Below are 72,089 nucleotides of genomic sequence, written 5' to 3'. Positions count from 1 at the left end.
GCTTCAATGAGAAACAATTTTCAAGGGAAACAAAAAATGTGCTTGTTGTAGGCAGGTGGTCACTAAAGCAGGTTTGACTGTACCAATAATCATCCATGATTGATATGGTATCCAAGATTTGATTCTGTTGATACATTTTAAAAATATTGTCAGGTTGTGTTCTTGAAGAGAGGGTTGGGTTTAATTGTTACACATGGGATATGTGCAATGCAGGTTGACAACATAATATTAATTATCAAACTTAAATTCTACAAACTGTACATTCTAAAATTAACACTAAATCACATAATAAGCAGTATTAAGTATGCAAACTACACATCAATCCCCCCTCCCCCCCTCTCTCTCTCTCCAATGTAATTAAAAAAATATTCAAACAAAATAAATTATCATGATAGACAGGGTTAAATCAGAATTATCACAAATTGTTTGACACATTTTCCTACAGAAGCAAGACTCTACAAGCCAGGAAACGAATACCTCTGTGTTCAGTCCAGTATATCGTTTTTGACATCCCCCCCCCCCCAAAAAAAAGAAAAACAAATGTCTAAATGAGTGAATATCAATGTTGTTAATTGAAATCTTGAAGCAGCACATGATGGTCCTCTTCCAAAGAACCACGCCCAACGGTCTGTTCCTCTCTCGATGTTGACATTCTCATTCATACCTCAGTCTGGTCAGTGCTGCACCTGGCTCTACCCACAATGTTCAGGGCACTCTTAAAGAATGTTCCAAAACGATCACCCCTGAAACAACTGGAGCTTCTTGATGTCGTGCTGATGCAGTCCTTGCTTTCCAAACACAAAGGGCGTACTGGTTGGTTTAACAATGGCGCTTGGAAACAACTTCCTTAACAATTCAGCTTACATTTATACCTAAGGATCCTAGTTTAAACTTATTTTTACAAGATACAAAAAGTGTCCTTTCCGATCGGAATGCGCGATTCCTGGAATGATCTCTTAGATGGGCTTGATCTTGAAGTGTAAGCCAATGAGAGAGAAGACGAGGCATTTGAGATCTTGGACCAGGTAGTAGAATGTGCGCAGGCCTTCGGCATCTCTGTGTAAAGAAAGAACATGTGGAAGAATTTGTATAAAGCCGCACTGTCCTACTTGTAGCTACTTGCTCCCTCTATATAGAAAACTTCCCCAATCGGTGCCTGTTGGTCCCCCATGATCCTCTTTTTTTATGTTAGTTGAGAGCTGAGTTGAGATAGCCACCTGTCAGTGACCTCGCTGTGTGGTCTAATCCTTCTAGCCCAGTAGTATTGACGGTCTTTAAAAGCTTATCTGTACTAGTTTATAGGAGGGATTAGACCACCCAGGAAGGCCACTGGACAGGTGGTTATATCATCAACTCAGCTCTCAAATTAACTTAAGAAAAAGAGGTTCATGGGGGACAGACGGTCACCGATTAGGCATTGTTTTCTATATAGAGAGAGCAAGTAGCTACAAGTAGGACAGTGTGCAGTTGAAGGCGCCGATTTGTGCTTGTGATTCATGGGGGACCAATGGTCACCGATTAGGCATTGTTTTCTATATAGAGGGAGCAAGTAGTTACAAGTAGGATAGTGTGGCTTTAAAAGAAGGGTTCCCATTGTGAATAGTTATTCAACTCACTGCAGACTACAATAACAATGTACTGCTTTTTACATTTATCGGGCACGAGCCAGCACACATTTGATGATTGATGTTTGATTGTATTACCCAGGGGTGATATTGAGCACTAACATTTTTAAATTTTTTTTTTAATTAAAAAAATTCCCTCAACCACGCCCCCCTTGAGTAAAAAAGAAAAGAAGAGGATTCGGGGGCAAGAAAAAAATGGTATCTAACAACATTCCCCCCTTTTGAGTAAGAAAATTGGGATAAGAAAATGGGGGAAAATAGGGAAAAATAGAGAAAATAAGGGGAAAATAGGGATAAATTGGAAGGAAAAAATTGGGGGGGGGGGGGGGAAATAAAAAATAAATAAAATAAATCGGTAAACCTATTTAAATCGGGTTATTATCAGGCCTGATTACCCGACTGCTAAGAAAGCTTATGCTTGTAAGTACGTAACCAGGGACCTGACTGCTTTCAGTCCCGTCTGAGGGACTTGGTGATGAGGATTTAATGCCATACCACAAGACACAAGCGCATTGGCTAGGTTCTGAACCCTGGACCTCCCGGTGATGAGACCACTGCTCTACCACTCAGTGACTCGGCCATGTGTATGGAGTTTTAAACCATAAACCTTTGTGAATTTAGGAAGCTACAGTTACCTTGGTTCAAAGGCTTCCAATGACTACCGGTACTTCATTAGATAAATGCATAAATTAAAACATTTCAGCATTCAAACATTTACATGTTACAGAATGACCCCTTACAGTGATGAGAAACTTGTGGCTATGTAAAAGATACTTTCTACACCTAGAATATGCAATAAAACAGTAATTCAATTCATTTGAGTAAGCATGGGTATCGGGGATTGCCAACGACTCAAATTTTGATGAGAGAGAGGAAAAGAGAAATCTGAGAGACAGAGAGAGAGAAAGAGAGAAAACCAATTTCATGTCCATTACAAATAGCAAGGATCGACTTGAATGCAAAAGGCTTCGTTGATTGGCAGTTTAAAAAACAGGATATAGGTTCCAATCGAATCTGGGCAATGTGGTTAAGTCTTCAGGGAATTCCCCTAACCCCAAAGAAAGGCTGTGCCAAGACTGATTTAGACGAGTCACTTCATAGTTCATACTAAAATTTAATTAGTTGAATTTCATCCCGAATGACGCCTGTGGTGTTGCCCAACTGTGCACAGTTGCTTTTCTTGAGTATCAGTATTATTTATTTAAAGCCCATGCTCTGCTCTAGCACAGTAGTAATTTCTTTTATTTTTGAACAATGAACAAGTCTTGATGTACTACTCTTTTCAATTGTACAGATTCATTGAATATTTAGTATATTTTCTCTCGAGGATGTACAAAAGAAATAAACATTAAAGTGGACTCGATTTTAGCCGATTTCAAAAACCTACTTACGGGCCAAGACAAGACCCACTCTGACTAGATTTTAAATAACAAAATAGCTATAAGACTTGATATATAACTCCAAAATGTAAATAGTATGAGACTGAGGTCCTTGTTAATTCTTTGTTAGCAAAATAGTACAACAATTTATGCTTTCTATTCAAAGAAAAAAAAATCAAATTGGCTCCCAGTCAGTGGCTATTTGTCAAACTGGTAAAAGATTTTTTGTTTTGGCATCAAGTCAAGCCTTTTCTGAAACTTGAAGGCTCACAAGTCACAACACCTGGTATCAAACTAGTATACTTCACATAATTAAGAACCTTCATCACGAAGCATTCACATTTTGCCAATTTTCCATCTAAAAGTATTTCAATTACTTTCAAAAATCTGGTTGTAGTAATATTTGTAGGATATGCATTAATGCTGAATGGTCATGGCACTATGAATATGAGGGACAAAGAAAGCGGACAAAATATACAGTTCCTCATTCTACCCTCAACAATTGCTATGGTAGACAAAGGAACATCCCTTCACTGCTATTATGTAAAAATCTGTAGACCAGGTGTCACATGCATATTCACCTGTTCTACACATTTTTACATACCGGTAATAGCAGTGAAGGGATGTTCCTTTGTCTACCATAGCAATTGTTGAGGGTAGAATGAGGAACTGTATATTTTGTCCGCTTTCTTTGTCCGTCATGTTCATAGTGTGGGTTTGAGATGCAGGATGGCACTTGTATCCCTGAGGAAGGCATTTAATCTACATAGCTCCTCTCAACCCAGGAGTTTTTAATGGGTATCCAACAGGATGCGAATGTAATTGAGGTTGGGACTAGTTAGCATATGCCTGCCAGTAAACAGGCGACTAGCTGGAATTCTCCCCAGGGAGTGGAGAATAATGTGCACTGTAAATAAATAATGTGCAGAATGGTAATGGAATCTAGTGACCAGGGTAATAATAACACTCAGTGAAAAAAATACATGGGGACTTGGGGCGAATTAGCCCCCGAAATGCCCAAAAGAGCCCCCGAAAGTCATAAAAGAGCCCCCCCCCCCAAAAAAAAAAAAAAAATGTGCATAGAGTTCAATGCAAAACAAATTAAAACTTGTCATTTTCATGCAAGCAAGCTTGAAAAGTAGCCCCCGAAATTTTAAAAGTGTGTTTTCCCCTAACACTGTACAGCAATTTGGTCAGGTTATTGTAAAGCACTTTATGAGAAACCTATAGAGCATGAGAGCGCATGAGAGCGCATGATTGCAGCACTCCACAGGGCTCCAGTTCTTTTGATTATATTTGTATGTTCTACTGCATTGTATGTTTTAAGTTTATAACCAGCTGATAGAGTTATATGTCAGGACTCTACTAGACTGTTTCTGGAACAAATCAACAAGGTTGAAGTGAGTAATTTCAGTCAAAATTATTTTGGTGTTCTCGCCCTATTGGACTGAGGAAGGAAGCCATGCTCAGTTCACCCTATAGCATGTGCTCCACTAGAAGGTATCCATTATTGTCTTGAACTTGAATACACTAGAGGACTTGAATAGAGGACTTAATCCCACTGATCTTCCCACACAATGGGCTGCATTCAACTCCTCCTATTAGTAGCTACTGGTCTCCAAGTTTGTGTGAATGATCCTTGGACATACAATGCCCAGTCATTAGATGCTCACTTTGTTCAGAGTCCCCTTATCAGGAAGCATTTTCTGAAGAGAAGAATTTTGTACAATTCCAATAGCGATGCTTCCTTCCAGATTGAAATACTCAGAGCTGGAGACATTCACAGTAACCCTGGGCCTACTGCACATATTGTAAGTGAAGTTACACCACATGCTCGTGTACAACACAAGTACAGTCATGAGAGTCTTCTCACTATCCAGAATGACTGCAAGAAGCTATTACCACATGATGTTTATTCTACCATCAAGTCTCTTGGACTTAATCGTCAGAGGCCAACTCGTAGAGGAACCAGAGCGGGTCGGCAAACCAAGGCGCGGTCTCACCTCGTAACTACATCACCTCTTCAGACATCTCAACATGCCCCTGCTACACTACAGTCACCTACCTTCTCCGCAGCATACACAGTTACAGCAGAGCAGCATATCCCTGTTGTCGAATTTACACCTAGATATGACCAATGCCCTAGATACCTCAGCAGAAATATCAACAACCTTATCGAGATACCGCGAGTATGCATCAATTCTGCTGGACAGGACTCGCTCAAACTCTGCACTGCCAATTTCAGGTCATTGAGAAATAAGTCAGCAGCAGTAATGGACTACGTTTGTGACAGCAATGCTGACCTGTACGCTATAACCGAAACGTGGCTTACAGAGAATGACGCAGCAGTCATCAATGACATCGTCCCTACAGGTCACATATTCCTACACCATCCGCGTGCTGGTCGTCGCGGCGGAGGAACAGGTCTTCTTCACAAAGATACCATTGATGTCCGTGAGGGCAAAGCTGGTGAGACAAAGTCATTTGAATTTGCTGAATATCATGTCACCTTTGGATCGTTTCAGCTCAGACTTTTCAATCTTTACAGACCACCTTACTCCGAGAATCACCGCGTTCCCATCTCCACGTTCTTATCTGAATTCAGCAAGTTTATACAACCACATCTGATGTCGAACATTCCTATTATTTTGACTGGAGACTATAACATTCATGTTGATGTTATTGATAATCCTGAGTCAAGATCGTTTAGAAATCTGTTAGAATCTATTGGATGTATTCAACATGTTAACGTAGCTACTCATGTACAAGGCCATACCTTAGATCTGATTATAACTCGTCAATCTGATGATATTGTATTGGGGCAACCTTGGTCAGACTCATTGGTGTCTGACCACATGTCTGTTCTCTGTACGCTTAAAGTTTGTAAACCTCCTTTGTCTGTAAATATGGTCTCCTTTCGCAAACTTTCCACTGTTAAGTTCGATGCACTTAATAATGACCTCGCTTCAAGTGAGCTTTGTTTAAACCCTCCTGATTCTCTTGATGACTTAGCCTCATCTTATAATTCTACTTTACGGTCTATTCTAGATAAACATGCTCCACTGTGTTCAAAAAAGGTAAATAATCGCCCCAGAGTGCCATGGTTTACTGATGATATAAGAATGGAAAAGAAGAAGAGAAGGATGGCAGAAAAGAAATGGAGGAAATCTCAGTCTGTCTCTGACCACAATGCATTTAAGTTAGCTCGAAACAAGATGTTGTTTGTAATGAATAATGCTCGTACTAAGTATTATACCGACTGTATTACTGACAATAGCTCAAATCAAAGGAAACTCTTTGATGTAACAAAGTCCTTGTTGAACATGACAAAAAGTGATTCTGTCATACCTCCTAGTGTTGATAACCATGATTTTGTCAATGGACTTGGTGACTTTTTTGAACAAAAGGTAGTCAAAATTCACTGTGATATCGAATCAGTGTTACATGAAGAGGATATCAGTGTTGATTATTCCTTGGAATACTCATCCTCATCCAATCCACCCAAGTTTGCAAATTTCATGCCGTTATCCCAAAGTGATGTTCGGAAACTTGTAATGAACCTCAGTAAGAAATCATGTTCCCTCGATCCAATGCCAACAAGATTGGTTGTTGAATGTTTAGATACCTTACTACCTGTGCTTACACAAATCATAAATTTGTCATTACATAATGGCAAGTTTCATTCAGGTTGGAAACTTGCCTTGGTTAGACCTATTCCAAAGAAACCCAATTCTGAAATGAACTTCAGCAACTTCAGGCCAATAAGTAATCTCCAATATGTGTCGAAGTTGGTTGAAGGGGCAGCCACTGCTCAAATTCAGGATCACCTCCTTCGTAACAACCTTTTCCCTTTAACACAATCGGCGTATAGAAAGTATCACAGTACAGAAACCGCTTTACTAAGAGTTAAGAATGACCTACTTATGGCAATGGACCAGCAGAAAGTTACATTTTTTGTACTTTTAGATCTCAGTGCCGCCTTCGACACTGTCGATCATAATATACTAGCTGAAATACTACAGTCTGATTTTGGGATTACAGATTCTGTTTTATCTTGGGTACAGTCTTACCTGTGCGATAGGGAGCAACAAATATCAATTGGTAACACCACCTCAAAGAAATTCGATGTTAGATGGGGTATTCCTCAAGGCTCCAGGCTCGGACCCCTCCTTTTTTCCCTTTATTCGAGTCGCCTTTTTGCTATCATCAAAGCATACTCTCAGCACATATCTTGTCACTGCTATGCAGATGATACCCAGTTATACATTTCATGTAGCCCAGTCAGGGAACAAGAACAGTCCTGTGTTTCAGCTCTTGAACACTGTCTAAGGGATCTTCGTAGGTGGATGTTAAGCTGTAAGTTGAAACTCAACGACAGCAAAACTGAATTTCTTATTATTGGAACACCTAGGCAAGTGTCAAAACTTAATATAAATTGTATAACAGTCGGAAATACTGTAGTCGAGCAGTCTATGGTTGCAAAAAACCTTGGTGTCTGGTTTGACTCTCAGTTGAACATGGAGACCCATATATCCAAAACATGCAAAGCAGCCTTCTATCATCTGTACAACCTACGTCACATTCGGAAATACCTAACTCGCACATGTATCATTACATTAGTCCATGCCTTTATAACAAGCAAATTGGACTACTGTAATGGACTACTGTTTGGCTTACCAGAATCTCAGATATGTAAATTACAACGTGTACAAAATGCATGTGCCAAACTCATCTGCAATTCCCCCAAATTCTCTCATGTAACCCCACTACTTCATGATCTGCACTGGCTTCTAGTTCGCCAGAGAATCAAATTCAAAATACTCCTCCTTACTTATAAGGCACTCCATGGCTTGGCCCCATTTATCTCAGTGAACTCCTGACGTTAAAATCACCCACCCAGTCCTACAGGCTCCGTAGTTCCCATGATACCATGCTCCTGAGTCTTCCACCTTGTAAAACAAAGGTTACTCTAGGTGACCGCGCCTTTGTTAGCGCTGCACCCAAACTCTGGAATAGTCTCCCTGCCACAATTAGACATGCATCATCAATCAATGTGTTTAAAAATAACCTGAAAACCTATCTGTTTCAGGAAAGTTTTACATAGACATTTTCATTGTAAAGCATACACAGGTTCCCCCTTAGCATCGATTTTAACTTTTAAATGTTTATTTGTATTGTTCCTTTTACTATGATTATGTCATGCGCAGTTGAGTATATACATATAGAAACTGCACATTATAAATTTACAATTATTATTATTAATTATTATTATATTATTGAATTGAAATGACCTGGTATTCATAAGAATCCTCATGGCAGCCCAGGGGCTGAATTGCATGAAGTTTACAAAGTAAAATGATGAAGAAAAAAATGTCTTGCAAATAATCATACAACAATATGAAGGAGAGAAATAAAGAGAGAGTGTGTGTATGTGAGAGAGAGAAGGAGAGAGAGAAGGAGAGGAGAGAGAGTGAGAGAGAGAGAGAGAGAGAGAGAGAAAGGAGAGATAAGAAGAGAGAGTGCGAGGGCAATCCAGGGGCTGGATTGCATGAAGATTACAAAGTAAAATGACGAGAAAAAAAATGTCTTGCAAATAATCATACAACAATATGAAGGAGAGAAACAGAGAGAGAGAGAGAGAGTGCGTGTATGTGAGAGAGAGAAGGAGAGGAGAGGAGAGGAGAGATAAGGAGAGAGAGTGCAAGAGAGAGATGACTGAAATAAAGAAAGGGAGAAACAAGACAGAAAGGAGAGACAGAAGAACGATATTGAGGCAGAGGTGTGACAGTCTAGAGGAAGAAGAGATTGTAAATTAAATAATAAATGAGTCTAAATAATCATCCGTTATGTCACTTGATACAGTTTTGATTACTGAATAACATATTATCATTATCATCCAGTCGAAACTGAATCTGGCTTGCGTTACCTGCTGTTGTTGACATCGATCAGGGAACCAAACTTGGTGGTAGCGAACGAGATGTGCTCATCACCCATCACGATCTCCAGCTCCTGCCGCCCCACGCGGTCAGGGGGCGGCCACAGAGCATCATCCTCCTGCATCACCTCGGAATCTTCAACGACGCGTTTCAGCTCATCGACCACGGCCTTGTGTACATAGGCCTGTCATGTTGGATGGTGTCACAAAGAACAAAAGGACAGGAATGATTTATTTCTTGAAAATAAGAACCATGCCCCCCCCCCCCCCTATGAGGTACATTTTGGTTGTTGTAAGGGTTATCTGTCATACTGGACAAGTATTTTCCCTTTTAAGGACACTGTTCTCCTTGGCTACTATTTGTTGTTGTTGGAAAATTGGAAAATTAAGAATAATCCTTGAAAATCAATGCTACACTTGTGATTTCTTGAAAAGGGAGAGATCCACAACATAACTATTAGAGGTTTTGTTCAACCCTTACAAGTGAATATAATTTTTTTTCTTTTAAAGACTAAAGACTCGGCAATTTCAATTTTTCACATCAATTTTTACTAAAACTGCATTGCATGGAAAATCTTAGAAATTGTTCTCTCTGAAATCCAAGGCATCCATGATCCACGGCCCCATAACAGCACTGAATCTAATGACCGGGGTAATAGTATATTTGTAAAGCGCTTAGAGACATTTGTATTAAGCGCTAAATAAAAGCTAAATATTACTATTTTATTATTACCTCTTTTCTGATCATGACATCATTCTTGTAGTTGGAGTTGTTGGCATAGCGAAGCTTTCCTGTGGAGTAAAAGGAATAGCATTCAATGTCAAAGCCATATTCTTCTTTTAAAACAGTGCGTCCCAGAAAAAACGAATCCGAGAAAAATTGAAGTTTAACTTAATCACAATTATAGGTAATAAATGACACATATTTGTAAAGCTTAGATCCTCCTCTTTCAGTTGATGCAACTCATATAATGCATATTCCACGCATGAGTGATTAAAAACAATTTGAAGAGAGGGTACCAATAAGTCATTTTTAGGGCGGTATCTGAATTTTGAAGGGAAAATCACATTTCTTGAAAGTTCATTTTCTGCCCTTTCATATGACACCTCAATCAGGAAAAGTGAGCCAGGAATAATTACAAAGTTCTGTTTGTTTAAAGTAATGCTTGCATTTCCATAATTTGATTAAACAAATTTGTTTTCACTGGATGCTTGCCGCAGCAGCAAACAGAGTTGACAAAAGACTGAACTCCCTTTCGTTTCATTAACATGCATGAGGTAAAATGACATTTGGGGGGATTTTCGGGGCATAAAAATATGGCCATAGATGACCATGGTGTTAGCAAGGGAATGCGTATAGTCGGCTTCCGTCTCTAAAGAGAGAGCCGACCCTACCCCAATAAGAGGCTTAACGAACGAAAGAGACAGAAAATTCGGTCTAGGCCTAGCCCTAGCTATCATTTCTTGTTCAAATCATGAAGCAAATATTATTATTATTTAAACAGAAAAAGAATCCCAGAAAAAAATCATGAATTGCCATGACAATATTCATTTCAATTTTCACTGTTTCGGAGTCAGTTATCAGCATAGCGAACCAGTTTTCGGCCACATGTACAAAGTCAATAGGAAGCACGCGCTCGCAAGCTGTGCGTCTCCGCGCTGATCCATAGTACTAGCGGGCGGAGCAGGTTTCCCACGCCGGAGCTCCCCGGAGCTCACCAGGCCGAAAACTAGTACTGTGGTGATCGGATATTGGAATCTGAATTAAACAGAGATATCCCGTGTGCGTTGCGGTGTGCAGCTGCATTGATTTAATACGTGCGGTAAGACACTTTTGAGCTTGCGACTAGCACAAAATCGGGCTCTTAATCTGAAAAATACCTGAAATAAAGCTCATTTTATGGTATCCATATTTCTTACAGACACGCGTAAGATACTTGATTTTTCAGATTCGGGTAGCGGGATCGCCGATTATATCGCTAAAATGTGATATTTTAGGATATATTTTTCATTGCAAATGTGGTTCTTCAGTGACTCTGGCATGGTATGGTATGTGTGGGATATGTGATATGCTATTATGCGATGTATTTTAAAGGGATTTTACCATGCATCCAACCAATCGGCCGAAAACTGAAGCTGGTCGATTACCCCCTCCTTTACTCTACGTACCGAACTCATCTATATTTTTGACAAAATGATAGTGAAACTAATCGTACATTTCGCGGCCCATGGAATAGCAACAAACTGACTTGTGGTGGCGCTTTACAGTGTGGTTCTTCAGTGACTCTGGCATGGTATGGTATGTGTGGGATATGTGATATGCTATTATGCGATGTATTTTAAAGGGATTTTACCATGCATCCAATCAATCGGCCGAAAACTGAAGCTGGTCGATTACCCCCTCCTTTACTCTACGTACCGAACTCGTCTATATTTTTGACAAAATGACAGTGAAACTAATCGTACATTTCGCGGCCCATGGAATAGCAACAAACTGACTTGTGGTGGCGCTTTACAGTATTAAAAAAGATACGACAAGTTCGGAGCAGTGACAACTCGCTTGTCGCGGAAGTTGTCACTCATCTTGGCAAAGACGGCTTTGTGAAACACTTAGCTGACAAGTTGCATGACAGTGATCTTGTAGTTGATCTTGTAGTTATGACGGTTTCGAGAAACGGCCCCCTGGTCGATTACCCCCTCCTTTACTCTAGCCAAAGTTGTTTTTGAAACGCGATCACAAATGACTAGACTAGGGTCCCTAATGACCGCATGAGGGCGATATTGCAAAATCACCCTCTGGCTGCATTGGACTCTTTGTCACCAGCGAACATGCTTTTGTGCAGTGTGTGCCAATACGAGGGGCGGATGAATTTCACTTTCTTTATTTGTGATTCACCTCTCATGAATATTTATAAGCACTTACCTTATTTGGAAAACTTTACAAAGCTTCTGACATCAGAATCACCGTCAACCCGATCTGTCTTTGTCTTCAAAATCACCTTTGAGCTCAGTAGTAAGAGCAATTTTGACCGTGTATGAGCGATTATTTGTGCTGTTTTTACGAAATGAACTATGAGACCGGTAGGGACCACCTTAAAGTGTGGTATTATCGGAAAGCTTATGTAATTTGTGATTGAATGTTGACAACTCCAGAGGCCCACAAGCTTTCAGCGATAGAACATACCAGTGCTAATGATACCCTTCCCGCCCCGGCCGGGTTCAATTTTGAGAGATTTCGCGTACGGAAGTGGGCAATTAGTGGCAGTGCCATTTTTGGCAAAAAAAAAATCTCTTTATTGATTAAATTTGTGATTTAGGGTAAGTTCTCAGTGAATTTGCTTTGCATATATGATGTATAAGATAAATCAGTATACATCTATCGCCATTACGGGAATTTTAATTGGAATTTTATTTTTTCATAGACTAATTATGACTAACTAGACCCTATGCAAATCAGGACTTTTAGTTTTAGTTTATCAATATAAGAATTCAGACAATGAGACATGACACTTGACATGCTTGACATGACAGAGGCTGAGGCTGTGAGGCAGGCATTTTGAAAACAGCCCAAAAGCCAGGTTATTCTTAAATTCATAGCCAGCCAGCCAGCCAGCCAGCCAGGGACCGCAGCGATATCGCTGCCTGCGCCTGGCCTGCCTAGCTGAACTTGTGAAGTCCGATTCCCCGCGATAACTATATTGTTGCCCCACTAATTACAATTCGTGTTTGTATTTCGACAATATTGTCACACCACGTTGACAAACTTCATCATTAAAATTTACTGCAATCTACCTCATTATAAAAAATGTACCGAATACAATCTTAGTAAGATACTATGCCTCACCATCTGGTCGAAATTCAAATTCAAGAAATTCATGGCCAAATTTCCCTTTGTGTCCCACGTAGTATCGAAGATAAAATTCGCTCGATGCCATGTTGCCCGCTTTCTTTCTCACACAATTATATAGCGACCTCTAACGTTATTATCTGAAATGAAATTCGTCCTTTAGTGTGTGTGTGTGTATTGGGTTTTTACAGACGTGTATCAATCAGATATGATTATTTACGTCTGGGACCGACCTTTAAACGTCACCATCCGAAAGACGTGACTCAGTTTCGAACCTGCGTCCTCGGCTGAATCAGTTTGTAACTTCCACTTTTTAGCTGGATTACAGGCGCACGCCACAACGCCTAGTTTCGATCCTCGCGCCTCATCTCCCCCCCCCCCCCCCCGCCGGCGTTATTTTAATAGATTGGGGTTAGGTGCGTGTTGAGCCTATGGGAAAGTTTAGGGTTAGGGTCAGGGTTAGGGTTAAATCAAGACCTCTTTTTAAAAAAAAGAAGCCCCAATCTGTGCCGCAGAAAAAAAAAATGACGCCCCCCCCCCCCCCCGCCGCGCCCCCGTCCTCATTTGGAAAAGAAAAGGGTGAGGAAGTACCGGACGAGGGCGATGTATAGGGATTATCATTGTTTGAAACTGAAATGAATTTCCCTTCAACCATAGGGAAAGGAGGGGGTATGAACAGATTTCAAGACGTTCTTGAATGCGGGGCACTGAAAGCACGGAGACAGAGGCCCTCGATTCCCCTCTCCCCCTCTCCTAGCCCCTCCCCCTAAAAAGTGGCGCACCAATGTTAATACAAAATTTAACTGTCCATCTCCCCCGTCCCCGTCCCCCCCCCCCCCCCTCTCAAAAAATGCTCCCTTATATACCATACAGCGTGTAACAACTGCCTGAGGACAAGTCCACTCCAAAAATAACTTACTTTCAATGGAAGCAGAAAAATCAGACAAACCAATCAAAAAAAGTTTGAGCGAAATAACTAATAAGAAAGTTATGAATTTTTGAAAAAGTGTGGCTATGGAACAATGAAAATCACAAGACAAATTGGCGGGGAACTCACTCATCAGTCGGACGTCATGTCCTCACTATCTACTAATTATTTTCTATATCTTAATAATATAATTTTTCTATTTCCCCCTATATATGAATCTTATTTCTTCACACCAGCTTCCAAGTTAGATTGATAGTAATATGTTTTTGTGTGGATGCACTAATTAAGAGTAATTTTTTCCTAGTTAAATCATGAAAAATGTGAATTTTGATAAACTATTCATATAATAATCAATAGTTATGAATAAACAATATTCAGAAAAAAGTATCAATTCTCCAAAGTTCATAAAAGATTTTGTGAAATGTCATGCACGCAATCTGATTCAAATCATATAACCTGGGCAAAGGAAAGGGGGAATCAAGTTGGGGGATAAAAAGGGAAATTAATGGGATTAAACTATATAAAAGAATTTACAAATAGTGAGGACAGGACGTCACAAACTGATGACCAAATCGTCAATTTGTGTAGGGATTTTCATTGTTGCATAGTTTTACATACTTTTTCAAAAATTCATAACTTTCTTATTAGTTATCCGATTTTGCTCAAAACCTTTGATTGGTTTGTCTTGGATTTTCTGCTTCTATTGAAAGTAAGTTATTTTTGGAGTGGACTTGTACTTTAATTTGCTTTGAATAGCTTGTAGCTGGTCCCAAGTTTTGGAAAACGCTTGATTCCAATTTATGTACTGACTCGCTCTATAAACGCAAACTGAAATTACGTTGATTAAGTAATTATGCTGAAAATATTTAATGTAAAAGCTATGTCACATGATAAAGTATGTAATTACTCCAGGCTGGCCCTGATCTTACCTTACCAACATCATTCTTCATTATTTTATTAGCAAACTCGCTTTGTTCTGTTTTGCTCTATTGTACTTTTTCTTCTCTCTCTCTCTCTCTCTCTCTCCCCCTCTCTCTCTCACTATCTCTCTCTCTCTCTCTCTTCTATTTCTTCCCCAGCACCATTTCCCCATAATATATATAACTTTCTTCTTTCTCAACTTTTCTCTCTTGTTGCTTTGTTCCGTTTTGCGCTTTCGCTCTCCATCTTTTTGTAATAATCTTCACATCTTCTCTTATTCATGAACACATCAATCTATCTCTTTTGTAAATGGTTCCCATGTGTAATTGTTTCTAGTCTGATAAGGTAGTTTAGTTGTTAATTTTTTTTTCTTCAAAGTAATTAAAGCATTCAGGTATTATGTTTAGGAACCTTGCTCTAACAAGCCCTGCTCGCCCTGCCAGCTTAAGGTCTCCTCTTTCTTTCATGTACAGAACATGATCTTACATGAGTAACTTTTTATAAAATTTCTTTAGTTAATAACAAGAGTTGAATGTCGAAATTTGTTGCAAATACATGTAATAACGCATCATGATTATTTCACTATGTTCTGATTTCTACATTGTGCCTCGCCTGCTCACAATATCAACTCCACATTGTAGTGTTTCTACCGTTAGATGGCGCTAGACCTCTAACTACGACATGTGGCCGTGGGCGATGGGTTTTGTATCTTGCGCAATAAATGCCCACATCAATAAACATGTCTTGCATTTGTGTCGCGCGCTAGCTAAAGCTCGCCATACGACTCCGCCGAAACTAGGCCGTGCGATGATCACATGGCTTGCGGTGTTCCATTCTCCGTAAGAAGGCTGTTTGCAAGGGAGCCTAGATCATTGTTTACGGATAATTTATTGGGCACAAAACTTGACAATGAGGTCAAACAAAAAGCGTAAGAAATCAAAGAAACCAGTTACAGTGATGAACACCAACGAGAAGAATAGTAGGTGAGCAGAAATTTAGAAAATATTCAAATTGAGTCGGTGAGATATGAGACCAAGGAGGAAGGGCGTGCATGAGATTGAGTGTGAGACTGAGAGGCTTGAGTGTCAATTCACAATTTATGAGATACAAACTTAGACTTAGTTCCCAATTTCCCATGTAGACAAAAGAATATCGTCTGCTTGGAGGAGTTTTTGAAGATACTTTGTCTGTTGATGGTCTCCAACTCCAAGGAGAGGGATTTGCAGTGCGTAATCTAATCTTAGTTGCATGAAGTTGCATGAAGTAGCATTTAACGAGGAAGAGAAGAAGAGATAACATTAGGGATTTTTAGTTTTAGATTTGCCCGACGGCATAGTGGACTGGTACGTGTGACGTCCTTTTCAGGCACTGTCAGTTTAAGGCACTGTCAGTGCAGTGCCTTATTAAAAAGGACGTCACATGTAGCAGTCCAAGCAAATCTAAAAGTAGGCAATAACGCACGGCCCAGCTTGCGTTACTAGTGTTGATCCACGCTAGGTTTCTTTAGATTGGTGCCGCCTCCGTGCACGAGCCGCTTGCAGCGAGTTCACAGTGCGCACCATCTGAAGAAACCGAGTGTCCTGCATTTACATTACGCACAACAGGGTCAAGTGCGTTATTTGTTTCATAAAATAGCGTCACATGAAAATCAAAACAAACAAAGTTTAGAATTAGAGTCTACGAGAGTTAGACTTAGATAAGATAAGACCTTGCAGGCTTGCTACTATACTTACCAAAAAGTCCATGGGATGTCGGGATTCCACTTGCCTCGAGTAAACATAAAATCCATACATCAGACAGCTGAAATTTCTGGCTTCATTACAAAATCCAAGGCAAAAGTAAATGATTCGTTTTCCGGAGTGTTGGCTCAGTCAGTAGAGCGTACGCCTCACAACTAGGAGGTTGTGGGTTCAAACCCCGGCCGCGTCATACCAACAGACGTTAAAAGATGGGAGTTGTTGCTACCTTGTTTGGCGTTCAACAATAAGGGATAGAGCAACGTAGATCTGGCGCTGCTCAGTGGCTGCCGGGCCCACGATCAAATGGGCAAAAAGAATTTCCGTTTCGGTTTAATAAAATTTGGAGTGGACTATTAGGCTATTATTATTATTATTATTATTAATAATACCCCGCTCAAGCTTGCTAACTATGCGTACGCTGCGCTGGATGCAGCGTGCAATCTGGATATCAATCATTTAGCGTGCAATATGACTTTTGACAGTGCTTTTTTGGCATGATTGTGCATGCATCAAAAATAAGTGCATGTCAGGTGACGCGTTTTGACCAATCATGATGCTTAAAATACTAGAGCTATTTTAAAATCCCCAATAACAGCTAAGTGAAGCAAGGGCCAGAAGTAGTCTCGGCGGAGTTGGCGGAACATATTCCCAAACGAAATATTGAAAATGAAATGCATGTTTATGTAGATTGATTTTTCGGTCTTTATTTTTTCACTGAGTACTGCAGACCGGGCGGCGTTTCATATATGTCATGATACAGGATGTTAAACAGATACTTGTAAGTTACAACAAACAACTAACAAGTCTAATTCAGACTATTATTTAAGGTGAACGAAATCTAGAAGAACAACCTTGTAACCTCTGTTTGCATTTTGTTTTAATAGCGACCCTTATCAATATCATACTCATGAATTGATTTGACATAAGTTGAATTGTATTGAAAGATTTTGCTGATGGTTTAACTTTTATGTGTGTGTGTGTGTATTGGGTTTTTACAGACGTGTATCAATCAGATATGATTATTTACGTCTGGGACCGACCTTTAAACGTCACCATCCGAAAGACGCGACTCAGTTTCGAACCTGCGTCCTCGGCTGAATCAGTTTGTAACTTCCACTTTTTAGCTGGATTACAGGCGCACGCCACAACGCCTAGTTTTATGCTCATGATTTTCTGGCCTTACATTCCATTATAATGTATTTAATGTATTTATAATGTATTTATTTCATTAAAAAAAATTCATCAGCATTCTCGGCTCCAAGGTCAGCAAGAGGAAGGTCATATCAAGGTTACACACCATCATGAAGGACATCGACAAGGTCAAACAAGAACCCACTGTCTCTCAGGAAGAAAAGAAGATGAAGGTTCAGCAGTTGGAACTCGAGATAGAAGAGGTACAGTTTTGGGCGCTAGTTCAGAAGTATATCCAGACGTTGACCCGTAACTCCGGCGTGGAGATACCCTACTAAAACATACCCAAAATGAAGTAGATATTCATCATATGTCCAAATAAAGGTCATGATTTAAAAGTCGTTATGTTTCTTACCTGTTTTGTGTCAATTTTCTTGTTGTTTTTTGGAGTATTTTTCGGAAACATAACAACTTTTAAATCATGACCTTTATTTGGACATATGATGAATATTTACTTCATTTTGGGTATATTTTAAGTAGGGTATCTCCATGCCGGAGTTACGGGTCAAAGTCTGGATATACTTCTGAACTAGCGCCCAAAACTGTACCTCTTCTATCTCGAGTTCCAAACAGGATTTTTTTTTTTTTTTGCAGGGGAGGGGGGGGGGGGGGGGGGTCACAAAATCTCATGGAGATTCATAGTTCCATTGAGGTAGCTAGGATCGAGTATATTAGGGGTAGGGTTAAGGTCTTTACCCTAATTAAGTAGCATCAATGAACTTCTTTTAACTGGATGAACAGGGGGAGGGGCCCCTTTTCCTACTTTGGATATGCCTTTTCCTACTCTGGATACGCCTTTAAAAGCTCGTTCAGATCCCGGGTTCAGATATGACCCGGCAAAACCTCTGCAGTTTTCTTATGATGAAGTCGAGTGTAATACGCTTAATATTCTGTATCTTGGATCACAGAGCTCAGTTAATATATGCAAGTCCTTTGTTGCATGCATTTGCCTTTCGTTTACGTTAAAAAAAACTGCAGCGTCTTTTTTGTTGTTGCAGTTCCCCACGCCATATCTGAACTAGCCTTTAGGGCTCAAACCAGGAGGGCGTTTCACGAAGCCTTTTTTCAATGACAAATGACAAAAATCAGTGACAACTCTGCTGATAACCAATCAGAAGCAAGGATTTCAGTAGCTTATAACAAAAACTGTCATTTATCACTGATGACAAGTTTTGTGAAACGCCCCCCAGGACGCCACGCTCACTTTTACACTGGTTATTTATTCCCTTGGTAGCAATGAATCCTTAGACTAATGCTTATTTCCCAGTCAATACAAAACTAGACAAAAAAAGGTCTTTTATCCCAAATAGCCAAGAATTACTTTCTTTAGAGTCGGTGTAGAGTTGATTTTGTTTTGTGACTGAGGAATAAGGCCTAAAATAAAAACTTGTTGTATTGCCCTTTGGGTGCCAAAACATGGGTCGGTCGGTGAGATTAAAACAAAAAAAAATTAAAACTTTTTTTTTGTCACCCTCTTTGGGCCGTTTTTTCCCAGATTTAAATGTTTTGAGTTTTTTTCCGTTTTTTTCTGCCCTCTTTTGGCTGATATTTCTCAGTTTTTAATGCTTTAATACAAGTGTTTGAGCGTCATATTTTTTTTAAATGCCGACCTTAGATTTTCAGATTTTTGGGTCGGTCGCAAAGAGCAATACAACAAGCTTTATTTTAGGCCTAATATCAAAGATAAATATCTGTTTTTTTTTTCCTGCAGCTAGGGGGACTGAATGCCTACCAGCAAAGTTCCCTCCTCGGTGAGCATCTCCATGGCAACATAAACACATCAAAATGGGTGCTGCAAAAACTCAAGGAATCCAATGTCAGAGCCACACAGGTAACTTCAATAAGAGATCACTTGACCCACATTGCAGAGACAGAGGTCGAGATGAATGAATTGCCATTTTTTGTGTTCAATCTGAGCACTGCATGACCATGGAAATACAGTCAGACCTGCTTTTAAAGTGACTACGGAGACCACTCTCTTGTTGTTGGTTTCCCTTGAATAGGGACTTTCGTTAAAATATGAATTAAAAGGACCTGTACGTTAAAGATGATTTATAGAATACAGCATGGACAAAATAATAGTTTTATATGATTAGGAAGAAATCAGTTTGCATATTTATAATTCTAGTAAGTAAGTGGGCACCAGGTCATTTCGGTAAAATGACTGTTCTACTGATTGCAAGATTATGATGAACCACTGGAATTCTTTTTGGGAATGGGGGAGGAGAGGGGTTGATGCCTATAGGACAGTAGGGGTCAAAGCTCAATCTGTTTAATACACATGTACAATGTTTCTCTTCAGGGATCCAAGCTGTGTCTCCTGGATGTTGGAGCCCTGCAACTGAACTACACCAAACACACCAAGTGGTTGGATGCAGCGGCCATAGACCTCAATCCACAGTGTGAAGGCATCATCCAGTCAGACTTTTTCGAGTTCAAGGTATAAACTTATACAGGTACATCAGGGCATTGGGCCAAATAAAAAACAAAACATGTTTAGCGTCCTGTTTTTTGGAAAAATAGGAAGGAGGAGGCCCTTTTTTTTTCTTTCAAAATGGCCGCTCGGTACATTTTCCCTGAAAGTCGGGCTATTTTTCAAGATGGCCGCCGACATTTTTTTAAATTTTTTTTTTTAAAATCAGAAATAGATCCATTTTAGCAGTGTTTTTCATGTTGTTTTTTTCTTTAAAAAAAAAAAAAATAAAATAAATAAATAAAAAAATAAAAAAATAAAAAAAAATAGGAGGCGGGCGGGGACGCTAAACATGTATATTTTGTTTTAATGGCCTTATTCCCAATGGCTAGAAATCCCTTGGATTGGGGTCAGGGTTGGAATCATCGGCATTGTGACCGAGGTTATGATTTGAATCCTTTTATAGAAAGGGTTGTGACATGGATGTCCACATTTTTGAAACAAACTGGCATTCAAATTCTCTCTGTTTAGAACATTCAGGCGCCCTTTGCTCTTGAAAAAAAATGTTGCATAATAGCGGGGAAAATGGTGTTCAAATCATGGGTTGTCTGTCATGTTGTTGCTAACCTCTGTGTTCTAGTAGTGACATCCTACAGCAGCAATGACCAAGTGAAAACCCTGGGAAGGTTCTACAACACAGGATCCGGTGGCAATTATTAAAGCCACTATCAAGTTCTTGCACTGTTAAAATTCTGAACTTAATCCCTTGACCGAACACAATGCGTGTACCTATCCCGTAACCTAAAGTGAAGCCCATTTGCAATCATATCTTTGACATAATACATCAAAGCCTGGAGGAAATGTTGCATTACCCGTGCATGTCTACAATAAAGTCAGCTCGACGGATAACTTCAATGACTTAGACTAAAAGTGTCACTATTATGTTCCAGAAAATATAAGAAGATATTCCAGCACAGCAACAAATCTACAGGGTGAGGGGGTAGAGAATGTAAAGAATTAGTGGAGGAGTCTGGGGGCTGGTGGGATGTTGGGGGGGGGGGGGGGGTAGAGAATGAAAACATAATAGTGCCCTCTGTAACAGTTGGCCTTGTTAATACTGATTTAATTCATCTAGAAAGACCTTGTATTATTATTGTTGTATCTAAATGATGTAAATTTCATTTTTGTAAATGTCCCAAAATTGTTGAGTGTTGAACTTTGATTGGTTTCAGGTTGGCGAGTCCGATGCCTATGATATTATTGTCCTGAGTTTGGTCCTCAACTTCGTGAGTTCTCCATCTCAGAGGGGTGAGATGTTGAAACGATGTCAGAAACTCTGCAAGCAGGATGGACACATCTTTGTAAGTTTCGTCATCTACAGGTGTCGTTGTCGAACTTGGCACGAAATACAATTTTGCCGTGGGTTTTATCCCCTGGCATGGCACGAATGTCATATTATGACATATTCTCTTTCACCAGAGCAATTCTACAAATTAGTTGACAAACATGGCTCGGCTGTTGTGTAAAAAAAAATGCACTACCAGGTGAAGGGATGCCCGTTTTCAGACTTGTGCCCATTTTCAGGCTCTGTTGCCTCTTAACGAATCAGGAATATAGGACAATTATATCATATCCAAATTGCTAAATTCAAATTTTGTTTTAATTGACAAATCATATTTCTATTTTCCTAGTAAAGTGCGCCCACTTAAATATAAATGACCTTTCACACGTCACTTTCATCTGCAGGTCGTTCTGCCTCGCGCGTGTCTAGACAACTCACGCTACTTGGACCACGCCCTCTTTCAACGGATGATGGACAGTTTGAACTTTGACCTGGTGGCCCAGCATGACAGCAAGAAGCTCAGTTATAAGATGTTCAGGAAGGCCGAGAGGAGGAGAGGCAGCGGAGAGGGGAAGGCTAGTTTCAACAAGCGTGAAGTCAAAAACGGAAAGCAGTGCAACAACTTCTGCATATTGATGAGATGAGAACTCTTCCTGTAACTCTATAGAACTTTGAACATGATCAGGCTTAGTTTATTTTGACGGCCTTAATTGTCCATCATCAATTGAATTATGCGAACGTTGTTTTTACAGCAAGGTGTAAAGATGTACATAATCTGAACACGATTTCTATGAGATTTAAAATCCTGTATTGAAATTGACCTCCAGTTGATTTTTCCAGCCTTTTGTGTGATCTTGTTTTTTATGTTCGTATATTCATGAAGATTACCATATTTTCTTTTTCCCCAGTGTTTGTTCGGCAAATCGCCAATGATATTAGGGACACATTAGACCTAGATGTATGTGCATGGTTTCACCATTAAATGGACCCTGGATCAATGTATATGTTGTATAAAAAAGATGTTAATAAAAGAGATTTAGGATTAAAGTGACTTGGTAACATTGTTGAAGGTTGATGAAAAAATTGCTTAAATTTTGTATAAAATGTTACTTACTATATTCCTTCTACTGTACTATCCCTTTGACATGCAAGAAATCCTGAAAAAATTCTCAGACCACTAAGATATCTATGGTTTTCTTTGAAGGCGACAATATATGCCACCCTCTAACAGTGATTAACAGTAAATTCTCCCAACCATTTTTGAATTTTCCTAACCGTTTTTCCATGAAAAAAAAAGGACATAAAACAGGCTTTAAAAATCTGTCAACACTTAAATGTCTGGAACGGAATGTGGAGCCATTTTATTGCTTTGTGACGATTTACATTCACCTAAAATGTAATTAAATTGTAATAATATAGTTGGAAGAGTTCAGGAATCGATCAGATCAGTTTTTCCCAATTTTTACCATGAATAATGGTCCGTTTTCACTCAAATTTTCAGATTATCGTTAATTGTACATCGAGCATTGAGGTCACTACCTTAGCACCACTATCTCTCATCTGAACAATGTAACCAAGTCCGTTTAATCAGATGAAATATGTACATAATCGTGTAATTGTCAATAAAGCAACGGGCCTACCACACTCATAGTCTGATAAAGAATAAAGTTTCTATTTTATTCCATGAAAAAAGTTTCGGTATACAAAATTACAATTCATCACAATAATTGTTGTTTCTACATTATAAACATACACGAATTGACCATGATCATTTTTTTCTCTTCAACTTAATCACAATATTTACAGAAAACCACAATCTGGAATACATTCTATACAGTAGTACTGAATCATTTATGCATCTGCAATTTAAAAAGGATCATCAGAACTGGCTGTGATTTTTCAATAAATCTCAAGTTTCACTGTAGCGAGGCCCCACCCCCCAAAATAAAATGTTAAATAGAACTTGTGTTTAACGTCGAAATTCCAACAAGATGGTGTTAGGGTATATTGCTATGCAACATCAAAATTAAGGCTAAATATTTTTTCTTTAAAGGGGAAGTCCACCCTGATTTAAGTTGGTTTTAATAGAAGCCAAAAAACAAGAGGAACAAGCCAAATTAGCAACTCTGTGATATATCTTGCGAGGTCTCCTCCCACTTGCTCTGTACTGAAAAAAAAGTTTTCACTTTCCTACATTTAATTGGAAATGGCTCAAACTTGCACTAATTTGTTTATCTCGTCTTTCTGCTTTTAATAAAACCAGGGTGCACTTCCCTTTTAAATATAAAAGGTAAATAGAGGTAAAGATATCAACTTTTCTTTTTTATACATGTATTTCTGAGTTTCTCAAGATTCCTTCCAATTCACACTTATCTTTCTCATATCTGTAAAGCGCTTAGGCACATCGTTGGATCGGTGTATTGAGCGCTATATAAAAAAACGGATCATTATTATTATTATTAAAGCAAAGATTGTCTAAATTCACACACTTTAAAATGCGATTGAATACGAGTTAAGTAAATTTCTTAGCTTAGACATTTACTTAGTAAATTTCTTACTTATGCCAAGTATTGAATTGAATACCGGCCCTGCAAGTCTTGGTCTTCTTCACAGGCCATTATTATTATTAAAGCAAAGATTGTCTAGATTCACACACTTTAAAATGCGATTTGAATACGAGTTAAGTTAATTTCTTAGCTTAGACATTTACTTAGTAAATTTCTTACTTATGCCAAGTATTGAATTGAATACCGGCCCTGCAAGTCTTGGTCTTCTTCACAGGCCATTATTATTATTAAAGCAAAGATTGTCTAGATTCACACACTTTAAAATGCGATTTGAATACGAGTTAAGTTAATTTCTTAGCTTAGACATTTACTTAGTAAATTTCTTACTTATGCCAAGTATTGAATTGAATACCGGCCCTGCAAGTCTTGGTCTTCTTCACAGGCCATTATTATTATTAAAGCAAAGATTGTCTAGATTCACACACTTTAAAATGCGATTTGAATACGAGTTAAGTTAATTTCTTAGCTAGATTCACACACTAGATTCACACACTTTAAAATGCGATTTGAATACGAGTTAAGTTAATTTCTTAGCTTAGACATTTACTTAGTAAATTTCTTACTTATGCCAAGTATTGAATTGAATACCGGCCCTGCAAGTCTTGGTCTTCTTCACAGGCCATTATTATTATTAAAGCAAAGATTGTCTAGATTCACACACTTTAAAATGCGATTTGAATACGAGTTAAGTTAATTTCTTAGCTTAGACATTTACTTAGTAAATTTCTTACTTATGCCAAGTATTGAATTGAATACCGGCCCTGCAAGTCTTGGTCTTCTTCACAGGCCATTATTATTATTAAAGCAAAGATTGTCTAGATTCACACACTTTAAAATGCGATTTGAATACGAGTTAAGTTAATTTCTTAGCTTAGACATTTACTTAGTAAATTTCTTACTTTAATATGCCAAGTAATGAATTGAATACCGGCCCTGCAAGTCCTGGTCTTCTTCACAGGCCATCTTCAGGTTTAATTGGCCCATCCTCCGTCTACTTTGATTTCGGACCCGGTGATGAAGCTGGACTGTAGGGATCAATCAAGGATTAGGATTAGGATTAAGATTAGGAAATGCACATCAAATAATATCTAACATGCATAAACAAGTGATTATAATTCTGGTCGCTTTCTTCGACTCTCTCCACGGTCACTGGTTCACCACACATGCAGGTTTGCACAAAACAGTTGGGACCAGCTTACAGAAGGATTGCTGTGGCAAACACAATAGAATGGTGAAGTGTGACGTCATCAAATCCATTTTCAGAATTTCTTCATTTTTTCTTCATTTTCCGAAAGAGCATCAAATTAATGTCCAAATGTCGAAAACCAATTGAATATGTTAAGTGTCGGCTGAGATATGACCATCTGAATAAATGAGCCAGAGCATATAACACTGAGTTCCTATAGGAAATCTATTCATTCAAAATGAAGAAAAAAATTGAGAAATTCTAAAAATAGATTTGTATGACGTCACAGCTTAGGTACTCTATGGCTTTGCAGAATTTCCCATTTCTGCACTAGCTGGAAAACAATCTTGAAGCCCTTTGTTATACCTAGGCCATGATGAATAAAATAGGGTGGCATAGGGAGATGATTTTGGTGGCAGATAAGCAGTGTTTTTTTTTGTAGTATGTTTTTATTGAAAGCCCCAAAACAGACAAATGTAGACATATAAGGAGTTACATGTACACTAGACTGCAGGGATAAGAGATACATACATGAGCAAAGATCAGTGATTTTACTGGACTACATCAAAGACGACAATATAACATCCACAAATAGTCACAATTAATATTCCATCCAACGATCTGTATATAGATCTACATGTAAGCCTACATGTAGTTTCAATAACGTATCAAATAATTGAATATAAAAAGCTTCAACAATCTCTATATAAGCCTAGTTTCAATAATGTATCAAATAATTGAATATAAAAAGCTTTTTACTAAAAAAAGGCAAGATGAGTACTTCAGGCCGAAGACCTGTTTACTAATATATCCAAATTGTACGCATACTTTTAGAAGAAGAAAGGTTGTTCTTGTCAACCCAAGGGCTTGCCCGACAAAGCAACAGATAATGTATGCAGCCTGGATTCCAAGTATTGTAGTTAACTCATTGATAACTGGTTAATGGAATACTGCCTCCTTATTCGGTCCCCAGGAAAGAAACATCCATACATTTGGAAACGCTTGTAAACGGGCCTATTCTCATATGCAGCCGTATGTCTTTGAAAATGTAAACATTGTCCACCCACCCCCCCCCCCCCTAAAAAAAAATAAATAAATAAATAAATAAAATATAACAGAGCAGAGCAGCAAAAGAAAAATATGATATAAGCATAGCGTGGTTTTAACTCCTGGATTTTTAATACCCATCAATGAATATTCCCCAAATATTGTGACTTTGTGACTTTGTGGTTAAAGGAAGAGATCAAGCATGTTTACCTCATCAGATGCGAGAAAGACTACTGTATTGGCGACTTCCTCAGGAGTACCAAGTCTACCCGAGGGCTGACGGGCAAGGAATGACTTCATGGCCTAGATGAGACAGATGGAAAGAGAAAGAGAGAGTTGGAGAAATACAAAGAGAGAGATGGAGAGAGAGTGGGGAGATGGAGAGAAAGAAAGAGAGGGAGAGAGAGAGGGAGGGACAGAAGAGCGACAGAAGAGAAACATAAAAAGAGTTGGGAGGGAGAAAGGGAGTGAAAGAGAGGATGAGAGCAAGCAAGAGAGAGGTTGGGAGATATAGAGTAAAGAGAAGAGGACAGAGAAGCGTGGGTGTGTTTGTGTGAGATAGAGAGATGTAGAGATAGAGAGGGTGGGAGAGAGCATGTAAGAAAGAGAAAAAGAGGGTAGGAGAGATAGACGGAGAGGGAGCGGGAGGAGAAGGGAGAGATTATCAATATTACAAATTGGGTACTATCTCAACAACTAGAAGAGTCGTCATGCCACTGCCATTAGGGACTTTTGGATTCCCACAAAGACAATGGGGATTGCTACGATCGACGTCCTTTTAATGCACTGCCTTGAATGGACGTCACACGTATCAGTCCACGCAAATCTAAAAGTCCCTAACAGACATATAGAACACAAACTTAAGTGACTCTTAATCGATTACAATACTTCATTTCACTGTCTACTCCTCGTAGCAGAAAACATATCCCTAAAGTCTTGTTCACATATGCCCATAGTAAGCTGCCATGGTTTTTCAAGGCGAGGGAGGGAGGGGGAAGAGGCGAGGGAGGGAGGGGGAAGGGGCGAGGGGGAAGGGGTTGTCATCTTTAATATTTCAAATGTTCATGCTGATCAAACAGCCGGACTTCATATTTTTTGTAGAACATCATACATAGACGAAAGGATTCTAGGACACCTACCCCCTGGACATCGACCCACCCCCCGGATAACCACCACCAATCAACTACCCCCTATAGGGCAACCACCCTCTAGGACAACTACCCCCTCGGACAACTACCTCCTAGGACAACTACCGCCTAGGGCAACCACCCTCTAGGACAACTACCCCCCAGTAAACTACCCCCTAAGGCAATTAAATGTTTCTGATATCGATAGACTTCAACAAATCCAGAATCGTGCAGCCCGTATTATTTCAAATGCAAGAAAATATGATCATGTGTCTCCCTTGTTAAAACAACTACACTGGTTACCTGTTCATAAAAGAATAATGTATAAAGTTTCACTATTTGTTTATAAATCCATGTATAACCTTATCCCATCCTATATTTCTAGTCTGTTTTGTCCCATCCAGCAATCAAGATATCCATTACGTTCAAGGTCAGACCCCCTTCTTCTGCAAATCCCCCGCATCAATTCAAAGAAGGGTCAACAAAATATAATTTTTTCTGGTCCCACTATTTGGAATAGTCTCCCTTTAAGCATTCATTCTTGCACCTCAGTCGCATTATTTAAGAAACATTTAAAAACTCATTTGTTTTCTTTGTAATTGTCATTTTTTTTAGAGTGTAATGCACTTGGAGAGTATATAACTATTATGTTTGTATTTTAAAATGTAAAGCGCCTTGAGCATGTTCATGTAAAGGCGCTCAATAAATACCAATATGTATGTATGTATGTATGTACAATTACCCCTTAGGACAACTACCCCCCGGAAAACTATCCCAGGGGGTGGTTGTCTGGGGGGTAGTTGTCCAGGGGATAGTTGTCGCGGGGGTAGTCATCCTTGAGGGTGGTTGCCCTAGGATGTAGTTGTCCTAGGGGGTAGTTGACTGGGGGTGGTTTTCCAGGGGAAGGTGTCCGGATACGAGACAAAAAGTTAAAGATAAAATTAGAATATCACCTGTCATTACTGTTGTTGTGACATATGCTAATAAATTTTCATGCATTTTTACTAGACTCTGACAGGCATAATTCGTCCCTGTTTTCACGAAGTGACGGTAGTGAGGAAAATCGTAACGCAAAGTGTATGCGATTTTCATTTACTACCGTCACTTCGTGAAAATAGGGACGAATTGTATCTTGATTTGATTTGATTTGATTTGATTTGATCACAATACCTGCTCCTTATCCCCCGTAGCTTCCATTCTCTGATGAAGGGAGGGTGTATCTATGGTCCCGGGACAGATGGCGTTACATCGGATCCCCTTGGAGACAAAGTCTCCAGCCACTGCCTTGGTGAAACCTATCACCGCTGCCTTGGTTGTTGAATACAAGCACCTGTTGGGAGGACCTGGGGGGTGTTTCACAAAGATCCTACGTCAAACTTAACTCTAAGTTGGACTTAAAGGTATTACCAATTTTTGGTATGGGGTCATCAATTAGGTTCAAATGAACACATTGGAAGCATATGCGATTTTACAATATTCAATGACCGTTGTCGCGGTTGAAATCGAGTCTAAAGTGATGAAATCGTAGATAGTAAACTCTTTATGTTGTATAGCGCCCTCTCAAGACTGATATTACTTTAGCTCTTAAACAATGTTTCTTGACTACGACGGACCGATTTGCTACTACCGTTTGGAAATTTTATATCAGAACTGCATATTCTGAGATTTTCATGGTCGCAGCTACCATGGAATGGCCTTACGCGCTATTTGAAATATTTGAAATTACCGGGAGCACTGGTAAATTTTTTATCGTTCAAGTTCTCGAAAGCAGAAGTGTTTTAGGGGCTAAAATTTCTTGTGCTTATAATACATGTACACCCACAGAGGCATCCAAATATATCAAAATTGTAAAGAATTACTATCAATCCAATTTTCGAAATTTCCCAAAACTCTGCATTACACAAAGATAATTTTTCTCTCAGAAACATTTGTCCTACTAAATAAGTAAGTTGCTTCTTATTCCTCTACAGATATATATCATTTTGATTCAATTACAGTTTTCTGATGAAAGTATTGAGGTTTAGTTGACCTCCATTTTTTGGCCATCATTTTAACGAGGTACCTTTTATACTTGATGCCACAGAAGACATGTTGATAATACTGCCACTATTCTGTTCCAACATCTGGGGAGAATAAAAAGACGATCATGGATTAAATAGTATTAAATGGATAAATCTGTAACATTGCCATCACTGCCAGGGGTAGGTCAAGTTTCAGATCGTGTGGTTTGGTGGAGTGTGTCCAGGCTTCGGTGGCCCTTGACAGGAAGTTTTTGGTCTTGGCAGCTAGGGGGACTCCCGTTATAATAAACAGTCTTCTATTTTTGTTTCTCTCTGTGGCTTCATATCACGCATTATATTATGTTTATTGATATAAATATATCTTGTATTTCTTGTCACTTTTTATTTTTTATTTTTTATATGCATCTTTTTTTTTGTTATGTACCAATCATTATTGATGACCTGTAAATATTGTGAAATTATTTTTGATTAAATAAAACTAAAAAAAAAAAGAAAAAAAAGAGAAAAAGTTTCTCATTGTATTTGCATCGTTTATGAATGATTTCCGGAGGGTTGAATACTTGAATGGGTAAAAGTAAAAGTGTGTCGAGTTTGCACGTTGGATCATGTGTTAATTGTGGAATAATAATGATAACATTATTTCAGTGTTAAAAAGCACTTCTGAAGGCTGAACTAACTCGCTTTAACCATTTCCATATAATTAATTGCCTTTGATATCCATGTACTCACCTTAGGCAAGACAGCTTTTGCGAGGAAGAACATGGATTTGACGTTCAAGTTGAAAGAAAAGTCAAAGTCTTTTTCCTCCGTGTCCAGAACTGTGCCATTGAAGACAAATCTACAAAGAGTTGCCAGAAAGGAAATGAAAATTAAAAGTATTAAAAATATAAATGTTATCAGCCTGATAATTCTGAGTCCTAGCTTGTATTAAACACATACAGCATAAAATACAGCAGATATCCTACTTGCTTTCACAAAAGAATTATAGGGAAAAAACTGTAAAAATGTGTGTCTAATCTATTTATAACAAATGTATGTAAAACTGAATATATATATATATATATATATATATAGAACAGTACTAATTTACAAGTAACGCAATTTGCCTTAACAGAATAGTATACAAATATACACTGTCTTGAGAGGTTCTGGTTAAAACTATGCGCAAGAGGTGACTCCAATAGTACTATTTGATGAGGGGCGCAGCCCCGAAGTAAATGGTACTTTTGGAGTCACCGAGGCCCATAGTTTTAACCAGTACCTCGAATAGAAGGCATGGTATATTTGTTTTATATCCTGCATCAAAAATTTATTTTATTTACAATTTTTTTTTTTTTTAAATGTCAATTTTTATCTAAAAAGATTTAAAATATTTTGTTTTCATTAAATAAAGATTTGAAGAAAAAAAAAAAAAAATCACATTTTTTTTCCAACTCCCAAATAGTACTCTCATAAAGTACTTTCTAAAAATAGTTAAAATATTTCCGGTCATGTGACGAGCTCTCAACCAATCAAAAGCCAACAAATTTTTGATGCAGGATATAAATATATATATAGAAATTCAAGTTTTAAGTTCAAGTTATTTTGTTTTAACAAATAGTTAAAATACCTTAAATTAATAATTCTCCTGATTTCTAAATTGTTTTAGCTGTATTAATAAGCCTGCAGTGAAACTTCCCAGCCTATTTTTCATTTTAAAAGTCCATGTTTATTATTACTAGTATTATCATTCATCTCGGGCAAAGGCCCAACCATTATTTGGAAGTATGGGGGTGTTTCATTAAGATCCTTAGTCAAACTTAACTCTGAGTTGGACTTAAAAGCTATGGAGTGTTTTGATAGCTGTTGGCCTAGGGTTGATTCACTCAAATCCAACTAAACTAGTACAATACAAGACAGGGACTACATCGTGTTCATGTGTCTAAACCAAAACTGATGAGACTTAAAACTCTTTATTACGTCACAATCTTTCGTGCGCGCTTACAGTGTAGCTGCTCCTAATGAATATTTATACATATTCTTACATCCTCCCTTTTTTGTAAAAGATGTGGAGTGACATCATTATTTAAAGGATATAACCATATTACTGTCATGGATACACAAAACAAATAATTGTGGTTATTGAAATTTCTGTCTTAGTGCAATCTTTAACTTTAACATATCAAAATCATAGAGCATGGAATATATAGTCGAATGTTGAACTAGAACATGACTTTGGTGTACAAATAAGATTAAATAGCTCGAAATACAATCTTTGCTATGTAGTATATCAATTGTAACCAGTTTTATGATTAAAATATCAACAAATTAAATGCTTTTTTTTCTTCTTCATTTTGTTTTGTTTTTCTAACACAACACTAGAGTACTTATTTACAGCTGTCTATTATACATAATGTAAGCATAACACTTTTCAAACTAACAAACTCAATCTGATCAAACTCTCTTGGGAGTGAAATCTTAGCAAAATAAAACATCAGGATATTTTTGACTTAAATTCTTGATCATACTAAAATGTTCCGCAAAACTTTGGCTAGACATCTTTGTCAATCAAATAATTTCAACACATATGTATATTAACTTGCATTAGTTTTCAACAAAATCACAGAATCATCTTTTTTGCTTCAGACATCTTACTTGTCAACATAGTCACCAAATCTTTGGGGTGGCTTGCTTACTCTACCAGATCTGGTCTTTAGGAAAGACTGAGTGTCATTTTTGTCTACCTGTTCTGTTCGAGTATTTTGTGTTCTCTGAGGTTTGTTTTCTTTCACGTGATTTTGAGTACTTTGAGGGTGTTTAGTCATGACAGTGTTAGATGGTAGATACGCCTCTTTCCTTTCAGTCCCATGAGCACGTGGTTGTGGCTGTGGCTTCTCAGAAATTGTTTTCTGTTGATCTTCCTCAGTGTTTGGTGGGGGTTCTTCAGTTCTCTTGAGGTCGACCCTGTTTCTTCTGAGGAGTAATCCAGAGTCGGTCTCCACCTCGTAGGACCTCTCGTCAAGCCGTCTATTTACCACTGCTCTTTGCCAAACTGTGCTTCCTGATTTGTATGGCTTGAGACGTACGATATCTCCTTCTACTAAGGTCGGCAGATCTTTGGCATGTAAGTTGTAGCGTTCCGACTGCTTACGTTGTAGCATTTTAAGCTTTTTCCTGTCTTCACTGAGAACCTCTGCACCTCTTGGTTTCAGGAGACTGGATGAAGTGGGAAGTAGTGTTCTCGTCCTCCGTCCATGAAGCCTTTGCGCTGGGCTACTGTCAACACCTTGGTTTGGGGTATTTCGGAGTTCTAGCATTGCTAGGTAGGCGTCACCCTTAGACTGTGATGTTTTCTTGAGGAGTCTCTTTGCAGCCTTCACTGCAGCTTCTACCTTCCCATTTGCCTGGCTGTGTCTTGGGGAGATTGTGAGATGATCAAACTGCCATCTTTTAGAGAACTTCGCGAAATCTTTGGATGAGTACTGTGGTCCATTGTCACTGATTACAGTGCTCGGGATGCCATATCGAGCGAAGTGGCTCTTCAGTTTCCCGATTACTGCCCGACTGCCAAGGTCATACAGTCTGTCGATTTCCCAGAAGTTGGAAAGGTAGTCGACGGTAACGAGGTAATGTTTCTTGTTAAGTTCGAACAGGTCGGTACCTACTTTCTCCCATGGCCTGTCTGGGATGTCGTGTGGCATGAGGGTTTCCTTCTGGTTCTGCTGCTCGTACATTCTGCAGGCTTCACATGTCTGGATAAACTGCTTGACATCCGCGTTCATCCCAGGCCAATAGATGATTTCTCTGGCCCTTCTAAGGGTCCCTTCAATTCCAAGATGAGAAGTGTGAAGAGTTTCCTTCATTTCCTTGCGGAGGGTTATGGGGATGACTACTCTTTCTCCCCTGAATACTAGTCCATCTTGCACGCTTAGCTCTTCTCGGATATTGAAGTATGACTTAGCCGCTTCGGGTACTTCTGCTTTCTGTTCCGGCCAACCTTTGTGGATGACCTTCTTGACGGTCTGTAGAACCTCATCATTGTTAGTATGAGATTGCAGTTGTTTAACCCTCTCCTCTCCCATACTCAGGGTTTCAACGATGTTCACCTCACCAAATTCAGTGGCTCCTACAGTGGTGGGTAGGTAAGCTCTTGACAGCATATCAGCCAGATGCATGTCCTGTCCCTTTACCCAGGTGATGTCGATGTCGTAGTGCAACATCCTCATTAACATTCCTTGAAGGCGTCTTGGTGCCTTATGGAGAGGTTTCTTGACGATCGCCTGTAAAGGTTTATGGTCACTCTCGACTATGACCCTTTGTCCAAAGGTATATTGGTGGAATCGTTCGAGAGCGAAACATATGGCAAGTGCCTCTTTCTCGATCTGGGCGTACCTCTGTTCAGTTGCTGTTAGAGCTCTGCTAACGTAGGACAACGGTTGTCCCTTCTGGAGAAGTACTGCTCCGAGCCCTGACTTGCTTGCATCACACTGGATGGTCAGTGGTAGGTCTGGTGAGTAATATGCTAGGACAGGTGCCCTGGTCAAAGATTCCTTCACTCTTGACATTGCCCTCTCGTGCTCCGATGTCCATTCCCAATCGGCATCCTTATGTGTTAGTCGTCTCAACGGCTCAAACATATCGGACAGCATAGGTAGAAACCTTGCGAGGTAGTTGACGCTGCCTTGTAGGCGTTGCACTTCCGTAGGGTCAGAAGGGTTGGGCATCTCTAGAATTGCTTTGACCTTTTCAGGATCTACCTTCAGTCCCTTGTCTGTCACTATGTGTCCTAGAAATGGAATGCTTGTAGCCTTCAGCACAGATTTCTTCTGGTTGAGTTTGATACCTTTATCTCGGCTCGGTGTAAAAATGTCAGTGGAAAAAATGTCAGAGGTAAAAATGTCAGAGGTAAAAATGTCAGAGGTAAAAATGTCAGAGGTAAAAATGTCAGAGGTAAAAATGTCAGAGGAAAAAATGTCAGAGTTAAAAATGTCAGAGGTAAAAATGTCAGAGGTAAAAATGTCAGAGGTAAAAATGTCAGAGGTAAAAATGTCAGAGGTAAAAATGTCAGAGGAAGAAATGTCAGAGGTAAAAATGTCAGAGGAAAAAATGTCAGAGGTAAAAATGTCAGAGTTTAAAATGTCAGAGGTAAAAATGTCAGTGGAAAAAATGTCAGAGGTAAAAATGTCAGAGTTTAAAATGTCAGAGGTAAAAATGTTAGAGGTATAAAATAAAAACAAAAGCATGTGACAAGTTTGTTATGTTTACACCCGGGTTATATATCAGGCTTATCGAAAAAGAACAGCGAGGGATATTCTGCAGTCGTTATTTCACCGCTGTCTTATTGTATTAGTCAAGTCTTATTTTGAGCGTATACCAAGGGTCACCTTGGTATACGCTCAAAATAAGACTTGTAGAGGAATCATGTACTTTGAAGAATGCTATCAGTTGTCTGATGACCGCTTGCAAGGCGTGAAACTCGGAGTACACCATCCATGTCCCATTAGTCTGCCTTATTCAATATTTATATACCGGTATATTATGTTTTTGTATAAGCAAATGGTACTGGTACACTGAGCAAACTTCTAAGATTTCTAAAATCGAGAAGTTTGGCCATGTGTTATAGGCTGAGCTGTCGCTCCATGGTGTAATCATTAAAAAAAAAACACAAGGTTATTTAATAAAAGGATCATGCGACAAATAATCATTGTGATTCAAATTGATGCAAGGATTTTTTTGAATAAACAATGCTTTTCACCAGAATCTTCTTTGTAAAAACGACTTTTACAAATCTCAGCCATGCAAATCTGCCACTGTGTTGTAAGATCACTTTCAGATTAGGAGAAGTGTATTCTGTAATGAGTATTTTACATTGAATGGAACGTCTCAACTCAGTAAGCATGGCTGAGATTTGTAAAAGTAGTTTTTACAAAGAAGATTCGGGTGAATAGCAGTGCCTATTCAAACAAATATTCGCATCAATTTGAATCACAATCATTATTTGTCGCTTAATCCCTTTTAATGACCTTGTTTTCTTTCTCGTTTGCAAGGGGAGAAGAAGATATGTCACGTTAAAGACATCATAAAGATCAGTGTTGTATGCGTATATATTATATACACAGACCAGTAACAGCTATGTAGCTTGTAAATTTGTACTAAGAGGGTAAATGCTGATTGAAATGATAATGATGAAATAGCAAATAATTGAGGAGTATCATAGGTACCAATTCAATGGATATTTGTATAAAAAAGAGCCCCCGTCAGTAATAAAAGAGTCCCCGTGAGAAGGCTCACGGGGGCTCTTTTTTTTTGGGGGGGGGGGGAAGAGCCCCCGTGGACAAAAAATTAATTTGAGCCCTGGTTGTAGAGGAATCATGTACTTTGAAGAATGCTATCAGTTGTCTGATGACCGCTTGCAAGGCGTGAAACTCGGAGTACACCATCCATGTCCCATTAGTCTGCCTTATTCAATATTTATATACCGGTATATTATGTTTTTGTATAAGCAAATGGTACTGGTACACTGCGCAAACTTCTGGGGAAAAAGATTTCTAAAATCGAGAAGTTTGGCCATGTTTTATAGGCTGAGTTGTCGCTCCATGGTGTAATCATTAAATAAAAAGAAAAGTCAGTACAGCCCCCAAAATAGGATCAGATATCTCTGAACCTTCCCCCTCCTACTTCTCCTTCATATTTGAAGATTGTTGGACATTTTAACTGCGTGGCAATGTCTACTTTTATATGTAATTTTCAATAAATGCATATTTCCGACAATTCCACTTTCTTGAGGGCTTGGTATTATGATACTCTGAAACAAGCAGAAAGCCATGTTATCAATGCTAACCGCACCATCACATTCCCGAAGTGCGCGCGTTGCAATAAAATATTGTCGATTACTATTGCGGTATAAAATAGTCTGGGAGAAAATCAATAAGCAGCTTTGTTACTCCGATACAAAGCAGAAAGCCACCCATGTTACATCAATTAAAGAGAAGGTTGAGTTCTGGGGAAAGGTAAAACAAATTATTTGTGAGCGTTCAATGCAAGTGTGATAGAACATCAAAGAAAAAAGTTATTCCCTGAAAATCTATTTCAAATGACTTCATATCCCAGATATAACAAGTAACATCTTTGTATGCCTGCCCGATTTGTATGCCATATGTTTGTGTAGTCCCATATCAATATCTTTCTGTGTACAGTGCTTGTTACTTTACCAAGACTGGGCCAAATTTTTTATCATTTTGATGACTCCAAAACCTTGCACTACACACCAATACTTACATGTTTATGCTAGATGATTAACCTTCTCTGATTGCTTCCACAAAAAAATAATTTTCAAAATCTATTTTCCACATTATATTATCCTCAGGACATGTACGATATACAACACATCCATTTAGAAAGGAATATAATAGACTAGCCCATGCAGTAGCTGTACGTCTCGACATTCTGAGTGATAAAAGTGCTGAGATATTATGACGGCACTCATTTGTTTTGCTTGTACCTCTGACATTTTTACCTCTGACATTTTTACCTCTGACATTTTTACCTCTGACATTTTTACCTCTGACATTTTTACCTCTGACATTTTTACCTCTGACATTTTTACCTCTGACATTTTTACCTCTGACATTTTTACCTCTGACATTTTTTCCTCTGACATTTTTACCTCTGACATTTTTACCTCTGACATTTTTACCTCTGACATTTTTTCCTCTGACATTTTTACCTCTGACATTTTTTCCTCTGACATTTTTACCTGGCACCTTTATCTCTGCATCTCTGGAGCAGAGCTTCTAGCTTACAATCGTGGTCCTTCTCTGCTTGCTCTCTGTTGTCTCCAACACCAAACAGGATAATGTCGTCAGCAACACACTCAATTCCATCAAGGCCATCCAAAGCCTGTTGTAGCTTCTTTTGGAATATTTCCGCTGACGCATTCAGACCAAAGGGTAGTCTTTTCCATCTATATCTCCCGAACGGGGTGTTCATTGTTGTAAGGAAGCTACTCTCATCATCAAGCTCACAGTGGAGGTAGCCTGATCTCAAATCAAACTTGGAAAAGATCTTAGCCTTTGACAGCTCCGGGAGAATGTCTTCCATGACTGGCAATCTGTGTATTTCCCTTTGCAAGGCTTTGTTGAGGGGTCTTGGGTCAATGCAAAACCTCAATTCATTCTTGTCTTTCTTCTCAATAACGACCAGTCTGCTACACCATGGGGTTGGTTCCTCAACCTTTATCAAGATGTCTTGGTCAACCAATTTAGCAAGTCCATCCTTGACTCTCTGCTTCATTGCAACTGGTACTGGTTTGGCGTTACACTGTGTTGGGGTCACTTCTTCCCTGGTCACCAACTTGACCTTGCCAGGTAGTTTTCCAGGAGTTTGCTCGTCAAAGATGTCACTGAAACTCTCTAAGATGTTTTCAGGGCTTACAGCACAGACCTGGTTGAAGTTCTCATAATGTACAGTTATGAATTTCATCTGTTGTGCAGCTGGACCGCTCAGGAGTGGTACTAAGTTCTCCTTAACAACGATGAAGTTGACTCTGTACTTCTTGTTGTTCTTAGTGTTACGCAACACGACCTTAGCCCGACCTTCTGCTTGAAGACGAGAACGGTTGTACATCTTCAGTATGATGTTCTCTTTGACTATGTCTTCTGCACTCGGGACAAGGCTCTTTGAAATAACATTCACACTCGCACCTGAGTCAATCTGGAAGTTAGCTGGCCTGTTCTCAACCAACATCTCCGCAAACAGTCCTTTAGATGGTTTGGTGCCTGTAGCGTACACCTCTATCTCTATGTGGTTCACAGATTCCGTTTCCGACTCTGTCTGGTTCTCTGCTGAATCCTCAGACTCTACGTTATGGATCTCCTTCTTGTACTTTGATCCCTTCTTACAGCATATGGCGAAGTGGTTTTCTTTCCCACATTTCTTGCACATCTTCCCATAGGCGGGGCACTCTTCCTTTTTGCGTCTATGAGTATTTCCGCAGAACTTGCACTTTATGAGATTCTCTCCTTCTGGCTGTCGCCTTGGACTCTTCGTCCACTGCTTTCTTTCATGTGACTTTTCTACCCTGTGGATAGAAGGATCATCTCCAATGACCTGCATTTGGGAGGCAGTGACTTCAGAAGAACGGCAAATGTCTATAGCTGTCTCCAACTTCAAGTCTTTCCTTTGGATGAGGATTTTCCTTGTTGCAGTATCAGTAATTCCCAACACGATGCGATCTCTGATGAGGCTTTCCCTCAGGCAGTCGCAAAACTTACAGGTTTTAGCGAGCTGTTTCAACTCTGTCACATATGCTTCGATGCTTTCACCTTGTTTCTGGTCCCGCTTGTTGAATATGAATCTCTCATATATCTCATTGGTTTGTCCGATGATGACAGAATTCATCTTCTGGATAATGACATCGACTTTCTTGTCATCTCCATCTCTTTCAAAAGTAATAGCATTGAAGATTGAAGATTTTTAGACCTTCAGGACCTACTGTATGGAGAAATACAGCTCTTTGGTACTCACTGTCCTGTTGCTTTAACTTAGTGATAACCTCATAATTTTCATACATTTGTTTAAACATCTTCCACTCTTCCACCCTATCTTCTTTATGCCTTAGGGGTGGCGGTGGTGCAATATGAAAGGGAAGTTGAGCTTCAGCCATGTTTGTAAATGTGTACAATCCAATCTGTTACATGTAATGTCACTGAACCTGGTTCTGTCCTAGACAAAAAGTACCATGCATGCAGAGTTACTACAACAAATATAATGCATTGGACCAATACTTAAAATCCGCACATAAACAGAAAGAATGCACTTGAAAACTATCAATACTGGCAATCAGTATGGTACACACAATGTCCATACAACTCTTGAACCAAGACTATGTAGTTTCACACCAATAGGTCACATTACAGGGATCTACTAAAGTAATGACAAGAACGTCCCTGCCTAGGCCATCTAGAATACTAATGTGTCATGAACTTAGATACCATCAATATTATTGAATACACATGACATTATCATGAGACCTCCTCGTGAACTCTTACAATTCAGATTTTAAGTCTATCTCACTTCTATACATGACTAACTTCTAACAGAAGACAATGGTCAAACTAGCTAGATCTAAATGTAGATCTGTATTACTATTACTAATAATACTAGTCAGAACTCAGATGGGTACCATGGAATCCCCAATTGGTTGAATATATCATACAACTTACAAGTATATAGCTCTCAAACCTATAAAGTACAGAACAAGGGTTAGGCATATTGCTTATCAACAATAATCAAATTCAAAACAATTCCACACGTGACCCTCCTTACATTCAGCTCAGTCTTATAATATTAATAGCTGATTGTTGTCCAGTCCCGTAGGCCTATATAATTATAATTAATTGTTCAATCTCTTCGAAGTATACTGAAGCTATATGTCCTGAATATCAGTTCCAACTCAATCCGAGGTAGATATGGACCTATCGGCGATCGTTAAAGCTCAGTTTCTAGACTAGATCTAGATCTGATATTGATCAATCATCAAGTCCCTTTTCCTTGTGAAGACAACACATCTGGAATAGATTCTGGATACACCTTGTCGTCGTAGTGTAGATCTGGCAGTGATACTGGAGTCCAAAGAAGTCTGCACATCAAGAAAGGCTCACTCAGTGACTGACGTTACAATAGTTGCGCAGTAGTTCCAGTTAATAACACAGTCTCATAATGTAGGTCTAACTTGTTATATGTAGGTCTACAAAGTCAAGTATGCTCCCATCGCGTGAAGTTACTTTTCTGCTTCACTGCTGCAGTGCTGGGCTCACCTGTAGTCTAGTCTCGGAGGGTGCTTACACCATGTCCATGTCCGCACGAACACCCACAAATACACTGTAGATCTAGGTCCTATCTAGACCAGAGTCGATCTAGACTAGCTTGTGATCCAATAACGATAAACTCCAATCAAGAGTTCGATTACACACATCATCGCACGACGACGTCGAAGTGGTTCCAGGTCCACATGCACGCGACACATAAAAGTTCTTTCTCGTGCACCGGAATACGGATTCACAGAAGACACACACATGTAGTACAGAATATACACGACGACGCACTATAGTACATACCGCACCGCACTGCGTTGAAGTCGCCAAACTCAGTTCTCGGTCATCAACAATTCTGTCTCACAAAGCATGTCCAAAATCCGCTATCACTACAGTGATCAGACTCAAGATCATTTCAACGGCAAAAAAACATCTACCCACCGCTGCCACCATGTTTTGATAGCTGTTGGCCTAGGGTTGATTCACTCAAATCCAACTAAACTAGTACAATACAAGACAGGGACTACATCGTGTTCATGTGTCTAAACCAAAACTGATGAGACTTAAAACTCTTTATTACGTCACAATCTTTCGTGCGCGCTTACAGTGTAGCTGCTCCTAATGAATATTTATACATATTCTTACATGGAGAGCCATTTGTAGCCTTTAAATTAAATATTTCCAAAAGCAAAAATTCAAGTATTTTAGACTTTTCATAAATTCCACCTGAAGAACATGAAATATCCTTGATAATAGAAGGTATGAATGATTTGAATGAACATTTTATGCCTTTTAAAATAACTTTTACAAAATATTTTCAAAGATGGTAACGGCTCTCCATAACTTTTAAGTCCAACTTAGAGTTAAGTTCAACTTAGGATCTTTGTGAAACACCCCCCATGATCTTTATTATTCATGCTTGAGGAGGTATTCACCCTGCACAGTTGAAGAGAATGTCAATTTTGGGAATTCCTGCCAGAAATTTTGTCACCTCCTCCTTGTTTGTGACGTCTAGTTTGCTCACAGTGAGACCTGCACAGGAGAGAGAGAGAGAGAGAGAGAGAGAAAGAGAGAGAGAGAGAGAGAGAGAGAGAGGGATAGACAATAATTGGCAGTCATAATGTTCATGTCATGAACCTAAGTAACCTCACCATGAATTATGGTATTACTGTGCACAGCTGCAGCACTGGAAGTGAAAGGGAGTGAACATTCATAACAAAAACAACAACCTTAAAAAAAGCAATTATAATAATGATAATAATAATAATAATAGTAACAATGATACTATTACTACCGACTAGTAGTTAATTTTACATCAGTCACTAACTCACTATTCATTGTGACATTGTTTGCATCCCACCATGAATTGTGGTATTACTGTGCACAGCTACAGCACTGGAAGTGAAAGTGAGTAAACATTCATTAAAAAAAATATAATAATAATAATAAAGATAATACTAATAATACAAATGATAATAATAATATCAATAACAATAATAACAATAATACTAATAATGGCAATAACAACAATTATAGTAATGATGATAATATTGATAATAATTATAATAATGATAACAATAGTAATTATAATAATAATGACAACAATAATAATAATACTAATAACTAACTCAAAACTTTGCTTCCCTAACCGGTTGATGTCTCTGCCAGTCATCAGAAGGCACCAAGTAGACTTGAAAAAAACACAACGGTAGAAGCAGCTAGAGACCCTCGAAATCGAGGCGCAACCACCATCATTCCGCATGCCACATTTCAATAATTGTAACCCTGATTTACCTTTCGTATCCTTGAGTTCATTCAGCTTCTCCAGATTAATATCTGTCGCATGAACAGTAGCACCTTCTCGAGCAAGGGCCTGTCAAGTTTATGAAAAGAAAATATATGTTTGCCAGTGGAAAGATATTCCAGTGAAACCGCCAAGCACAAACTAAAAGATAAGCGATAGGATGAATACAGTTAACAACTGAACTATTCATACACCTTGTAAATTTGATGGGTTTTTTTTTTAAATTCAAGAATGCAAGGTAGAATGGAGGAATTAGGGCTTTTGTTGAATATGTTTCAATCTTCACATATTTAAAAAATGACAACACTTGGTAAGGGTTTAAATTATTCAGTTTTTAGCTGTATCTATTCCTTTAATTTCCTATAAAAATTACAACTATACCTCGATTATTGAAGCAGTCATTATAACTTTTACATACCGACAAGGGTCATAGAATACATTGGCGACTTACCAATCATGGTAATCAAGGTTGTTTACGCTATCGAGACCTAGTCTTAATAGGGTGTCTGATCGCGCACCACTCGAGTTTGTGTGCTAAAATCCTTCCCATTGAGATTGCACGCATACTGCATATGTGTAAAATGCCAAAACCGGTCAATAGTCTTTTGAAAAGTGCCCTAGGGCTCTTTTCAAACGACTATTGACCGGTCTTGGCATTTTACGGGGATGGCTAAAATCACGACTCCAATTTCGACCAATCAGATGGCTGGATTTCTAGATTTCTTGTTGTCGCGGGCAGCATTGCCTGCGAGTTCCAAGATTTCGGCAGTGAGGTATGTAAATCATCATTTAGAAATATTATTAAAAAAGTGATTTTCACAATCATTTTAGAAATGCTAAAATATAAGTACACACTGACTGTCTCGAGTCTCGACTCATAAAAAAAAGTATAAGTCTGCTGATTAAAAAATTACCTGGATTCAACGATTGAAAGAGAATTTTAAAAAAAGAAGAAGGAATTCCTCATATTTCTGTCCTTGTACTTTCACACTTTTTGCTGTAGGCTTCAGGCTCAGCTCCCTGAAATTTAAATTAGCTCGGACCTTGACAACACTTAAACGAGCACTACCTGGATGTATCTACCTTGACGGCTCAGCTCAGTCCCCATCGCCGACCATGTAGGCCATCATCATTTCATAGAAAATACACTTTGCTTGGTTTCTTCAGAACAATGGCAGCTTCTTATATAGAGTGGTGAAGTGTGACGGCATCACAAATCTTTTTTTAGTTTTTCTAAAATTTTTCTTCATTTTCTGAAAGAGCATCAAAAATAATGTCTAAATGTTGAAAACCAAATGAATATGTTAAGTATTGGTTGAGATATGACCATCTAAATAAAAAAGTTTCCCATAGGGACTCAGTGTTATAAATATTTGCTCTGGTTCATAACAATAAGGAACCAGAGCAAATAACACTGGGTTCCTATAGGAAACTTATTTATTCAGATGGTCATATCTCAACCAATACTCAACATATATTCATTTGGTTTTCGACATTTGGACATTATTTTTGATGCTCTTTCGGAAAATAAAGAAAAAATTGAAAAATTCTAAAAATGGATTGTTATGATGTCACAGCTTCGGTACTCTATAGTATAGCGCCATTCCTGGGGCTCAAACATTATTACCCTAGTCATGAAGCATTCTTATACATACCGGGTACCACTTACACCAGATCGAGCCCCGTCTTTAAAGAGTTGATATCAATCGCAACTATGTATATAAGAGGTAAGAGACTACAAACTTGCGATTGGTTGGAGGACTTGCAATTGATTTGGATCAATCGCAACTCTTTGTATAAAGACAGGGCCCTAGCTGGGTCGCATAAAAGTTAGCATTGATCACGGTTATAATAGTAACTTTGTTATATCATGGTAACTTCAAAGGAAACCTTGTCCTTGATTTGATTGGCTGCTGATTGATGGTTGCCATGGTCATGATTGATGGTGTTACCATCAGTGGTAAGTTTAATTATGCAACGGGCCCTGGGTGGAGAGTGGCAAAAGTGTATCTTGCCAAAGGACATTAGTGCCAGGCTCAGGATTCAAACACTTTGCGATGCATGCTCAGCTCAGGCTCAATGTTAATTCCCATTGAACCTGAGCATGCCGAGTGTTCGAATCTTGAGCCCAGACAATGACTTGGCAATGGCAATGACTTGGTGTATGAGTCAGGTCGATGTGATGATTGTGATCATGTGAGTGAACGATATCATATCATACCAAGTTAGACTAAAAGTTTCTGTCTCTGATATTAACCGTTAAACGGTTGTTCCGCTGAGACTACGTCCCCTCGACTATATCTCAGTGTCATTAAAGAATTCCCGTACCACTAGTTAACATAAGTATATAGGAAGAAAATGAAAATGAACTGGAAGCCCGACTGCTGAGAACACAGCATTCTTCCAGAATCTCGGGCAAAGGTAAAGGTAATAACATTAATTAGTTACGTTACCACCATTTCATTAATACTAGTCTAGTCTAAACATTTAATCTAATTCCTTCACAAATATCACGGCACCTCAAAAACACTGTCAAATGAACTATTTACCTGAGCAGTGGCTCTTCCAATGCCTTGGGCAGCTGCCGTCACAACTGCAACTTTTCCAGCTAAACGACCCATTTTTTCTTACACTTGCTGTTATTTATCCAGAGCAGAACATGAGCATGCAGTTTGTAAGAATTAATGCCTAGGCTTAGGCTTAAGGGGAGGTACCGAGCTGGCCTGGCCTGGATGATATGATCGGGTGTGTGATGCCTCGCTTGTTATGTAAGCTAGTGAACAGGTGACCGGCATGTGAATTATCACGTGATTATAAGGAAAGTCATGCAGCGTACCTACGTACGTACACATGTACATGTAGATCTAGTTCTAACAGCTACAGTTAGTCCCATGCGAGCATATAATCGTTTGTTGCGACTCTCATACTGCTGTATAGTAAGTGTCTGTGCACTACTAGATCAAGATCTCAGTATAAAACTCCAAACATGGCACTTCCTGATCATAGAGTGATTTCAATCCAGAGTCATGTTGTCTCAGGATATGTTGGGAACAAGTCTGCTGTTTTTCCAATGCAGGTGAGTTACGTGCGTAGACCCCCCGGTAGACCCTAGATCTAGATGATTGATCAAGATCAAGATCAAGATCAAGATCAAGTCTAGAGTCTATCTATCAGCCTTTTCACACACAGCTAAAATTCTATAGGTCTAGACCTAAAGTATAAACATGATTAGTTTAAAGGGCTTTAAACCAATCACCTGTAATTTCGGTGCGATCGTTAATCGTTTCGTGATTAAATACTGCTCGTAAAATGCGCAGTAGTGCCATTGCGCATTGAAGGTCATGTCGTATCAATCAAAGCGCACGCTCCATCCAGTTTAAACACGTTTACACGAATAACCTTTCACACACAAAATGTCAAGCTCTCTAGATACGAAACTTCGTATCTGCAGCCTGCTTTTAGGGGCGTATGAATCGCGACTTCGTATTGTAAGGTTTTAATTTCACTGACCCAAGTGGTTACTTGTTTATTTTACACTGTACATTTAGCTTTCCACTCCGATATGCTTTAGCGCACTCCTGACCTACATTCATTCTCTCCTGTCTGCTAGCTCTTGGCTTCTATTGTTCTGTCCCTATTCATTCATCCTCATGCACATCACCTGCTATAGCACCACACACATACACACTCTTCCTTATCTCTTAGCTATTCAACCCAGCACACATGGCACATGGCACTCTATCTTTTACAAGCTTTTCTATTGGTTACTTACTTATTGTTCAATCTTGTGATTGGTTATTATTGTTTGATGGACTGCATGTCAGCCATCTTGGCAGCCATTTTGTGGTTGGAATAAAAATCTATAGTGCAGCTCAAGTCCTCAACCATGTGAGACCACTTTGTTTTGTGTGGGACTTTACAACTGGTGCCAGCAGTGGTTTTTCTGCACTAAACTGTAATTGCAGCCTTCCTTCATATGTAGAAATTCCTGCAGTGTTTTTAGTGGTGAGTTGCAAAGTGAAATTCTCCCTCCATCTGTATATGAATGTGAATGTTTGAGAGCATGATATCACCCTTCTTCTCACTGATTGACCTCCCTTCATTTTAAGCTGAGGCAGTTAGTGTTTGTGTGTATTCAACCTCCTTCATTATTACTGAAGTTTCATCTTGACTTTTTGAGCCTTGATTTCTTCCTACATCAGTAATTTTGTGAATTCCTACATTCATCCTGCATCAGAAAGTGAGATTTCCTTTACCCTTCTTCATACTGGAGCTGTATTTTGGTGAATATTCCTGCATTCATCCTTCATCGGTGACTGAGGTTTTTTTTCTTCACCCTCCATACAGTTCTGTATTTTTCTAGCAACTTTTCACATTCAGTCTGCATGTATACCATAGTCTGCCTTTGGCTGCCGTACATTACAGCATTCTGCCATATCAACCTGCATATTCTACATAGTGTTGGCGTAGCAACGTAACCAGTTGCAGAATACACCCTCCTTCCATCATAGCCGCTCGCCACAGATATTTCAACTGTTGAGTTTGCATTTTCTTCATCTGCACTCAGAGTGACCCCACCCCCCCCCCTCCTTCACATTGACTCATTCAGTAAGTTTTACTGGGTTGATATCTTGTTGATGATCATATCTGTTGAGTCGATTGCTTATAACTCCTACAGTATGGCATCTTATCGCATGGAATTGCCAGAAGTGTTTACGGGAGAGAACGGCAAAGACTTCCGTCAATGGATACGTCGATTTGAAGTTGCTGCACAGGCGTTTTCGGACACTTCTATCAACTTAACCACCCTCCTTCCTGCAAGACTAGCAGGATCAGCCTTCATCGTGTGGGAGAGCTTGTCTGCTTCGGACAAGAAGGATTTCAAGAAGATGAAAGAGAAACTCTCTCAGGTTTTCGGCCGGACACAGTTTATTGACACATTCAAGTCTTGTATTACTGCCCGAACTCGCCAACCAGGTGAGCCTTTAGAGGTATTTGCATCAGCCATTGCTTCCTTAATAGTGGAAGAGGCTTTCCCGTCTTATGATGACAATGCAAAAGGTGGTGAGAGATTTCGACGATTTGTTGCTGGGGTAGACAAACCACTTCAAGTTAAGATTCACGAGCTCGGAGGCTTTGATTTTGACGAGGCCTTGAAGATCGCACTTCGTGTAGAAAGAGCACACCAAGCACACGATTTTGGTATAGTAGCAGCTGTAGATGATCGGGTCCAGGACAAGACGCCTGCAGAATCATCAGTCTTACGACTACTACTGCCAAGACTCAACGAGTTAGAAAAGAAACTGGATAGGATGTCCTTAAAGTTGGAGACAGTTGAAAGGCCTAGCAGATCTCAGCAACGTGGTGGCAGCCCATCAGGACGCTCCCATGAGGGAAGACACATGGAACGTCGTGGGTCTCCGTCACCAAGCCGTGACTACCGAAGACATAGGTCGCCAGAATATGCAAGACAGAGATCTCCAGAATATGCAAGACACCGATCTCCAGAATATTCAAGACACAGATCTCCGGAATATGCAAGACGCAGATCTCCTGAATATGCAAGACGCATATCTTCAAGCCCTAATCGGAGCTACGCGCACCAATCTAGGACTTCGCCCTCTCGACGGCCGTATGAATCATCTAGCAGCCGAAATCAGCAGCATCCTTCCACTGCAGGTTATCAACTTGACTCCCATAGACAGGCTCCCTATCGTCAAGTTCGTTTTGAAGACCAGCAGCAGGGAAACTTCTGGTAGTTGAGGAAGAGGGCCATTCATCAACTACACAAACCAAGGTCCCAATACGAATAGCACCTATTTCGCCAAAGAAATCGCCCTACATCCCGATCGTTATCGACAATGTCTATGTATTGGCACTTGTAGATAGTGGATCATTCATCTCTCTGTTGAGTGCCAAGTTTTTGTCATCCATTCCAGCATCGCAAAGGAGCCCGTTGGAAAAGTTGACATCCATGGCATCTACTATCACAGGTGGGCTGGTAGACAACATTGGAACAATTGTACCATCTCTGCACTTAGGGAACAAGGCTACACAACACAAGTTCGTTGTAATCTCCTACTTCAGCCAAACTCTCAGCGCTACGCAGAAGAAATGGTCTACCTATGATCGAGAGCTCTGGGCAATTGTTACAGCTGTTCGCCATTTTCGTCATTATCTGAGACACCAACACTTCACTATCCTGACAGACCACAAACCTCTTTTGGCTCTCAGGAAGTTCCCAATTCAAGACGATGCAACTGGGAAGAGAACACGATGGATATTGGAACTCAATTCCTACACGTTCAGCCTTATTCACAAGAAAGGACAATCACACAGAAATGCAGATGCATTATCTAGACGCCCGAGTCAAGATAGCCAAGTCACTCCAAGATTGACGGATCAGCTACTCAAGCACATGGTGACCAATCCACTGTGTAATGCAGTCGAGACTCGTTCATCAAGATCACGACTATCAACAGACGCATCTACTCCCAATGATTCAACGAGGCAGTCTGCACCAAACGTCCTTCATCCTTACCGTGGTGTAATCCTTGACAGTGATGTAGATGTTCAACATGAACAGCAACTAGATCAAGACATCAGTACAGTCATCGAATGCGTCAACAATGGTGAGCGGCCAACCATTCGACAGATCCGTAGACACAACCCCCGAGTTAGACGTCTCTTATGGCAGTATCCCAAATTCATACTCCAAGATGGTATACTCTACAGGAAGAAGAAAGACAAGCTGGGTAATCTTTCATTCCAACTTGTCGTACCAAACTCCCTCATTCCAAGGGTACTCCAAGAGTTACACGGTGACCCATCATCCGGACATTTCGGCGCTCATCGCACAATACAGAGAGCAGAGTCAATGTGCTATTGGCCCTTCATGAACAAGGAAATCACTGATTTCTGCAACACATGCACAGCTTGTGAGTCTTTCCGGTTACCAACCCCTAAGCATCAAGCACCCTTACGTCCCATTACCACTACTCGCCCTTTGGAGATGGTCTTTGCCGACATTGCTGAGCTTCCAGTTACAAGACGAGGATTTTGCTACATACTCGTTGTGACCGATCATTTCAGCAAATATGTCAATATCTTCCCTATGAAAGATCAGACTGCTCCAACCATCGCCAAACATCTGTTTGAAGAATATGTGAAAGAACATGGTATTCCAGAGACTTTGCACACCGACCAAGGTCGACAGTTCGAATCAAGATTAGTGCAAGAACTATGCAGCAAATTGGGCATCAAAAAGTCTAGATCGACACCCTATCATCCCCAAGGAGCTGGCATAGTCGAACGATGTAATCGCACCATCAAAGATCAACTTGCGAAGTACATTTCTCATCAAGGAGGAGAATGGGACACTCACATCAATCAAGTCCAGTTAGCGTACAACACAAGTACTCATGCCTCAACAGGTTTGACGCCATACTACATCATGCACTGCAGGGAAGCCCGTACACCTGCGAACATCACCTGTTCAATTCCCCCTCCATCGTCATCTGGCAAGACACTCCTCGAATACACAACCAACCTGTCTGAGCGATTGAGAAAAGCATGGGAGTACACCATACAGAATACACGACAGCAACAGCAACAACAGAAACAACAGTACGATGTGAAAAAACGCATTTCCAAGTACGACACAGGTGACTTTGTTTGGTTACATGACCCAACCAACATCAGGAACAAACTGGAACCAAACTGGAAAGGTCCTTTCAGAGTATCTTCCTCATCAGATGATGGACTAAATTATGACATAGTTCATGTCCATGATGAAAAGTTCAAGCGACGGGTCCATCATAATCGTTTGAAACCGCATCGAGCTAGAGCCCCACAAGTGATGTCAACTCCATCATCCCCACCAACCCCACAGCCTACGTCAATACATGGGACTGAGAGGACAACGACACAGTACCCACCAGGTCCCCCAGCAGAAGACGAGAATAGGAGAAAGGTGCATTCAAATCAACCTACTAGCCATGGACCAGCCTATATCACGTGGACATCTCGACCACCAGATCGCATCCTCCATCACGAGCAGTCGAACCATGACCGACCATCACGGTCAAGTTTTTCTGTTCGGCAACAAGCCTCAAACCAGCCAACCAGTTCAACAGAACGCATCCTTCATCACCGACAGTCAGACCATGACCAACCATCACGGTCAAGTTTGTCTGTTCAGCAACAAGCATCACACCAGCCAACCAATTCTAGCCACCAATCCAGGCTAATTGACTCAGCCCCACTTCAGCAACAACCTAGGCCATCCCTGCCGACTACCCAAACCCAACATCAGCTGTCCTCGCCGGTTGGCCAACTTCAACTCAGACCCCAATATCAACTGAGGTCGACGACTCACCAATCTCAACTTTGGCCATCCTCATCAGCTGAGCAACCTAAGCCGTCCTCATCCGCTGACCAACCTCAACCTCAGCCATCCTCATCAGCTGACCAGCGCCAACATCAGCCGTCCGCATCCGCTGACCAACCCCAACCTCAGCCGTCCTCATCCGCACGTTCGAGATCTGGTCGACAGGTTAAAGTACCCGCCAGGTTTCAAGATTACAAACTGTAAAGACTTTCGAAAACTAATGTTTGCAATAGTGATAGACGATTGAAAGACTTGCTGATTTTCACTTTTCGCTGTCATACCTTGCATTCGCCATGGCCCCATTGTTTGTGACAATATGCTATTGATAGAATTCTTGATTTTTGAACGTTTTGGAAGATTTATGATATTTTTGTAGGACTTGTCAGTAAAGATAGGATTAAATTGTCGGTTTTTAATGTTTAGACGGGAAAAAGAAGAAGACAAACTTTCAAACATTTTGTCATGTGTTTTTCCATCAAATTTGTTAATTACACATCAATTGGGTGAACTCATTTTTGGCTCCTATTTTTTTTATTTTACAGAAAAAAGACTCAGATGTCAAATTTTGGTTGCACATTTTACAATTGTGCTGAGTTTTAAGATAAAAAGAAAAGAAAAGAATGTATGATTCAGACTGTATTGGTCACAGGGTTGACCTGAATTATTTCACGACGATGACTATATAAATGTGTCAAAAGAATTGATGTAATTAGTCAATGTGTGTACATGTACATGGGTACATTATTTTCTGGACATCATTTTTAGTCATTTGACTTATATTGATGTTTTTAGATATTTGGATTTAAAACAGATTCTTGATACATGAATTCATAAGATGTGTTTTTTCTCATTACATAAATCATTTGTAGTTGAGATTTTATCGGCCATAGACACTGTATTTGTATAATGTCTCCTTAAATCTGAGACAGTTTTGAAAGAGTTATGTCAGAATGCATGCATATTATCTGTGTACATTGTATTTCATTGTTTAATTGGCTAACTTATTTTAAAAGAATTTTTAACAGCGATTCACGAAGCAGTGATATTTTTTTTTTAGGTGAAGACATTGCCATGTATTTTGTTAATAGTTTTTTGTTGAAAATTGCCAAATTGGGTATGAAACATTTGATATTTTGTCATTTGTGACAGAAACAGGAAAAAAAGGAAATTATTTAATGTTTATGTCTACAAATCATCCGACTGGAATTCTCAGGGTGAAAAAGGATAGAACCCATTGAAGTTAGGACGTTGCTTGAAAGATGTTCATTGATGAAAGCATACCATTTTTTTGTATTCGCTATATGTGTGACCTTTCAAGTTAAACAGTTTAATTTTCCCTAATATGAATAGATGCTGTTCCTTAAAAAAAAAAAAAAAGGGAAAAAAAGAGAATTGTACTGAAGGAAAACTACATGATTTGATTTGTTCGGGTATTTCAGGCAAATTTTATGTGACTCATCTTCTTCGGAAACAAAGGCATGTTCATACGAAGTATCTTTTAAAATGAGGACATTTTTCTGTGAAGATGGTATATTATGTAAGGTTTTAATTTCACTGACCCAAGTGGTTACTTGTTTATTTTACACTGTACATTTAGCTTTCCACTCCGATATGCTTTAGCGCACTCCTGACCTACATTCATTCTCTCCTGTCTGCTAGCTCTTGGCTTCTATTGTTCTGTCCCTATTCATTCATCCTCATGCACATCACCTGCTATAGCACCACACACATACACACTCTTCCTTATCTCTTAGCTATTCAACCCAGCACACATGGCACATGGCACTCTATCTTTTACAAGCTTTTCTATTGGTTACTTACTTATTGTTCAATCTTGTGATTGGTTATTATTGTTTGATGGACTGCATGTCAGCCATCTTGGCAGCCATTTTGTGGTTGGAATAAAAATCTATAGTGCAGCTCAAGTCCTCAACCATGTGAGACCACTTTGTTTTGTGTGGGACTTTACAGTATCTATCCCAACATCGTATAAACGAATTTCACACAGGGAAAATTTTCTATAAAAATGTTTAAAACTGTTGAGTTAAACACGTTTATACTAATCATCTCTAGGTACGATGAATTTTAGCTGTGTGTGAAAAGGCTGTATATAGAGTCTAGAGTCAGTCTAGACCCCATCATGACATTAGGCATTCTATGAATTATGAATCATCAACTTAGGCTAAGAGGTCTTACTCTTAGGCCAAAATTAGAAGGCGAGATCCAAGAACGCGCTAAGATCTGAGTGAGAGTGAGAACTGAAGCCAAAGGGGGGGGGGGGGGGGGGGGGGGGGAGGGGGCGTATTTTTAAAAACCTTTATGTACGTACTGTACTAAGCTGTAGGCCTATCTTGTATTGAAAAGATGTACTGAAATTGTTTTGTCGATGGTTTTAACGACCATACAAATCAAAACGTTGGTGAAGTACACGTACAATTAACCCTGAGTTTACCGACGCAACAAAGCAGAAACAGAATGGGTGTTGTGTGTAGGCTACATGTGTGTGTATGTTCACGCTCGCTGCGCTGATTTCTGCTCTCATATTCAACAGCAAATTGCAAAATAAATACCAATATTTTTGTTTAATTTCTGTAACTGTTAGGAATCTTGTGTTGTGTTCAAATGGTTGAATTGGTATCAATTATGAATAACTTGTTTCAACCCGGCCCGCCTTTTCCACAGGACTTCCCTCCCCTTCTCTGATCTCTCTCCCTCTCTCCCTCTCTCTCCCCCTCTCTCCCTCTCTCTCCCTCTCTCTCCCTCTTTCTCTTTTTATCCCTCATAACTCTTTCATCTCTCTCTCTCTCTCTCATACAGTTCCGCCTGCGATCAACGTCACACTGATCGCACGCAATTGATCGCGCTCAAAATGCGCGACTATGAGCGCGATCGCGCGCTCTTGTTATGCGTTATCACTGAATGCGCATACTGTCCTCTACGGCAGAAAAGAGGCGCGATATTCTGTACGGCAGTAATACAAAAGCGCTCGATTCCGTTCAAAACGGCAGTAAAAAGCGGGGGTGTTTTAAAAATATCTCTCCCGTTTCAATTTTGTTTTCCTCATTAATACATTGATTGTTTTCCCTTTTTGAAGATTATCTAGATCATGCATGCCTGCTTTTTTTAATTTTCTACTTCTAAAAACAATAATTATCAGCAAGGTTTTGTTGCCCCTACGGAGATCTAAAAACGATAATTATCGGCAATACTTTGTTGCCCCTACGGTGATCTAAAAACAATAATTATCGGCAAGGTTTTGTTGCCCCTACGGAGATCTAAAAACAATAATTATCGGCAAGGCTTTGTTGCCCCTACGGAGATCTAAAAACAATAATTATTAGCAAGGTTTTGTTGCCCCTACGGATATCTAAAAACAATAATTATCGGCAAGGTTTTGTTGCCCCTACGAAGATCTAAAAAAATAATTATCGGCAAGACTTTGTGGCCCCTAAGGAGATCTGAAAACTATAATTATCGGCAAGGTTTTTTTGACCCTCCGGAGATCTAAAAACAATAATTATCGGCAAGACTTTGTTGCCCCTACGGAGATCTAAAAACAATAATTATCAGCAAGGTTTTGTTGCCCCTACGGAGATCTAAAAACAATAATTATCGGCAAGGTTTTGTTGCTCCTACGGAGATCTAAAAACAATAATAATCGGCAAGACTTAGGTGCCCCTACGGAGATCTAAAAACAATAATTATCGGCAAGACTTTGTTGCCCCTACGGAGATCTAAAAACAATAATTATCAGCAAGGTTTTGTTGCCCCTACGGAGATCTAAAAACAATAATTATCGGCAAGGTTTTGTTGCTCCTACGGAGATCTAAAAACAATAATAATCGGCAAGACTTAGGTGCCCCTACGGAGATCTAAAAACAATAATTATCGGCAAGACTTTGTTGCTCCTACGGAGGTCTAAAAACAATAATTATCGGCAAGGTTTTGATGCCCCTCCGGAGATCTAAAAACAAAAATTATCGGCAAGGTTTAGTTGCCCCTCCGGAGATCTAAAAACAATAATTATCTGCAACGTTTTGTTGCCCCTATGGAGATCTAAAAACAATAATTATCGGCAAGGTTTTGTTGCCCCTACGGAGATCTAAAAACAATAATTATCGACAAGACTTTGTTGCCCCTACGGAGACAATTAGTTGTCGCTGATATTACCGGCTTTGTGACAAAAATTAAGCCGACGGAAAGAAAGAAATGAATAGAGAAAATTAATTCTAATATCACTTGCGCTAGAGAAACAAAAAGTGAGAGAGATAGAAGCGAAAACGATTAAATATCGCTGATTTTACCGGCTTTCATGATAAAACTTAAGCCGTCGGAAATAAATAAAGAAAATGAATTGCAATATCACTGGCACTAGAGAAATAAAAAGTGAGAGAAAGAGATTGGTGAAAACAATGAAGTGTCGCTGATATTACCGGCTTTCATGACAAAAATTAAGCCGACGGAAAGAGAGAAACGAATAAAGAAAATATCACTTGCGCTAGAGAAATAAAAAGTGAGATTTTTTTCTTCTTCTCCACCTCACTTTGTCACTATGATTCTATTTTTTACTTAAATTTTTGTAAATAATTATGGGTTCACTTATTAAAAGTTGCATATTTGTTTGTAAAGTGTATTTTCATTGTTTTATATTCTGTTCTAACAAAACAATGGATTCTGAGTGGGGCATTCTGGCGACATTCCGAATGCCAATTGTATAAATCCGTGACGTAATTAACTATGAGGCCTAAAAAAATAAAAATTAGGTGCTATAAAACATGGGTCGGTCGGAAAATAATCATCTTTTTTTTTTTCTTTTTTTCTTTTTTTCTCGCCCTTTTTGGGCTGATATTTTTCAGTTTTTAATGTTTTTTTTTCTTCTTTTTTTTCTCGCCCTCTTTGGCCTGCTATTTTTCAGTTTTTAATGCTTTAATACATGTGTTTCAGCGACATCATTCCATTCATATCTTTTCACCTTATACTAATCCATGGTTTACAATGTTGTGTTGAGACAACACTCTCTGCTTCCCAGCTGATGAGGTTTTTCAACTGCCTGTAAAACTTGCTAGCAATGTGAAGATTGTTGACAAATTGTACAGGTAGTCCCGGGCACAAAGTGGTCTCTTTACTAACCAAAGAAGGGACCGAAACTGACACAGGAAAAGACAGCCAGACACTTTTGCATGCAAGAGGTTCAAATCATAGCCTATCACAAAATTTGTATCTAAACTGGCCCGCTTCATAAAATATGCTCTTCATTCCTGTTTCAGTCCTGGGGATTGTTCCAAGTGTATGTTTGTATCCGTTTGTTGAGTCTGAAATGAGTCAAATCTGACCCCAAAAAACAAACAATAATCAAATACATGAATGTTTGAACTCACTGTATCTCCATGTTTTAATCTGAGTTGTACAATTTACAAAGTTACAAACCAACTTACACTTTGTCTTGCTGGAAAACTTTAATAAAGAAACAATATTTGAATAAATAAACACAAATACATGTGTGTTTTCTCGCTCACATGAGTTTCATGGAACAGAGCGCATACGATCCCATTTGATTGCAACTGATCGCAGACAATAAATTACTGCGTGTTCTGGTAACGTAGAGGCTTGTGGATAGTTCTCAATGTTGTAGGGTAAGTTTGAAGGAAAGAAAAAGACAAAACTCTAACGTTTGAGATTCGAGAAAACATAATATGGGGATGTATGAGTAGTTTCTGTCATGGGCGGAGATTCCTTTTCGAAAGGTTGACAAACGTGTATAGTCTCATAGAAACAGCATTCATTTGCGATCAGATGCAATCGCGTGAAGAAAAAAAGGTCTTTAGCGGTAAAAGGCACGACAATTATAATTTTGATGTAGAAAGCCCGGTCGACAAAGCCTATTCAAATTTTACAAGCAGGTAGATAAAACACAAATTATGTTCTTTGTAAACTTTATAGTGCTATGGGGTACTTTGAAAATCAATCGACGGATCATTCTCATGGCTCCTCTTTGAAAAGACATAACGGAAGAATGTACTCTCACCGTACCAGGTGTTTCGGGGTCGAGTTAAACATTTTATGCATCCTCAAAAGATTCCCTTTTTCTTTCAAACACAATTCTTGACGTTAAGGAATATCCCTTTTTCTGTGAGAGCATTCGCACTCAAGCAGACTATGAATCTTAATTTTGTTATGTCTCTCCAATGTATATAATAGTTTAAATAAAACGACTATCAATCGATCTTTCCGTACTGTAGCTTTATGCTTGAATTTCATTTAAATTATCCATCCGACTGGCGCCTTTATATTAAGAGCACACTGTTCAGCTATTGCATCCAAAACAGTTTAATCCGGCCCAGCAAAGATTAAAAAATTATAAACGTGGATGGGAGAGAGATGCGGAAAGCTTGAAAATCTTCTATACAAGGAACGGAGCGCATACGATCCCATTTGATTGCAACTGATCGCAGCTGATCGCAGACAATAACTGTGTGTTCTGGTTACGTAGAGGCTTGTGGATAGTTCTCAATAGTTTGAAGAAAAGAAGAAAAAAACAGAACCCTAACGTTTGAGATTCGAGGAAACATAATATGGGGATGTATGAGTAGATTCTGTCAATGGCGGAGATTCCTTTTCGAAAGGTTTACAAACGTGTATAGTCTCATTGCAACAGCATTCATTTGCGATCAGATGCAATCACGTGAAGAAAAAAGGGTCTAGCGGTAAAAGGCACAACAATTATAATTTTGGTGTAGAAAGCCCGGTCGACAAAGCCTATTCAAATTTTACAAGCAGGTAGATGAAACACAAATTATGTTCTTTGTAAACTTTATAGTGCTATGGGGTACTTTGAAAATCAATCGACGGATCATTCTCATGGCTCCTCTTTGAAAAGACATAATGGAAGAATGTACTCTCACCTTACCAGGTGTTTCGGGGTCGAGTTATACATTTCATGCATCCTCCAAAGATTACCTTTTTCTTTCAAACACAATTCTTGTCGTTAAGGAATATTCCCATTTCTGTGAGAGCATTCGCACTGAAGCAGACTATGAATCTTAATTTTGTTATGTCTCTCCAATGTATATAATAGTTTAAATAAATGCCTATCAATCGATCTTTCCGTACTGTAGCTTTATGCTTGAATTTCATTTTAATTATCCACCCCGACCGCCGCCTATATTATTTAGTTGACACTGTTCAGCTATCGCAACCGAAACAGTTTAATCCGGCCCAGCAAAGATGAAAAATTATAAATGTGGCTGGGGAGAGAGATGCGGAAAGCTTAAAAATCTTCTATACAAGGAACAGAGCGCATACGATCCCATTTGATTGCAACTGATCGCAGCTGATCGCAGACAATAACTGTGTGTTCTGGTTACGTAGAGGCTTGTGGATGGTTCTCAATAGTTTGAAGAAAAGAAAGAAAAAAAAAAGAACCCTAACGTTTGAGATTCAAGGAAACATAATATGGGGATGTATGAGTAGATTCTGTCATGGGCGGAGATTCCTTTTCGAAAGATTTACAAACGTGTATAGTCTCATTGCAACAGCATTCATTTGCGATCAGATGCAATCACGTGAAGAAAAAAGGGTCTAGCGGTAAAAGGCACAACAATTATAATTTTGGTGTAGAAAGCCCGGTCGACAAAGCCTATTCAAATTTTACAAGCAGGTAGATGAAACACAAATTATGTTCTTTGTAATCTTTATAGTGCTAAAGGGTACTTTGAAAATCAATCGACGGATCATTCTCATGGCTCCTCTATGAAAAGACATAACGGAAGAATGTACTCTCACCTTACCAGGTGTTTCGGGGTCGAGTTATACATTTCATGCCGTGATCCTCCAAAGATTCCCTTTTTCTTTCAAACACAATTCTTGTCGTTAAGGAATATCCCCATTTCTGTGAGAGCATTCGCACTCAAGCAGACTATGAATCTTAATTTTGTTATGTCTCTCCAATGTATATAATAGTTTAAATAAATGCCTATCAATCGATCTTTCCGTACTGTAGCTTTATGCTTGAATTTCATTTTAATTATCCACCCCGACCGCCACCTATATTATTTAGTGGACACTGTTCAGCTATCGCATCCAAAACAGTTTAATCCGGCCCACCAAAGATTAAAAAATTATAAACGTGGATGGGAGAGAGATGCGGAAAGCTTGAAAATCTTCTATACAAGGAACAGAGCGCATACGATCCCATTTGATTGCAACTGATCGCAGACAATAACTGTGTGTTCTGGTTACGTAGAGGCTTGTGGATAGTTCTCAATAGTTTGAAGAAAAGAAAAAAAACAGAACCCTAACGTTTGAGATTCGAGGAAACATAATATGGGGATGTATGAGTAGATTCTGTCATGGGCGGAGATTCCTTTTCGAAAGGTTTACAAACGTGTATAGTCTCATTGCAACAGCATTCATTTGCGATCAGATGCAATCACGTGAAGAAAAAAGGGTCTAGCGGTAAAAGGCACAACAATTATAATTTTGGTGTAGAAAGCCCGGTCGACAAAGCCTATTCAAATTTTACAAGCAGGTAGATGAAACACAAATTATGTTCTTTTTAAACTTTATAGTGCTACAGGGTACTTTGAAAATCAATCGACGGATCATTCTCATGGCTCCTCTTTGAAAAGACATAACGGAAGAATGTACTCTCACCTTACCAGGTGTTTCGGGGTCGAGTTATACATTTCATGCATCCTCCAAAGATTACCTTTTTCTTTCAAACACAATTCTTGTCGTTAAGGAATATCCCCATTTCTGTGAGAGCATTCGCACTGAAGCAGACTATGAATCTTAATTTTGTTATGTCTCTCCAATGTATATAATAGTTTAAATAAATGCCTATCAATCGATCTTTCCGTACTGTAGCTTTATGCTTGAATTTCATTTTAATTATCCACCCCGACCGCCGCCTATATTATTTAGTTGACACTGTTCAGCTATCGCAACCGAAACAGTTTAATCCGGCCCAGCAAAGATGAAAAATTATAAATGTGGCTGGGGAGAGAGATGCGGAAAGCTTAAAAATCTTCTATACAATTAGGAACAGAGCGCATACGATCCCATTTGATTGCAACTGATCGCAGCTGATCGCAGACAATAACTGTGTGTTCTGGTTACGTAGAGGCTTGTGGATGGTTCTCAATAGTTTGAAGAAAAGAAAGAAAAAAAAAGAACCCTAACGTTTGAGATTCGAGGAAACATAATATGGGGATGTATGAGTAGATTCTGTCATGGGCGGAGATTCCTTTTCGAAAGATTTACAAACGTGTATAGTCTCATTGCAACAGCATTCATTTGCGATCAGATGCAATCACGTGAAGAAAAAAGGGTCTAGCGGTAAAAGGCACAACAATTATAATTTTGGTGTAGAAAGCCCGGTCGACAAAGCCTATTCAAATTTTACAAGCAGGTAGATGAAACACAAATTATGTTCTTCGTAATCTTTATAGTGCTAAAGGGTACTTTGAAAATCAATCGACGGATCATTCTCATGGCTCCTCTATGAAAAGACATAACGGAAGAATGTACTCTCACCTTACCAGGTGTTTCGGGGTCGAGTTATACATTTCATGCCGTGATCCTCCAAAGATTCCCTTTTTCTTTCAAACACAATTCTTGTCGTTAAGGAATATCCCCATTTCTGTGAGAGCATTCGCACTCAAGCAGACTATGAATCTTAATTTTGTTATGTCTCTCCAATGTATATAATAGTTTAAATAAATGCCTATCAATCGATCTTTCCATACTTTAGCTTTATGCTTGAATTTCATTTTAATTATCCACCCCGACCGCCGCCTATATTATTTAGTGGACACTGTTCAGCTATCGCATCCGAAACAGTTTAATCCGGCCCACCAAAGATTAAAAAATTATAAACGTGGATGGGAGAGAGATGCGGAAAGCTTGAAAATCTTCTATACAAGGAACAGAGCGCATACGATCCCATTTGATTGCAACTGATCGCAGACAATAACTGTGTGTTCTGGTTACGTAGAGGCTTGTGGATAGTTCTCAATAGTTTGAAGAAAAGAAAAAAAAAACAGAACCCTAACGTTTGAGATTCGAGGAAACATAATATGGGGATGTATGAGTAGAGTCTGTCATGGGCGGAGATTCCTTTTCGAAAGGTTTACAAACGTGTATAGTCTCATTGCAACAGCATTCATTTGCGATCAGATGCAATCACGTGAAGAAAAAAGGGTCTAGCGGTAAAAGGCACAACAATTATAATTTTGGTGTAGAAAGCCCGGTCGACAAAGCCTATTCAAATTTTACAAGCAGGTAGATGAAACACAAATTATGTTCTTTGTAAACTTTATAGTGCTATGGGGTACTTTGAAAATCAATCGACGGATCATTCTCATGGCTCCTCTTTGAAAAGACATAAGGGAAGAATGTACTCTCACCTTACCAGGTGTTTCGGGGTCGAGTTATACATTTCATGCATCCTCCAAAGATTCCCTTTTTCTTTCAAACACAATTCTTGTCGTTAAGGAATATCCCATTTCTGTGAGAGCATTCGCACTCAAGCAGACTATGAATCTTAATTTTGTTATGTCTCTCCAATGTATATAATAGTTTAAATAAATGCCTATCAATCGATCTTTCCGTACTGTAGCTTTATGCTTGAATTTCATTTTAATTATCCACCCCGACCGCCGCCTATATTATTAAGTGGACACTGTTCAGCTATCGCATCCGAAACAGTTTAATCCGGCCCAGCAAAGATGAAAAATTATAAACGTGGATGGGAGAGAGATGCGGAAAGCTTAAAAATCTTCTATACAAGGAACAGCGCATACGATCCCATTTGATTGCAACTGATCGCAGCTGATCGCAGACAATAACTGTGTGTTCTGGTTACGTAGAGGCTTGTGGATAGTTCTCAATAGTTTGAAGAAAAAAAAAAAAAAAACAGAACCCTAACGTTTGAGATTCGAGGAAACATAATATGGGGATGTATGAGTAGATTCTGTCATGGGCGGAGATTCCTTTTCGAAAGATTTACAAACGTGTATAGTCTCATTGCAACAGCATTCATTTGCGATCAGATGCAATCACGTGAAGAAAAAAGGGTCTAGCGGTAAAAGGCACAACAATTATAATTTTGGTGTAGAAAGCCCGGTCGACAAAGCCTATTCAAATTTTACAAGCAGGTAGATGAAACACAAATTATGTTCTTTGTAAACTTTATAGTGCTATGGGGTACTTTGAAAATCAATCGACGGATCATTCTCATGGCTCCTCTTTGAAAAGACATAAGGGAAGAATGTACTCTCACCTTACCAGGTGTTTCGGGGTCGAGTTAAACATTTTTATGCATCCTCCAAAGATTCCCTTTTTCTTTCAAACACATTTCTTGACGTTAAGGAATATCCCTATTTCTGTGAGAGCATTCGCACTCAAGCAGACTATGAATCTTAATTTTGTTATGTCTCTCCAATGTATATAATAGTTTAAATAAATGCCTATCAATCAATCTTTCCGTACTGTAGCTTTATGCTTGAATTTCATTTTAATTATCCACCCCGACCGCCGCCTATATTATTTAGTGGACACTGTTCAGCTATCGCATCCAAAACAGTTTAATCCGGCCCACCAAAGATTAAAAAATTATAAACGTGGATGGGAGAGAGATGCGGAAAGCTTGAAAATCTTCTATACAAGGAACGGAGCGCATACGATCCCATTTGATTGCAACTGATCGCAGCTGATCGCAGACAATAACTGTGTGTTCTGGTTACGTAGAGGCTTGTGGATAGTTCTCAATAGTTTGAAGAAAAGGAAAAAAACAGAACCCTAACGTTTGAGATTCGAGGAAACATAATATGGGGATGTATGAGTAGATTCTGTCATGGGCGGAGATTCCTTTTCGAAAGGTTTACAAACGTGTATAGTCTCATTGCAACAGCATTCATTTGCGATCAGATGCAATCACGTGAAGAAAAAAGGGTCTAGCGGTAAAAGGCACAACAATTATAATTTTGGTGTAGAAAGCCCGGTCGACAAAGCCTATTCAAATTTTACAAGCAGGTAGATGAAACACAAATTATGTTCTTTTTAAACTTTATAGTGCTATGGGGTACTTTGAAAATCAATCGACGGATCATTCTCATGGCTCCTCTTTGAAAAGACATAACGGAAGAATGTACTCTCACCTTACCAGGTGTTTCGGGGTCGAGTTATACATTTCATGCATCCTCCAAAGATTACCTTTTTCTTTCAAACACAATTCTTGTCGTTAAGGAATATCCCCATTTCTGTGAGAGCATTCGCACTCAAGCAGACTATGAATCTTAATTTTGTTATGTCTCTCCAATGTATATAATAGTTTAAATAAATGCCTATCAATCGATCTTTCCGTACTGTAGCTTTATGATTGAATTTCATTTTAATTATCCACCCCGACCGCCGCCTATATTATTTAGTGGACACTGTTCAGCTATCGCATCCAAAACAGTTCAATCCGGCCCACCAAAGATTAAAAAATTATAAACGTGGATGGGAGAGAGATGCGGAAAGCTTGAAAATCTTCTATACAAGGAACAGAGCGCATACGATCCCATTTGATTGCAACTGATCGCAGACAATAACTGTGTGTTCTGGTTACGTAGAGGCTTGTGGATAGTTCTCAATAGTTTGAAGAAAAGAAAAAAAAACAGAACCCTAACGTTTGAGATTCGAGGAAACATAATATGGGGATGTATGAGTAGAGTCTGTCATGGGCGGAGATTCCTTTTCGAAAGGTTTACAAACGTGTATAGTCTCATTGCAACAGCATTCATTTGCGATCAGATGCAATCACGTGAAGAAAAAAGGGTCTAGCGGTAAAAGGCACAACAATTATAATTTTGGTGTAGAAAGCCCGGTCGACAAAGCCTATTCAAATTTTACAAGCAGGTAGATGAAACACAAATTATGTTCTTTGTAAACTTTATAGTGCTATGGGGTACTTTGAAAATCAATCGACGGATCATTCTCATGGCTCCTCTTTGAAAAGACATAAGGGAAGAATGTACTCTCACCTTACCAGGTGTTTCGGGGTCGAGTTATACATTTCATGCATCCTCCAAAGATTCCCCTTTTCTTTCAAACACAATTCTTGTCGTTAAGGAATATCCCCATTTCTGTGAGAGCATTCGCACTCAAGCAGACTATGAATCTTAATTTTGTTGTCTCTCCAATGTATATAATAGTTTAAATAAATGCCTATCAATCGATCTTTCCGTACTGTAGCTTTATGCTTGAATTTCATTTTAATTATCCACCCCGACCGCCGCCTATATTATTTAGTGGACACTGTTCAGCTATCGCATCCGAAACAGTTTAATCCGGCCCAGCAAAGATGAAAAATTATAAACGTGGATGGGAGAGAGATGCGGAAAGCTTAAAATCTTCTATACAAGGAACAGAGCGCATACGATCCCATTTGATTGCAACTGATCGCAGCTGATCGCAGACAATAACTGTGTGTTCTGGTTACGTAGAGGCTTGTGGATAGTTCTCAATAGTTTGAAGAAAAAAAAGAAAAAAAACAGAACCCTAACGTTTGAGATTCGAGGAAACATAATATGGGGATGTATGAGTAGATTCTGTCATGGGCGGAGATTCCTTTTCGAAAGATTTACAAACGTGTATAGTCTCATTGCAGCAGCATTCATTTGCGATCAGATGCAATCACGTGAAGAAAAAAGGGTCTAGCGGTAAAAGGCACAACAATTATAATTTTGGTGTAGAAAGCCCGGTCGACAAAGCCTATTCAAATTTTACAAGCAGGTAGATAAAACACAAATTATGTTCTTTTTAAACTTTATAGTGCTAAAGGGTACTTTGAAAATCAATCGACGGATCATTCTCATGGCTCCTCTTTGAAAAGACATAACGGAAGAATGTACTCTCACCTTACCAGGTGTTTCGGGGTCGAGTTATACATTTCATGCATCCTCCAAAGATTACCTTTTTCTTTCAAACACAATTCTTGTCGTTAAGGAATATCCCCATTTCTGTGAGAGCATTCGCACTCAAGCAGACTATGAATCTTAATTTTGTTATGTCTCTCCAATGTATATAATAGTTTAAATAAATGCCTATCAATCGATCTTTCCGTACTGTAGCTTTATGCTTGAATTTCATTTTAATTATCCACCCCGACCGCCGCCTATATTATTTAGTGGACACTGTTCAGCTATCGCATCCAAAACAGTTCAATCCGGCCCACCAAAGATTAAAAAATTATAAACGTGGATGGGAGAGAGATGCGGAAAGCTTGAAAATCTTCTATACAAGGAACAGAGCGCATACGATCCCATTTGATTGCAACTGATCGCAGACAATAACTGTGTGTTCTGGTTACGTAGAGGCTTGTGGATAGTTCTCAATAGTTTGAAGAAAAAAAAGAAAAAAAACAGAACCCTAACGTTTGAGATTCGAGGAAACATAATATGGGGATGTATGAGTAGATTCTGTCATGGGCGGAGATTCCTTTTCGAAAGATTTACAAACGTGTATAGTCTCATTGCAACAGCATTCATTTGCGATCAGATGCAATCACGTGAAGAAAAAAGGGTCTAGCGGTAAAAGGCACAACAATTATAATTTTGGTGTAGAAAGCCCGGTCGACAAAGCCTATTCAAATTTTACAAGCAGGTAGATAAAACACAAATTATGTTCTTTTTAAACTTTATAGTGCTAAAGGGTACTTTGAAAATCAATCGACGGATCATTCTCATGGCTCCTCTTTGAAAAGACATAACGGAAGAATGTACTCTCACCTTACCAGGTGTTTCGGGGTCGAGTTATACATTTCATGCATCCTCCAAAGATTACCTTTTTCTTTCAAACACAATTCTTGTCGTTAAGGAATATCCCCATTTCTGTGAGAGCATTCGCACTCAAGCAGACTATGAATCTTAATTTTGTTATGTCTCTCCAATGTATATAATAGTTTAAATAAATGCCTATCAATCGATCTTTCCGTACTGTAGCTTTATGATTGAATTTCATTTTAATTATCCACCCCGACCGCCGCCTATATTATTTAGTGGACACTGTTCAGCTATCGCATCCAAAACAGTTCAATCCGGCCCACCAAAGATTAAAAAATTATAAACGTGGATGGGAGAGAGATGCGGAAAGCTTGAAAATCTTCTATACAAGGAACAGAGCGCATACGATCCCATTTGATTGCAACTGATCGCAGACAATAACTGTGTGTTCTGGTTACGTAGAGGCTTGTGGATAGTTCTCAATAGTTTGAAGAAAAGAAAAAAAAAACAGAACCCTAACGTTTGAGATTCGAGGAAACATAATATGGGGATGTATGAGTAGAGTCTGTCATGGGCGGAGATTCCTTTTCGAAAGGTTTACAAACGTGTATAGTCTCATTGCAACAGCATTCATTTGCGATCAGATGCAATCACGTGAAGAAAAAAGGGTCTAGCGGTAAAAGGCACAACAATTATAATTTTGGTGTAGAAAGCCCGGTCGACAAAGCCTATTCAAATTTTACAAGCAGGTAGATGAAACACAAATTATGTTCTTTGTAAACTTTATAGTGCTATGGGGTACTTTGAAAATCAATCGACGGATCATTCTCATGGCTCCTCTTTGAAAAGACATAAGGGAAGAATGTACTCTCACCTTACCAGGTGTTTCGGGGTCGAGTTATACATTTCATGCATCCTCCAAAGATTCCCCTTTTCTTTCAAACACAATTCTTGTCGTTAAGGAATATCCCCATTTCTGTGAGAGCATTCGCACTCAAGCAGACTATGAATCTTAATTTTGTTATGTCTCTCCAATGTATATAATAGTTTAAATAAATGCCTATCAATCGATCTTTCCGTACTGTAGCTTTATGCTTGAATTTCATTTTAATTATCCACCCCGACCGCCGCCTATATTATTTAGTGGACACTGTTCAGCTATCGCATCCGAAACAGTTTAATCCGGCCCAGCAAAGATGAAAAATTATAAACGTGGATGGGAGAGAGATGCGGAAAGCTTAAAAATCTTCTATACAAGGAACAGAGCGCATACGATCCCATTTGATTGCAACTGATCGCAGCTGATCGCAGACAATAACTGTGTGTTCTGGTTACGTAGAGGCTTGTGGATAGTTCTCAATAGTTTGAAGAAAAAAAAAAAAACAGAACCCTAACGTTTGAGATTCGAGGAAACATAATATGGGGATGTATGAGTAGATTCTGTCATGGGCGGAGATTCCTTTTCGAAAGATTTACAAACGTGTATAGTCTCATTGCAACAGCATTCATTTGCGATCAGATGCAATCACGTGAAGAAAAAAGGGTCTAGCGGTAAAAGGCACAACAATTATAATTTTGGTGTAGAAAGCCCGGTCGACAAAGCCTATTCAAATTTTACAAGCAGGTAGATAAAACACAAATTATGTTCTTTGTAAACTTTATAGTGCTATGGGGTACTTTGAAAATCAATCGACGGATCATTCTCATGGCTCCTCTTTGAAAAGACATAACGGAAGAATGTACTCTCACCTTACCAGGTGTTTCGGGGTCGAGTTAAACATTTTTATGCATCCTCCAAAGATTCCCTTTTTCTTTCAAACACATTTCTTGACGTTAAGGAATATCCCTATTTCTGTGAGAGCATTCGCACTCAAGCAGACTATGAATCTTAATTTTGTTATGTCTCTCCAATGTATATACCTGTAATAGTTTAAATAAATGCCTATCAATCAATCTTTCCGTACTGTAGCTTTATGCTTGAATTTCATTTTAATTATCCACCCCGACCGCCGCCTATATTATTTAGTGGACACTGTTCAGCTATCGCATCCAAAACAGTTTAATCCGGCCCACCAAAGATTAAAAAATTATAAACGTGGATGGGAGAGAGATGCGGAAAGCTTGAAAATCTTCTATACAAGGAACGGAGCGCATACGATCCCATTTGATTGCAACTGATCGCAGCTGATCGCAGACAATAACTGTGTGTTCTGGTTACGTAGAGGCTTGTGGATAGTTCTCAATAGTTTGAAGAAAAGAAAAAAAACAGAACCCTAACGTTTGAGATTCGAGGAAACATAATATGGGGATGTATGAGTAGATTCTGTCATGGGCGGAGATTCCTTTTCGAAAGGTTTACAAACGTGTATAGTCTCATTGCAACAGCATTCATTTGCGATCAGATGCAATCACGTGAAGAAAAAAGGGTCTAGCGGTAAAAGGCACAACAATTATAATTTTGGTGTAGAAAGCCCGGTCGACAAAGCCTATTCAAATTTTACAAGCAGGTAGATGAAACACAAATTATGTTCTTTTTAAACTTTATAGTGCTAAAGGGTACTTTGAAAATCAATCGACGGATCATTCTCATGGCTCCTCTTTGAAAAGACATAAGGGAAGAATGTACTCTCACCTTACCAGGTGTTTCGGGGTCGAGTTATACATTTCATGCATCCTCCAAAGATTACCTTTTTCTTTCAAACACAATTCTTGTCGTTAAGGAATATCCCTATTTCTGTGAGAGCATTCGCACTCAAGCAGACTATGAATCTTAATTTTGTTATGTCTCTCCAATGTATATAATAGTTTAAATAAATGCCTATCAATCGATCTTTCCGTACTGTAGCTTTATGCTTGAATTTCATTTTAATTATCCACCCCGACCGCCGCCTATATTATTTAGTGGACACTGTTCAGCTATCGCATCCAAAACAGTTCAATCCGGCCCACCAAAGATTAAAAAATTATAAACGTGGATGGGAGAGAGATGCAGAAAGCTTGAAAATCTTCTATACAAGGAACAGAGCGCATACGATCCCATTTGATTGCAACTGATCGCAGCTGATCGCAGACAATAACTGTGTGTTCTGGTTACGTAGAGGCTTGTGGATAGTTCTCAATAGTTTGAAGAAAAAAAAAGAAAAAAAACAGAACCCTAACGTTTGAGATTCGAGGAAACATAATATGGGGATGTATGAGTAGATTCTGTCATGGGCGGAGATTCCTTTTCGAAAGATTTACAAACGTGTATAGTCTCATTGCAGCAGCATTCATTTGCGATCAGATGCAATCACGTGAAGAAAAAAGGGTCTAGCGGTAAAAGGCACAACAATTATAATTTTGGTGTAGAAAGCCCGGTCGACAAAGCCTATTCAAATTTTACAAGCAGGTAGATAAAACACAAATTATGTTCTTTTTAAACTTTATAGTGCTAAAGGGTACTTTGAAAATCAATCGACGGATCATTCTCATGGCTCCTCTTTGAAAAGACATAACGGAAGAATGTACTCTCACCTTACCAGGTGTTTCGGGGTCGAGTTATACATTTCATGCATCCTCCAAAGATTACCTTTTTCTTTCAAACACAATTCTTGTCGTTAAGGAATATCCCCATTTCTGTGAGAGCATTCGCACTCAAGCAGACTATGAATCTTAATTTTGTTATGTCTCTCCAATGTATATAATAGTTTAAATAAATGCCTATCAATCGATCTTTCCGTACTGTAGCTTTATGCTTGAATTTCATTTTAATTATCCACCCCGACCGCCGCCTATATTATTTAGTGGACACTGTTCAGCTATCGCATCCAAAACAGTTCAATCCGGCCCACCAAAGATTAAAAAATTATAAACGTGGATGGGAGAGAGATGCGGAAAGCTTGAAAATCTTCTATACAAGGAACAGAGCGCATACGATCCCATTTGATTGCAACTGATCGCAGACAATAACTGTGTGTTCTGGTTACGTAGAGGCTTGTGGATAGTTCTCAATAGTTTGAAGAAAAAAAAAGAAAAAAAACAGAACCCTAACGTTTGAGATTCGAGGAAACATAATATGGGGATGTATGAGTAGATTCTGTCATGGGCGGAGATTCCTTTTCGAAAGATTTACAAACGTGTAACTATAGTCTCATTGCAACAGCATTCATTTGCGATCAGATGCAATCACGTGAAGAAAAAAGGGTCTAGCGGTAAAAGGCACAACAATTATAATTTTGGTGTAGAAAGCCCGGTCGACAAAGCCTATTCAAATTTTACAAGCAGGTAGATAAAACACAAATTATGTTCTTTTTAAACTTTATAGTGCTAAAGGGTACTTTGAAAATCAATCGACGGATCATTCTCATGGCTCCTCTTTGAAAAGACATAACGGAAGAATGTACTCTCACCTTACCAGGTGTTTCGGGGTCGAGTTATACATTTCATGCATCCTCCAAAGATTACCTTTTTCTTTCAAACACAATTCTTGTCGTTAAGGAATATCCCCATTTCTGTGAGAGCATTCGCACTCAAGCAGACTATGAATCTTAATTTTGTTATGTCTCTCCAATGTATATAATAGTTTAAATAAATGCCTATCAATCGATCTTTCCGTACTGTAGCTTTATGCTTGAATTTCATTTTAATTATCCACCCCGACCGCCGCCTATATTATTTAGTGGACACTGTTCAGCTATCGCATCCAAAACAGTTCAATCCGGCCCACCAAAGATTAAAAAATTATAAACGTGGATGGGAGAGAGATGCGGAAAGCTTGAAAATCTTCTATACAAGGAACAGAGCGCATACGATCCCATTTGATTGCAACTGATCGCAGACAATAACTGTGTGTTCTGGTTACGTAGAGGCTTGTGGATAGTTCTCAATAGTTTGAAGAAAAGAAAAAAAAACAGAACCCTAACGTTTGAGATTCGAGGAAACATAATATGGGGATGTATGAGTAGAGTCTGTCATGGGCGGAGATTCCTTTTCGAAAGGTTTACAAACGTGTATAGTCTCATTGCAACAGCATTCATTTGCGATCAGATGCAATCACGTGAAGAAAAAAGGGTCTAGCGGTAAAAGGCACAACAATTATAATTTTGGTGTAGAAAGCCCGGTCGACAAAGCCTATTCAAATTTTACAAGCAGGTAGATGAAACACAAATTATGTTCTTTGTAAACTTTATAGTGCTATGGGGTACTTTGAAAATCAATCGACGGATCATTCTCATGGCTCCTCTTTGAAAAGACATAAGGGAAGAATGTACTCTCACCTTACCAGGTGTTTCGGGGTCGAGTTATACATTTCATGCATCCTCCAAAGATTCCCCTTTTCTTTCAAACACAATTCTTGTCGTTAAGGAATATCCCCATTTCTGTGAGAGCATTCGCACTCAAGCAGACTATGAATCTTAATTTTGTTATGTCTCTCCAATGTATATAATAGTTTAAATAAATGCCTATCAATCGATCTTTCCGTACTGTAGCTTTATGCTTGAATTTCATTTTAATTATCCACCCCGACCGCCGCCTATATTATTTAGTGGACACTGTTCAGCTATCGCATCCGAAACAGTTTAATCCGGCCCAGCAAAGATGAAAAATTATAAACGTGGATGGGAGAGAGATGCGGAAAGCTTAAAAATCTTCTATACAAGGAACAGAGCGCATACGATCCCATTTGATTGCAACTGATCGCAGACAATAACTGTGTGTTCTGGTTACGTAGAGGCTTGTGGATAGTTCTCAATAGTTTGAAGAAAAGAAAAAAAAACAGAACCCTAACGTTTGAGATTCGAGGAAACATAATATGGGGATGTATGAGTAGAGTCTGTCATGGGCGGAGATTCCTTTTCGAAAGGTTTACAAACGTGTATAGTCTCATTGCAACAGCATTCATTTGCGATCAGATGCAATCACGTGAAGAAAAAAGGGTCTAGCGGTAAAAGGCACAACAATTATAATTTTGGTGTAGAAAGCCCGGTCGACAAAGCCTATTCAAATTTTACAAGCAGGTAGATGAAACACAAATTATGTTCTTTGTAAACTTTATAGTGCTATGGGGTACTTTGAAAATCAATCGACGGATCATTCTCATGGCTCCTCTTTGAAAAGACATAAGGGAAGAATGTACTCTCACCTTACCAGGTGTTTCGGGGTCGAGTTATACATTTCATGCATCCTCCAAAGATTCCCCTTTTCTTTCAAACACAATTCTTGTCGTTAAGGAATATCCCCATTTCTGTGAGAGCATTCGCACTCAAGCAGACTATGAATCTTAATTTTGTTATGTCTCTCCAATGTATATAATAGTTTAAATAAATGCCTATCAATCGATCTTTCCGTACTGTAGCTTTATGCTTGAATTTCATTTTAATTATCCACCCCGACCGCCGCCTATATTATTTAGTGGACACTGTTCAGCTATCGCATCCGAAACAGTTTAATCCGGCCCAGCAAAGATGAAAAATTATAAACGTGGATGGGAGAGAGATGCGGAAAGCTTAAAAATCTTCTATACAAGGAACAGAGCGCATACGATCCCATTTGATTGCAACTGATCGCAGCTGATCGCAGACAATAACTGTGTGTTCTGGTTACGTAGAGGCTTGTGGATAGTTCTCAATAGTTTGAAGAAAAAAAGAAAAAAAAACAGAACCCTAACGTTTGAGATTCGAGGAAACATAATATGGGGATGTATGAGTAGATTCTGTCATGGGCGGAGATTCCTTTTCGAAAGATTTACAAACGTGTATAGTCTCATTGCAACAGCATTCATTTGCGATCAGATGCAATCACGTGAAGAAAAAAGGGTCTAGCGGTAAAAGGCACAACAATTATAATTTTGGTGTAGAAAGCCCGGTCGACAAAGCCTATTCAAATTTTACAAGCAGGTAGATAAAACACAAATTATGTTCTTTGTAAACTTTATAGTGCTATGGGGTACTTTGAAAATCAATCGACGGATCATTCTCATGGCTCCTCTTTGAAAAGACATAACGGAAGAATGTACTCTCACCTTACCAGGTGTTTCGGGGTCGAGTTAAACATTTTTATGCATCCTCCAAAGATTCCCTTTTTCTTTCAAA

General features: G+C 39.1%; 3 protein-coding genes across 4 annotated transcripts in view; 1 reads left to right on the top strand and 2 right to left on the bottom strand.

The window, feature by feature from the left end:
- The window catches only part of LOC586115 (protein mago nashi homolog), a 13,550-nt gene extending 635 nt beyond the window's left edge, over positions 1-12,915 (bottom strand). Inside the window, exons 1-4 of the mRNA XM_030994474.1 lie at positions 12,784-12,915; positions 9,673-9,731; positions 8,931-9,124; positions 1-1,056 (exon numbers count right to left, since the gene is read on the bottom strand). The exon at positions 1-1,056 is cut by the window's left edge and continues 635 nt beyond it. Coding sequence (XP_030850334.1) covers positions 957-1,056; positions 8,931-9,124; positions 9,673-9,731; positions 12,784-12,874 — 444 coding nt within the window. The 5' untranslated portion in view covers positions 12,875-12,915 and the 3' untranslated portion in view covers positions 1-956. The remainder of the gene's footprint in view (positions 1,057-8,930; positions 9,125-9,672; positions 9,732-12,783) is intronic.
- Positions 12,916-15,333: 2,418 nt separating this feature from the next.
- LOC752098 (25S rRNA (adenine(2142)-N(1))-methyltransferase) lies at positions 15,334-22,384 on the top strand. Of its 2 annotated transcripts, none has more exons than XM_030994471.1 (6): positions 15,334-15,618; positions 17,621-17,768; positions 19,277-19,396; positions 19,868-20,005; positions 21,211-21,339; positions 21,725-22,384. In XM_030994471.1, exons 1-6 carry the CDS (start codon positions 15,545-15,547, stop codon positions 21,962-21,964), a joined length of 849 nt encoding a protein of 282 aa, XP_030850331.1. In that variant the 5' UTR covers positions 15,334-15,544; the 3' UTR covers positions 21,965-22,384. The 2 variants fall into 2 exon arrangements, with proteins under 2 accessions (XP_030850331.1, XP_030850332.1); XM_030994472.1 differs by having other exon boundaries at positions 15,511-15,614.
- A 1,974-nt stretch (positions 22,385-24,358) lies between these two features.
- On the bottom strand, positions 24,359-44,638 carry LOC586067 (3-hydroxybutyrate dehydrogenase type 2). The gene is made up of 8 exons (XM_030994470.1): positions 44,415-44,638; positions 41,856-41,934; positions 40,997-41,093; positions 29,998-30,106; positions 29,310-29,370; positions 28,418-28,590; positions 26,331-26,423; positions 24,359-24,912 (listed from the first exon to the last, which is right to left on the bottom strand). Exons 1-8 carry the CDS (start codon positions 44,484-44,486, stop codon positions 24,859-24,861), a joined length of 738 nt encoding a protein of 245 aa, XP_030850330.1. The 5' UTR covers positions 44,487-44,638; the 3' UTR covers positions 24,359-24,858.
- Between the last annotated feature and the right edge of the window lie 27,451 nt (positions 44,639-72,089).

The sequence above is a fragment of the Strongylocentrotus purpuratus genome, unplaced genomic scaffold (genome assembly GCF_000002235.5).
Source record: "Strongylocentrotus purpuratus isolate Spur 01 unplaced genomic scaffold, Spur_5.0 spur5_scaffold_21, whole genome shotgun sequence".
NCBI lineage: Eukaryota > Metazoa > Echinodermata > Echinoidea > Camarodonta > Strongylocentrotidae > Strongylocentrotus > Strongylocentrotus purpuratus.
This window is presented reverse-complemented; position numbering and strand designations above follow the sequence as displayed.

What these genes read in the sequence shown, in the direction of transcription:
- LOC586067 (XM_030994470.1), bottom strand. Translation starts at nt 44,486, where the DNA reads ATGGGTCGTTTAGCTGGAAAAGTTGCAGTTGTGACGGCAGCTGCCCAA. An exon ending in TGAACTCAAGGATACGAAAG is followed by an intron (nt 41,094 to 41,855) that starts GTAAATCAGGGT and finishes TCTCCTGTGCAG; the next exon opens with GTCTCACTGTGAGCAAACTA. An exon ending in TGTGGCATCAAGTATAAAAG is followed by an intron (nt 28,591 to 29,309) that starts GTACCTCGTTAA and finishes AACACCCCCCAG; the next exon opens with GTCCTCCCAACAGGTGCTTG.
- LOC752098 (XM_030994471.1), top strand. Translation starts at nt 15,545, where the DNA reads ATGAGGTCAAACAAAAAGCGTAAGAAATCAAAGAAACCAGTTACAGTG. An exon ending in TGGAACTCGAGATAGAAGAG is followed by an intron (nt 17,769 to 19,276) that starts GTACAGTTTTGG and finishes TTTTTCCTGCAG; the next exon opens with CTAGGGGGACTGAATGCCTA. An exon ending in CCAATGTCAGAGCCACACAG is followed by an intron (nt 19,397 to 19,867) that starts GTAACTTCAATA and finishes GTTTCTCTTCAG; the next exon opens with GGATCCAAGCTGTGTCTCCT.